A 70,026-nucleotide genomic window follows, 5' to 3' on the forward strand; every position below is an offset into this window, starting at 1 on the left:
TCCATCCATTAGGGAACAGGGCTCTTAAAGGAAAGGAAGTGGTCAGGGATGACTCCCTGGGTTTAGGCCTGGTGCTTCCTCTGAGATGGGGCATCCTGGAGGAGGTACAGTTTTGGGGGGAAAATGAGTAGTTCAATTTGGGACACAGTGAAGCAAAGAGGGCACAATGGGTGTGTCAGGAGACCTGGAGTAGGAAGAGAAGCATGGCCATGAGCTGCTGCTCAGTCTTCCAGGACGGCCCCAGTCCCAAATCCTTATATCCAGTCCCTTCTGACCCTGTATGTACTTTCAGCCACCACCCGCTGAGAGGCCATGGGGGCAATCCAGGCAGCTTCCACAAATGATGTGTCCTGGTGAGCACCCCTGTTCCAGCAGGGCAGGGCAGAAGAGAGCACCAGGCACTGGGTCTGGTACCTACCTCTTCCTTGTGATTCAGGGGCTGAAGAGCAGCAGTAACCACTGGGATGGAGCTGGAGAGGGTTCCAGGCTCAGAGCCCTGGGAAGCTGATCCCTCCACCCCCCAGAGGGTGTTTGAGAACAGGGCCATGATGGCCTCCCCAGGCGAGGACCAGGCAGGCAGAGACAGCTGCAGCCCAGCCAGGCGGCAACCAGCTGTTGCCTGGGAGACTGGCCAGGGTGGGGCGGGGCGGGCACAGCCCCCACAAGCCCCCAGCCTGAGCCGCAGAGCGTGGGAGCGGGCAGCAGCCTCGAAGCTGAGTTTCAGGCTTTCACGCTGTGTTAACGGTCAGCTTGGTTAATGCTGAGCAGATGGGGGAGGGGTGCTGCCAGCTCCCTTGGGGACAGTCCCAGGGTACGCACACACATACGCATATGCAGAGGGTACAGGAGTCCTGCCAAGTGGATGGTGCCGTGTGGACTCCTCTGCCCGTTAGCACTCGTTCACACTATCACATATACAAGATGGTGCTGGTAAGACAGACAGACTAAGACAGAGGTTCACACAGGCTCCTAGGTCCACCCTGACGCAGCTGGAGGTGGATGTAAACCCAGGGCCGGGCATGGAGCTCTCAGTCTGTGTCACCCAGGCAAAACTCCCAGCTCGGGGATCTCTCCACCCTGTTCCCCCTCCACCCGCTGCAGGGAAGTCACCAGGCAGGCACACAGTGGTTTATTGCAAAAAAAAAATAATTTATAAAAGGCCATTTGCTTCTGTGTTTTGGCAGGCTTCCAGCCTCTCAGCTAGCAAAGGGGCCAGTGCTCCTTCCGCCGAGATGCTGGGATAAGCAGCAGAGGGGAGGCAGGGGAGGTCTGGGGACATGGGGTTCAGAGGCCCAAGACCTTTCTTGGTGTAGGGAAGTGGGGAGATTTAGGACAGCCCTACAGCCAGGACCAACCAAAGCCCTGGAACAAGGACCGAGTGCCCAGGCCCAGGAGGCCAAGCAGAACCTTAACAAGCCATTAGAACACTGGGGCCATGACTCCAAGGCAAGGGCAAGGCCTTGAGACTGGGGTTGAACTCTGGCTTGAGACCCAGAGGCCAGAGCAGGAGTCTCAGCTGGGGACCCCAGGACCAAATACAGACCTCCCCAAAGCAGAACCAGAGATCTGGGACAGTACCTTTAGGTCAGGGCCTGGGGGTGCCAAGGTCAAGCACCACCAGCTTGCAGCTCAGCCAGGAGGCCCAAGGCTGACGGCCGGCCTGCCCATACAACTTTGTGCCACTCTCATGTCTGCACCCCAGGGAAGGAGAAGGGGCTGGGCCCCAGGGGCAGGGGGTCGTGGCTGAAGACAGAGTCGCTGGAGGAGCAGGTGCTGCTGGCGTCCCCGCCAGCAGGGGAGTAGGGTCCAAAGGTGAGGCGGAGGTCGAGGTACTATGGGGAACAGTGCTGGTCAGCCCTGGTGGTCAGGTGGGACAAGGCCCAGAGGGCAGTGGGCACAGGGGGGTCATGGGACAATAGGGGCACAGTACCTCCTCAGAGACGGCCAGCAGGACCTTGTCCAGTGCCTCCACCAGCTGCTTGAAAGTGGGCCTCTGAGAGGGTGCTGCGTGCCAGCACTCACGCATCAGCCCGTACCTGGGAGAGGTGTGGGGGAGGGTCAGAAGGAGCCTCAGGCCTGGGTGAGCGGGGACCTCATGGCCCTGGGTTGGGGGGGTGTGAGGAAGGGGTAGGGTTTGATGTGGGGTAAGTGAGGCCATTCAGTGGAAGGGTACCAGGCCAGGACCTCCCTGCTGGGCTGAGGAGGAGGTGGTGACAGTGTTAGTGCTAACCACTCTCTATGGCCAGGCCCTGAGGTCAAGGTCAGGGCAGAGGGTAAGGACTGGAAAGCGCGGGAGAGTGGGGTGAGGCCTCACAGCTCTGGGGGGCAGTGTGGGGGCCGGTCCATCCGATGCCCCTCTCGTAGCAGCGAGAACAGCTCCTCCACTGGGATGCCAGGGTACGGGGAGCCCCCGAGGGTAAAGATCTCCCACAGCAGGATCCCAAATGACCACCTGGAGGCAGAACCCAGGCTCAGCAGGGCACAGCTTCACTCCCTACCCCTGGGACTAGGATGGGGGAGCCCACAGCTATGATCCACCATGGGGGTCAGGATTAGGGTTTCTTTTAGAGTCTAGTCCCATTCAGGTCCCAGGGCTGTGCGACCCGGGGCAAGAGCTTTGCCCTTTCTGTGATCGCCTGCAGACACCCCGGGCCCCAGCTTCTAGGACCCACACGTCACTCTGGTGTGTGTAGACTCTGTCAAACAAGGCCTCAGGTGCCATCCACTTGACAGGCAGGCGGCCCTGGAGGGGAGAAGAGGGCACATTGCTGCTAAGTCCCACAGGTCCCGGTGCCCCGCCCCTACTGAGTTCTGCCCTGCCTCCCTTACGTTGCTAGTTTTCTTGTAGTAGTCAATGTGGTGGATGCCGCGGGCCAGCCCAAAGTCAGCGATCTTCATCACATTGTCCTCGGTCACCAGCACATTGCGGGCAGCCAGATCCCGGTGGATGCACTGGGGGCAGGGCAGGGGTCTTAGGTTTATGAGGACAGAGCAGGAAGCTGGGCACACAGGACCTCACAGTAACCCTCGGGGTAGGGATCATCCACCCATTTTACAGAAGAGGAAGTCAAGAGTCACAGAGAGGAAACCTAAGCCAACTAACTTCAGGGCCCACACCCTCTCTCCTGCACTGCCTCTTCCTACCTGTGTGGTAGGGAGTATGTGAGGAAGGAATGGGGATATGCAGTTTCAACTGTGTACAGAAGGACTGAGGGGTTACAGAAGGACTCAGGGACACAGGCTAATGAAAAAGGGGAGGGAGAAGTTGGGGCATCTAATGCAGGGCATGAAAGTGTGGGGATGGGGCAGTTGGAGTGGTCCAGAGTGCTGCCCGCTGCCTGTACCTTCCGCGATTCCAGGTACTGCATGCCCCGGGCCACCTGGTAGGCGCAGGAGACCAGGGCAGGGAAGGAGAGTGGCCCCTCGCTGCTCCGAGGCCCGTCAGGGGTGAGGTCAGGGCCTGGGGGGCGGCGGGCCCGCAGGAACTCCCGCAGGTTTCCCTTGGCGGCACACTCCACAATCACGTACAGGGGCCCTACAGAGGCGAGGGGGGACAGGGAAGCTACTGAGGCTGTGACTCTGCATCCCAACCGTCCCCGTCCCTAGCCCTGCCCCACCCCACCTTCCTGGGTGCAGACACCCAGCAGGTTGATAATGTTCTTGTGTCGGCCAATCAGCTTCATCACCTCCATCTCAGAGACCAGGTCTGCCAAATCCTTGTCGGAGGCATTGTCTGTAAGGATGACAGCCAGGGTGACTACGTAAGCGAGACTTTGGGTTGGGGACAGGACACGGAGCCCTGGACTCATGAGTCAGGAAGGTCTGGGCCTGAATTCCTGCTAGGCTGTGTGGCCTTGAAACAAGCTCTTAACCTCTCTGAACCTCAGGATTATCTTGTATGAAACGGGACAATGGATCGTGCCCTACTCCCATAGCAGTTGCAAGGATGCAACAAGATCAAGGATCTAAAAGTGGTAGGCCTGGGCTTCCCTGGTGGTGCAGTGGTTGGGAATCTGCCTGCCAATGCAGGGGACACAGGTTTGAGCTCTGGTCTGGGAAGATCCCACATGCCGCGAAGCAACTAAGCCCGTGAGCCACAACTACTGAGCCTGCGCGTCTGGAGCCTGTGCTCCGCAACGGGAGAGGCCGCGACAGTGAGAGGCCCGCGCACTGCGATGAACAGTGGCCCCCGCTTGCGGCAACTGGAGAGAGCCCTCGCACAGAAACGAAGACCCAACACAGCCAAAAAATTAATTAATTAATTAAAAAAAGAAAAAAGTGGTAGGCCTGCCAGTGAGTGGGACCAGGAAACAGGAGAGAGAGGGAAGAGCTCTGAACAGGAAGGAAGCTCTGTCTGGAGGGCTTGGTGTTACTCCCTGAATGGGGTGAGAACTCCTGGGGGCGGGAAGTGGGCTGGAGACCTGAGGTCTGTCTGACCAAGGCCTGGCGTCCATCTGGCCTGGGAATTCAGGGAGCTGCCAGTGGGGTGCAGACGGGGAGGCCAGGAAGACACTGCTCCAGCTTCTTTTGAGAAGGCTAAGGACCAGGGGCTGAGCCCCTGGGGCTGACCTGTGGCCCTGGGCCAATGACATACCCTCCCCACCAGACCTCACAATGCACATTTCTCAATCCCTGCCTCCCAGAAAGTGCCAGGTGGCCCCAGCTGTGCAGAGAGGAGGGGCCGGGGGAAGCAGAACAGCAGTTTGGGCTGCTCTTGAAGAGGGGGCTGGGGAACAGCAGCAAGAGGCCCCGATGGTGGGTCCCAGGTGTGCTCTGAGCCCCTTGGGGTTGCTGCCTGGGCTGTTCTCCGAGACAGTGGTGAACTCAGGGCGACAGGGCCCGGGGGAGGCTGAGGGTGCAATTTGCAGGGGAATCGCGGGGGAATGAGGTGGAGGCCTTCAAGGCTGACAAGGTTATTTGAGGCCAAGGCTGACACGGGGTATCAAACCCATCACCCTAAACCCTTGTAGTCATCATCATCCCAATGGTTAAGACTTTAGGCACCAGGCACTTCCCACAAACCTTGGGCTGGGAGGCAGGGACTATTATTTACTCCACGTGACACGTAAGGAAACCGAAGCTCAGAAATGACTTGCCAGGATCAGTAGCAGAGTTGGGCCCCAGGCCCTCGGGTGGGATTGCGTGGCCTCTCTTGGCCCTCAGTGCTCACCCGCTAGCACTGAGAGCCCCGTCTGTTACTCCCAAGGCCACTGGATCTCTCCTAGGCCGCCATACTCACCCTTAAGCATCTTGACGGCCACAGTGCTGGCTTGGTCAGGCCGGACGGGGTCCATACCAAAGGCCTCTGCACACACCACCTGCCCGAAGCAGCCCTCGCCCAGGGGCTTTCCCAGGACCAGCCTGGAGATGAGAGAGATGAGGCCTCAGCCCTCAGGGCATCATTCCTGCCCAGAGTCTGATCCCCACCCTCACTCAGCACCGCATACCTGTCCCGGGGGAACTCCCACAGTGGGTCGAGAGGTAGGTCTAGATTCACGAGGCCCGCAAGCAAGGGGGGGCCGCTGGAGGAGAGACGGACACCCTGCACCAGGGATGAGCTTGACTTGGCCGAGGAGCCTGACTCCAGGGAGAACTGCAAAGTGAGAGACTTGGTCTGTCGGCTGAAGCCAAGCTGAGGCAGGAAAGCAGGCCCAGAGCCTCATTACGGGGACACAGAGGTGGGGGACAGCATGGTTGGTACCTGTCGGGCCAGAGGGAAGCGGGACAATTTCTGCACAGTGGCAGGCTGCCGGGGGTGCCGGCCGAGGAGCACCTGCCTGCGATACAGCCCGGCCAGAAGCAGGAGCACCATCAAAGCCAGAGAGCCTGATGTGTACAGGATGATGTCCGTGTACCTGGCCTCAGGCGCTGTTGCCGACCACATGAGATCCTCCTCTGCCCACAGGGAGACATACAGACAGACAGAAACTGACCAGTCAGTGATCAGATGGCTGGCCCCATTCCCTCTAACTGAGGCCCTCATAGCTCCCAACATACATAGGGACACACACCGAGAAAACTGCATTTACACCCCGTCCCTCATACCAACACCCCAGAGAGTCACACGGACAGTCACATGTGGACACGCATAGAGGGACTGCTACAAGCAGAATCAAACACACAAATCCACACACCTCATCCCAAATCCAGACCCCACAGGCCAAGGAAGACTATCTACCCAACAGGTCACAGCCCACTGTGGAACCACAGCAGAATCCCGCAGCCTCTCCTGGCCCCCTCAGGAGCTCACCTGTCAGCACTGTGAGCCAGGCTGACTGGTAGGAAAGGCCGATGGAATTGCCCGCCAGGCAGGTGTACTCGCCTGCATCCTCAGCAGACACATTCCGAAGGTATAGGACCTCCACCTCTGAGCTATTGATGTCTGCTGTCTGGGGAAGGGGGACACATTCAGGGGTCACAGAAGGGCCTGGGGCCACACTGCGGCCAGGAAGGGAGCTGGGGACCACTCCCTACCACCCGTGGGAGAATGGTAGAGTCAGGTGCTGGCAGGGACTGGACCTTTAAGACTTGCACATAGGGGAAGCCATCGGCACCGAAGCTGCTGCCGTTGATGACAATGTGCTTCAGCCACTGGATGTGGGGCTGGGCGTCGCTGTACACCTTGCAGAGCAGCTCCACGTCGCTGCCCACTACAGCTGTGGTGTTGGCTGGGAGCCCCGCCTGCAGGATGGGCCGGTGCGGGGACCGCTCTGGGGCGGGGCCGGGCCGTCAGCCCTGACCAGGCACCCACAGAAGCACCCTGGTCACCTGCCTCCAGCCTCCCCCCACCAGCTCAAGGGAGGGACCTTCCTGATACTCAGCTCAGACCTTGTTCATCCCCTTCTTACACTGTTTAAACCTTCCATGGCTCCCCATTGCCTTTGGGGTCAAGGACAACTTCTCAGCCTAGCACTCAAAAACCCTCCAGGCCTGGCTCTCTGCTTAAATGCCACACTCTAGGCATACACGTCCCCACAAATGCATTGTGTTCTTTATGCCTAGGGCTTTTACTCAGCCTGTGCCCTCTGCCTGGATGTCTTTCCCATGTTTCTCCTCAGCCCAACCCTGCTCCTCCAAGCCCACATTATCCCCTGTGCTTCTCTTGGACCCACCTGGATAATTTGAGTAGCTTAAGTGAGTCATCTAAAAGTCCATCTTGCCTGCCAGACTGGGTCCCACCTGAGGGCAGGGTCAGGGCTCCCACCCTGACACCGCCTTGCCCGCCTGCCCGCCCGCCCGCTCACCCAGCACGTCCAGCAGATAGCTGTAGCGGATGCTGCCCAAAGAGTTCTCCACAAGGCAGGTGTATGTGCCACGGTCCGAGGGCACCACGCTTTCCATCACCAGGCTCCAGTGCTGGTGGCGCAGCTGGGAGCAGGAGAAGTGTCCATGAGGGGCCACCGAACCATGCCCATCCAGGGGACCAGAGCATGAGGAGGCTATATTCTGCCCGCGGGGGTCTTCTCAAGCTCTCTAGGCCCTGGGGAGGCCACGCCAAGGCTAGGGACCTTGGAACAAAGGAGAAGGCCCCAAGAAGTATCTGAGCCGTGAGTTCAAGTCCTTGAGTTTTAGCTCTACTTCTTCTGAGCTGTGCCACCTTGAACCAGTTTTTGCCCTCTCTGAGTCTCAGCTTCCTCTGAGACTACAGCCTGGAACTGACCCTGTAGGGTCTTATGAGAATGAGCTGCTAAAACATATTAATACCTGCTGGTCAGTGATCCTTCCCACTTTACACATGGAGTTGCTAAGGTCGGGAGGTTAAGTCACTTGCAAGAGAGTGGCAGAGTGGGAACTTGAACCAGAGCTGTCCAAGTCCACAGTCTAGTGCTCCTTCTGGGGCCCTGCAGCTGCCTTTCTCAGTAGAGAAAGAACTGTGGGTTTGACTTGAGGGGACCGGTGGAGGAACCCGGAGACTCACCCGAATGCCTCCAATGCGATGCTCCCCATAGAAGTCCTGTCCATCCTTGAGCCAGCGGATGGTGGGCATGGGGTTGCCTGCAGCTGGACAGCGGAACTTGATGGTGTTCCCTGCAGGCACTGCATGCAGTTTCTTCTCCATGCGCTGGGGGTGTGTCCAGTAGGGTGCTGGCGGGGAGGGGAAGGGAGAACTCAGTGCCCTCAGGAGGACCACCTGTTTACACACAGATCTCTTCTCAGTGACCAGCTGGAAGACAGGGGAATGAGTCCTTGAGGAGTCACACTGACCTTGCTGGGGGTAAACGTGCTCATTCGAGGGGCCTCTGTGGGTCTTGGGGTCCTCATCACCATTGCTGGAGGTCATGGAGTCTATGTCAGGGACAGAGGGAGGCATTTGAGGCCCAGGACAGAGTTTCTCTCCCCAGGGACCCCTTAGCCACTGCCAGACCCCCTTACCATCCACAACCAAGGTGACATTGTGCAAGACAAGCATGGAGCCTCGTGTCAGGCAGAGGTATCGGCCAGCGTCTTCGGGTAGGAAGCTGGCGATCTCCAAGCGGCCTCTCCAGCCTCGTACCCGGCCAGCAGGTGCCAGGCGACTGCCCTCCTTGTACCAGTGGCCACTGCGCTCAGCCCACCCACAGCATAACCGCACAGGCTGCCCAAGCGCCACAGTCAGCTCCTGCTCTTGCTGCTCTGGGCTGGGGGCCAGGCAGGGCTCTGTGGGCCGAGGGCAGAGGTCAGTGAGCTGAGTCAGCCCCCTGCATACAGAGAACTTGCTGCACACTCATGGCAGGAGCAACCCCTCGACACATGCTGGACACCGTTGCTCTTCCACATACACACAACCACATGCACAACCACAGACGGTATGTGCAGGGCAAATGCCATGCCTCTGGTGCATATCACACACATGGTGCATGGCACACATGCTGGACAGGACATGCCACTGTCCCAAGAGACACATACACACACAAGGCACATGCTACAGGTGCCACATATAGGGCACACGCCTACACCTCTGGGGCACATCACACTCACAGTGCATACACCACACATGCTGGCTGGGCCTCCCAAGCCACACACCCAGTGCACAGAACACACACACACACACACACACACACACACACACACAGCCAAGGGGCTCACCACCAGCTCTGCGGCCCACCTCAGGGCCCTGCACCCTGCAAGTCCAGTCTCTCTTGTGGACACAGAGATAGGTGGATGCTTGCTGGGAGCCAGACACTGAGTCTCAGTGGTTGGTCCTGCCCTGCTGCCACCTCCTCAGAGCCTGGGCCAGGATCCTCTCCAGCCTTGCTCAGCCAGCAGCCCCCTCCTGATGCCCACTCTTCCCACCCCTGCCACCCTCTCCCATGTTAGAGGCCATACCCAGCTCCGCTTCCTCAGAGGCCTCAAGGGACAAAGCTGGAGCCCCAGGTGCCCCCAGCAGGACCCCCAACAGGGCCAACAGCAGCCACATCTCCTTCCTGCTGCTCGCAGGGACCCAGGCTGGGCCTCCCACTGACTGCCTTCCTGAAACAGAAAGGGCGAAGAACTCCTGCTAGACGTGCACCTTTGTTGGCGCTACGCCGCTATCTTGCAGATGAGGAAACTGAGACAAGAAATGCCAACTTGTTCAAGCCCCTGCTAGGCAGCGTCAGGGCAGAGACTAGAACCAGCTCTGCTGTTGTCAGAGCCCAAGGCCTCCCCACGGTAGGCTGTGTGGTGCGGAGCCGGGGCTGGGCTTCCTGCTCTCCTTGGGTCCTGCTGAGACCCCGGCACAAGTTCACAAAAAGGGCAGGCTTGGGATTCTTTCCTTGGAAGGAAGCAGAGAATGGAGACACGTATTCTGCTCTCTCTCAGCACACATAATTTATTTTTTGCTGAATAAATGAATTTATTACTGAAAAAAAATCTGAATTATAATACAAGGCCAAACTTCAGCATCTGGATGTTATCTGATCTGACCCCCACTCCTTACAGCATTGCTGACATTTCCATGACCAGCTTTGGATACCTGCAGTGGCAGGGTGCTCACTACTAACAAGGCAGTACATTCTACGGCAAGCAAAAGCTCTTCCTCATTCTGAACCAGAATTGCATTCTGGGGTTACCTCTGTTTTTTTGTGTCCCCACAGCTCCGTCAGAGGCACACAAGCTCTTGTAAAGAATGTAGACTCCAGTGTCTGACAGAGTCAACTTCAAATCCTGACTCTTACCAACTTGCAAGTCCCTGTCCTTCTCTGGGCTGCTGTCCTCACAGGACTGCTTTGAGGAGAAAAGAGAATGTATGTAGGGCTGGGCACACAGAATGTTGGAATGTTTTCTTCCCCTTCCCCGTCCCCATGACTGTCACCCTTGTTCAGCTCTCGGCCAGTCACCTTCGCTGCGGGTGCTGTTCCTGTCAGGTGTGATGTACACTCCCACCCCATCTAGTTACCCTCCTCCAAATGCCACCAACGACGTCTCTATCCTCTGAAAGGAACACTCAAAACTGAGCCTCAGCTGGCAGGGGAAGAGGGTGACTAGTGTAGTCCCAGGGGCTTACTGGCTGTCACCTGGGGCAGGGTAACAGTCAGGTGGCACTGGTGTCTCTGGATCCACCTTGCCCGGGAATTCCACTGCACACTCTCTCCTCAGCCACTGCCCCCCTGTCCAGCTCTGGTTCTGAGGCAGGGGACACTTAGCCTGTCCTGGCCAAAGCCATTATCTCCCTCTTTGAACTGCTTCTTCCCTGGGTTGCCCCTACAGCTGGAGCACAACCTGTCCAATCTCCCTCTAGTCCATCTCACCTTCCCTGCCTGAACCCAGAGCACGCTATGGTCATCTCTAGCTTGGGCCTTTGCAAACGTCTCCCTGGGTTCTCCAGCAGTGTTTTAAAAGTTACAAGTCTGCCATGTTCCGCCCCCCACCCCCCAACACCCACCAGCTTACAAGCCCTTAATGGCTGCCTGTGTGCAGCAGGATCCAGTCCACACTGTTTATCCAGCATCCAAGGCCTCCCTCCCTGCCTTTGTCAATCTCATTGGCTGCACAGTCAGCTTCTTCAGCACTGGGAAGCCACTGGCTTTCCAAACCGGGCATGTCTTCTCTCTTGCCCATACCTCTCTGCCCCCACTTCTCCAGCTGGTTCAGATGCCACTGTCTCTGTGCCCACCCCCGGTTTCCATTGCCCCGTCTCTGTGAAATCCCCTCACTCCGCTCTGCTCTGCAGGGAGGGCAGTTCTCTGGGTTGGGAGTGGAGTGAGAGGCCCAGGGATTTTATTCCCACCCCCAGGCTACCCTGACCTCAGAACCTTAGTCGGGTCACCTGCCCGCAGCTGACCGACTGACTGCCCTGCACGTGGGGTCGAAGGGCCTGACTCTGGCATCAAGTAGTCCTGCGTTCTCCAGCCTCTCGCACTCAAGCGCTTGGGGAGCCTGGGCAAATGGCTGCACCTCTCGGAGTCTCAACTTGCTCATTTCTATTCGGGGCGCGCACACGGTCCAGCAGCAGAGGGACCAGCGCGCTCTTCCTCCTCCAGCCCTACCCGGCCACCTTGAGGGGAAGTGCCTGTCAGCGGGTCCTGAAGGGAGCTGCAGGGACAGCTGGCCCGCCCCCGCCCCGGTGGGCAATGAGTAACCAGCTCCGCGGCCAGGGTGCTCTTTGGACGGAGCGGGACAAAAGGCCCTTGTGTGCGCTTTGGGTTACTGATTTACCGTCCCCTTCACCCCCTCGCCGAGCGGACGCCCAGGTTCCCAGTGCTGGGAGGGGTCAGCTCCCGGAGCCCCGCCGCCGCTCGCCCCCTGGCGGCTGAGAGCGCGGCCTGGGCCTGCACAGGGTCCCGGCTCACCTCGAACCTCTAGATGGCCCCGCTCCCGGCACAAGGTTCCGACTCACCTGGGTCCTCCGTGGCCCCGGTCCCAGCTCCCGCCAGCCCCTACCCCCGCGCCCAGGGAGACCGAAGACTCCGCTCTGGAGCTGCTCAGCCCCCGGCCAGAGAGCCAGGAATGCACCCGCGACAGCGGCGTGGCCGCGGGCGGCCCAACGCCCCGCCCACCTCGGGTTTCACCTACTTCGGGCCCCGCCCCTCCTGGACCAGCTCTATCCTGACAGCTGCTTGGCCTGCAAAGGCCCAGCGCCCCGCCCATCTCTGGTCCCGCCTGGCCTAGATCATCTCCTGACAGCGGGTGGCACAGCGTCTCGCTCACCTGGAGGCCACTCCTCAAACCCAAATGCGCCGAGCACCCTAGGAGGCCAGCCCAATCCCGGCTGGCACACCCCTTCAGACTCCGCCTCTTTTGCCCCACCCAGGCCTGGCTTCCAAGTTTTAGTCCATCGCTCCATCCCCTGCTTTTCACCTCCCAGGGAACAAGACCCAGCAGTCCAGAGCTGCCACCTCCGCAGACCTTGGCTTAACCTGGCTCCTCTGTCTTCTGCGCAATGGTCATAAGACCACCCCCTCTGCCCCCACCCCCATCCGTTCTCCTCACAACCTTCAGAGTGATATTTAAAATACAAATCTGGCTGTACTGACCACAACCATCTCTTTAAAACTTCCCAATAGTTTCCTATAGAGATTCTTAGCATGACCTGGTCACGCCCACGCCTCCAGATGAAGCCTTCATTCACTTCTTCCTTGCTCCCACCCTACCTCTGGGCCTTGCACATGTGGTTCCGCTTCCTGGGATGAGCTTTCCGCTCTAGGTCTGGATAGTTCCACCTCATTCTTAGGTCTCAGCTCATGTCCCCAGAGAAGCCCTCTTAACTTGCCAGTTCCTCTTCCACGTCTTCTCTCCTGTGAGCATGGGGATAGAAGCAGAGAGTGAAGTGATTCAGATCACTAATTGCAGGACTCAAATCTCAGCACCATCACACGTGGCCTTGTCAAGTTACTCCATGCCCGTGTCTTCGTTTTCTCATCAGTAAAACAGGTATAATGATAGTATCATCCTCAAGAAGTGGTTGCAAAAAGTAGACATGTTCCCCTCACACACTGTTGGTGAGAATGTAAATTGGTGCAGCCACTGTGGAAAACAGTATGGAGATTTCTCAAAAAACTAAAAATAGAACTACCATATGACCCAGCAATTCTACTCCTGGGTGTATATGGAAAAAAATGAAAATACTAATTTGAAAAGGTACATGCACCCCAATGTTCATAGCAGCATTATTTACAATTGCCAAGATATGGAAGCAACCTAAAGCATCGTCCATCAGCAGATGAATGGATAAAAAAGATGTGGCATATATATATATATATATATATATATATATTCGATTGTATAGCAACTATACCTCAATAAAAAGAAAAAATAAAGTAGACATGTTCTTATGTGTAAGCCTTTAGAACACTACCTGACATATAGCACTTGCTTTGTAATGTTAGCTGTGATTATTTAGGACTTGTTAATTCCTCATCACATGTTCCAAAATTGTAACTAAACAGTTAATTCTGTAAATAGAAGGCAGGAACTGCTTGCAGGCCATACCATTATATCTCAAGTGCCTGGTACACAATAGGTGCACCCGGAATAGCTCTACCGCGCTCCTCTAGGCTCAGGTCTGTCTCACCTGCACCCACATCTCTGCTGAGCATGTCCTAGGTTAGCCGACCCTTGACCTCTACCCAACCCTCACATTAAGTCCAAGCCCCGTGCTCCTCTGAAGGCTTCTGGAGGAGAAAGGAAACCCTTCATTCAACTGGGGTCTCTTGCACGCCTCCTGGTCAGTGCTCTGGCTGGTGGAGACACTGCCCTAGGGGAAGCAGCTTCCTTTTCCTTTGTTATGCGGAGAAGTCTAGCCCTCTCTGCCCTTACTCCCAATAAGATAGAGGCTTTTCCTTTGCATAACTAAAAGGCCCATTAAAGTTATATTTTTCCTTTTCCTTCTCAAACAAAATAATGGTCTCCTCCCAAAGATAAATCAGAAAATAGTTGGTTATCTTTTTAGTTTTTATTTTATTTATTTATTTAATTTTTTTTTTGCGGTACGCGGGCCTCTCACTGTTGTGGCCTCTCCCGTTGCAGAGCACAGGCTCCGGACGCGCAGGCTCAGAGGCTATGGCTCACGGGCCCAGCCGCTCCGCGGCATGTGGGATCTTCCCGGACTAGGGCATGAACCAGTGTCCCCTGCATCGGTAGGCGGACTCTCAACCACTGTGCCACCAGGGAAGCCCTATTTTTTATTTTATTTTATTTATTTTTACTTTATATTGGAACATAGTTGATTAACAAAGTTGTGTTAGTTTCAAGTGTACAGCAAAGTGACTCAGTTATACATATACATGTATTGATTCTTTTTCAAATTTTTTTCCCATTTAGATTATTACAGAATACTGAGCAGAGTTCCAAGAAAATAGTTTGCTATCATTTAAAAACTGTCCTGATTCCCCTCCTTCCTTACTGGAGCACCCTGGAAAGATGAGGCTCCTGGCACTGGGGATGCCCAGCAAGTGGGAGCCTCCTGCCCAGAGAGGGCCTCACCAGACCTCCCAGACTCCTGGAGAGACTCAGCTCCCCACCGCTGGTCCTCTGCTGGCTCCTCAGTGAATGTGGTTATTGGCGGGGTGGGGTGAGCTGCCACATAGCTTTCATTCAGCTTCCAGGCACTTCCCAGGTTTACCTGAGCCAAAAGTAAAATAAGGCTTCCATAGTCCAAGTTGTGCAATCTCTGTCCCCTGAGATGCCCAAGTCCTTTAGACTGACAATCCTGCCCCTACCCCCCGCATCTGCACACATTTGTCCAGCCCCCCTCCCAAACACACAACCTCTCACTCTGACCCTCTGCAGAGTTTGACCGTCTCTCACAAGGTCATTCATTCATTCATTCACTCATTTACCAAACGTTTATTGAAGGTTCATTATACGGCATACACTGTTCTAAGTCTCCGGGATAAAGGGGCTGACATTGTAATGGGGAAAGATAGATAAGTAAACAGAGAACAGAAGGAGACATGCGGAGGGGGTCTGGGAGAAACATCCAAACCTGTCTTGCTTTCATGGTCTCACTCTCTTGCAAACAATCTATCACCAGTTACATTTGCAATCTCTCTCAAAGACTTTCAAACACACACACACACACACACACACACACACCACACTCCTAACAGAGGCCCAGCAGCCTGCCATCCTGTGATCCTGTCTTTAACTGTCTCTGCCTCAGTTTCTTTATCCAGAAAATTGGGCTCACCCCTACTTCCTCTTTTTTTAAATTAATTAATTTATTTTTGGCTGTGTTGGGTCTTTGTTGCTGTGCACGGGCTTTCTCTAGTTGTGACAAGTGGGGGCTACTCTTTGTTGCAGTGTGCGGGCTTCTCATTGTGGTGGCTTCACTTCTTGTGGAGCATGGGCTCTAGGTGCACAGGCTTCAGTAGTTGTGCCTTGTGGGCTCTAGAGCGCAGGCTCAATAGTTGTGGCACACGGGCTTACTTGCTCTGCAGCATGTGGGATCTTCCCGGACCAAGGCTCGAACCGTGTCCCCTGCATTGGCAGGAGGATTCTTAACCACTGCGCCACTAGGGAAGTCCCCCTACTTCTTTTTCCTCAGGGGTTTTGGAGGAAATGAATGAATTAAGAGAATGGGTTTCACCAGAACAGGAAGTAAGGAAGAAGTCCTCACCTTGGCTGAGTTCCCACTGTATGCCAGGAAACAGGCTAGGCTAGGTGTTATCCATTCATTGTATCTTTGATCCTTCCCTCAAGCCAAATGGGAGTAGGAATCCTTAGCTCCCTTTTGCTGGTGAGAAAACAGAAGCTCAGGCAGATGGAATGACTTGCCCTAAGTCACATAGCAAGTGAACAATGGAAGTGAGACTTGAATCCTACTCTTTTGGGAACAAAAAGGGGAGGGAGAGCTCAGGGTGACTCTCTGCAGAGCTGGGCTGGTTGGTGCTAACACATCAGCCCACTTTCTGTCCCCATCCTTAACTGTGGCCCAGAAAGGTGGAGATTCACCTGAAGGTGAGTGTGTTTGTGGGTGATAGGTCTGGGTGTTGCTCCCTCTGCCCATTTGGCCAAGTATTGATGGGGCACTTATGAAGTACCAGGCACAAGGCAGGGGTTGGCAGGCTCTGGAATCCTGGATTGCAAGGCTGGGCCAGGAGGGACTCCTGAGGCCAGGCCCCACCCCCCACCTGCCTAGGAGCAGAGTCGTGGGGAGGGGGTAGACACTGCCTGGTGCCGACCTTGTTGTTCTTGGATGGCAGCCGGGCCCAGTGAACACTGGGGCTCTTGTGCAGAAGGGCTGCCCTGAGCCCCTGACCAGGCCCCACTCCAGCACAGGCCTGGCCCCAGCCTCTGACCCAGTCCTGCGCTTTCTGCTTCTTTCCTTCATTTCTTTCTTTTAAAACAAATTTTATTTTGAGGACGTTTTAAAATACAGAAAAAGCACACAGGGTAATAGCATACAGTTGCTACTCAGAATTGACAATTATTATTACTTTGCCATTTTTTCCAACCCTTTTCTCTTCTGGTTTCTCCCACAGGCTCTGGGGAGGTCTGGCGTGGCTTGCAAAATGGAGGTGACGCTGAGAGAAACTGAGTGGTGAACGGCTGGGTGTTAGAGCCAGACAGATGAGGGTTTGAATGCTGAAACCTTTGTGACCTTGGATAAGTCACTTAACATTAAGCCTCAGTTTCATTTTCCATAAAATGGGAGTAACAGCTCTTCTGTGAGGACTCAGTGTGATAAGGATGTGTCTAAACTGTCATGCACACAGCCCGTATTCAGGAAAGAGTAGCCGATACTAATACTAGCAGCTATGGGCCTAGATAGGACCCGCTCCAAGGTATGGGAAATACACTCCTGTGACCAAAAGGGAGGGACTGTGAAGGTGACCTCTCCTCCAGCCCTCATATCTCCTCATTCCCCACCCAGTGGGAGAATCTACATCCAATTTCTACTCTGGAGACAGCAAAGCCAGGAATTGCAGGCTGCCCAGGCCCTTGGTGGTGGAAGCAGGGAGCCTGCCCTTGATGTTGGCAGTCTGGGAGTGCTCTCAGGAAGGCCCCCTTGGACCAAGTGCGATGGAGGGGAATGGGCTACGAGGGATCTGAGGCTCTCTCTGGGCTAGTCCTGCTACTTCCCCGAATCTCAGCAGCACCCCTGGTCCCTCATTCCTGGTCTCAGATACTGTGAGCCTGTGTCCTGGCTTATTAGGACATGGAGTGTCTGGGAGTTTTCATGGTTTGCCAGACTCAGGTCTTTATAGACTTGGGTGTACACCCTCTAGGTCTTGGAATGAACATTTGTTTGGAGAAAAGAGGAGGCCAGGATAGCTGGAAAGTGGCAGAGTCTGGGCAGGAAGGGTTAGAGGGTTGGTGGTCTGAAGGGAATTAGGAAACAAGTCCCAGAGGGACCCTCACTCTTTCCTACCTTGCCTGATTACCACCTAGACCATGTAGGATTTTGTTTCGACACAAATAATAGAAAACCTAAATGACAAGGGCTTAAACAAAATGAGGGTTTATTCATCCCCCACTTAGCCCCAAGTCTGGAGGTGGGTGAAGGTGGTTCTGAAGTCATTAGGATTTTGGTCTCTTCAATTCTCTAGACTTTTCCCTCATGGTTGCAAAATGGTACCTTCAACTCCTTCCATCACATTTGTATTCAGGCAGGAGGAAGGAAGAAGACCCAAAGAGTTGAATCTGCACCAAGAAACTTCCGATGTTATCTCTTTGACCAGACAGTGACACATGGCCATGGCTAGCTGCAAAGGAGGCTGGGAAGTACATACATTCATTCTGGTGGACACATTGTTTCCCCTAACAAAACCTGGGTCTATTTTATTTTTTTAATATTTTTTTAAAATTTTATTTTATTTAGTTTTTGCTGCATTGGGATCTTCATTGCCCCCACGCTGGCGAGTGGGGGCTACTCTTTGTTGCGGTATGCGGACTTCTCATTGTGGTGGCTTCTCTTGTTGCGGAGCACAGGCTCTAGGTGCACCGGCTTCAGTCGTTGTGGCACGTGGGCTCAGTAGTTGTGGCGCATGGGCTTAGTTACTTCGTGGCATGTGCGATCTTCCCGGACCAGGGCTCGAACCTGTGTCCCCTGCATTGGCAGGCGATTCTTAACCACTGCACACCAGTGAAGCCCCCAAAACCTGGGTCTATTAAAAAGGAGTGCTTGAGCATTGGGCAAGCACATAATAGCCTCTGTATCACCAATTTCCTCATCAGCCCCACAATGACTTATTTAAAACACAGACCTAACCAAGTCACTCCTCAGCTTCAACTACTCTCTCCCCAACACCCACTGGCATCCCCAGCTCCTCAGCCTGGCACTCAGGACCCTTCAAAACTGGTGTCTACTGCTCTCTCCTGTCCCATCTCCCCTCTCTGTTTTCCAGCTGCACTGAGCTCCAGGCAAGCCCTCTTGAACAGGTCCGATTTTTCACACCTTGGTGCCTTTGCACTTGCTGTTCTTGTTGCTGGGATTGTCCTTCCTGAGTCCTTCTTGTCCCTCCTTCCCTCCCTCCAGCTATCCCACCAGATGCCTGCCATTCAGCTTTCTGAACTCCTCTCAAGCATTCCTTCTTCTCTGAGACATTTCCTGACCATGCTGATCTGGACATTTAAACCCTTTTCTTCTCTTTGGAAACAGCCTCTTAATTTTCTTCGGGGTCCTGGCCCTCTCTTACTCTGAATTCATGAGATGTTTGGGTAGAGCCAACACTTCTTGCTGGCTCCTGTGATGGGCATGTGCCCCTGGACCTGGACAATGAGAATATTCCATCCCAGCCTATTGTGACTGGGTTGGGGTGAGCATGCATGCGACTCAAACAGGGCCAGTAAGAGCCAATCTGGGCCTTTTATTGGAAGTAATGGGAAACTAACACTCTCAGAGGTTACTGAAGTATGGATATGGAAGCCTAGAGCTGTTTGAGTAAGCCTGGCTGTGAGTGAAGCCAACAGAGGAAACAAGAGGGCCAAAAGATGAAGTATGCCTGGATCCAGCCATGCCTGAAGCCATTACCTCTTTGAGCATTTCATTTATGTGAGCCAAATACTTTTTTCTTAAGTTAATTTGACTTTTAAAAAAATTTTATTTACTTTTATTTATTTATTTTTGGCTGCGTTGGGTCTTCGTTACTGTACACAGGCTTTCTCTAGTTGTGGCGAGCAGGGGCCACTCCTTGTTGTGGTGCATGTGGTTCTCATTGTGGTGGCTTCTCTTGTTGCAGAGCATGGGCTCTAGGCATGTGGGCTTCAGTAGTTGAGGCACGTGGACTCAGTAGTTGGGGCGCATGGGCTTTGTTGCTCCGCCGCATGCAGGAGCTTCCCGGACCAGGGATCAAACACGTGTCCCCTGCACTGGCAGGTGATTCTTAACCACTGCGCCACCAGTCCCTAATTTGTCCCTAATTTGACTTCTTTTTCCTCAAAACTCTTTATAAATAAGAGGTTCCTAATAAATATCCTCCTCAGTAGAAATTTCTTCTCTCCCTTTTGTGTCTCCACCATCCTCTGTTGGCTCTTAGGCCATACTACTCATCTGTTTACATGTCAGCAAATTCATGTCACTGCTCCAATTTGTTTAAAACCTTTCAATGGTTTCCCATTACTTTTAGAATGAAGACCTGTATTAATTATCTGTGACTGCATAACAAATTAACCCCAAACTTAATGGCTTAAAATAACAAACATTTGGCTGACTGTTGGCAGGAGCCCTTCACTTCTCTCCATGTGAGCCTTTCCACAGGGCTGCTTGAGTGTCCTCAGGACATGTCAGCTGTTTTTCTTCAGAGCTGATGATCCAAGAAAGACTGACTGATGTCTTTTATGATTTACTCTCAGAGTCATACTCCGTCATTCCTACGTTATTCTAATTGTCAGAAGTTAGTCACTAATTATAGCCCACTTGGGGTGGGGGAGAGGAAATTGAACTTGACTTCCTGAAGAGAGGACTATTTTAAAAAAAGCATGGACATATTTTAGAACCACCATAAGATCAGATCTTACTCTGGTGTTTGTCATCTGAACCCTTTTCTAAGGTTTGGGCAATACCCCCATTTTCTGTGGCAGAGTTCACCTCTTAGAACAGGAGCAGAAATTGCTAGCTATTCCCCCAGTTTCTCTTCCAGCTAAGGCCCACGTTCTGCCAATTTGCGCCATCCGCTCCAGAGAGCCAGTGATACCCACAAGTGGGGCTTGGGAGCCCCAGGAGGAATGTTCTCTGGTGGGGGCTGTGGTGACAAGACTGAGCTCCTGGGCACAGGGCAGTGAAATCTTGTCCCATGTCTGAGCTAGCTGGACTAGGGACACAGGCAGCAGTGTCCAGTGCTTAGTACTGGTGGGGACAACGTTGTCCTCTCTGTACCTGTTCTGTGATGTGATACGGGCAGGATGCTGTTTATATAGCCCGAGCCCAGTTCTTTAGTGCTCTTGGTTGTTCCTTGAACTTAAACTAGCTAGAGTTTATTTTTGCTGCTTTCTGCTGAAAATCTGGATACATCCTCAGGGACGTGGCTCCTGCTAGTCTCTCCCCTCACCTGGTGACACACTCTCCCTCCTTCAAGGTGACAAGCGTCTTCTTGCCTCAGTGCCTTGGCCCATGCTGTTCCCTCTGCCTGGAACATCATGTACCCCTCCCCGGCACCTCTCCCCTGTCACCCACAGCCTAATTCCTATTCAAACCTTCCAGTCTCAGCGTGAATGTCACTTCCTCAGGGAGATCTCCCTTGCCCCACCCCCAGTCCAGGCTCAGTCCCCCTATTATATGCTCTGGCTGTATGGGCATTTTCCTTCCCAGCATTTTACCACAATTGTAATGAGTCACTTGTACCCATTAGGTCCTCTAGGACAGGGATTGTGTCTCATTCCAGGATCCTGGCCTATAGCAGGCACTGAGGAAAAATAAATTCCCTTTCCCATACGCTCCAGAGACCTCTCTCCTACCCTAACAGCCCTCTGCCAGGAACTGCTCAGCTCCTATCCAACTTCCTGGCCCTCAGGTGCAAGTTACAGATATCCCAACTCTAATGGGCTTAAGCAAAATAGTGAATTGATTGGCTTTTGCATTTTAAAGTCCAGGGGTGGACAGTCTTCAGGAACAGCTAGATCATGACTCATTCTCTCTTCTCTTTTCTTCCTGAGGGCTCCTTTCTCCAGCAGATGCTCCCCAAGAGGTGACAAAGAAGGTTACCAACAGCTCTGGGCTCAAGACCCTCCTATTTGGCAACTCTTTCCCAAAGCTTCTAGCAGAAGCCAGGAGGGTAGAGGTCATCCCCACCCAGACCACAGGAGCTGAGGGTGAGGCTCCTCCAGGAAAATCCTATTATAGGAAGACAGATAAATAGATAGAGGAGGGCAAAACAAGGTATGGATACTTGGTGATTCTGTGATCCTTTCCATCCCAAAACTTAGTGATTTAAAACATTATTATTCCTCATGAGTCTGTGGATTAGCTGGACTCAGCCTGGCAGTTCTGCTGGTACCTCCTGAGATCGCCTATGCTGGTGACTCCACTTAGACTGGACAGTCTAAGATGGTCTCCTTCATATATGTGGAACAGACTGCTGGCTTCTCTCTCCACGTGGTCTCTCACTTCCATGCAGTCTAGCCCAGAATTCTTTGCACGGTGGCAGGAGTGGAAGCTGCAAGGCCGAAGTCCTAGCCTTGAAAGTTGCACAATGTCACATTACTGCATTCTCTGAGCAAAGCAAGTCTCGAGGCCAGCTTAGATTCAAGGGGTTGGGAAATGGACTCCCCTGTTGATGCCTAGAGTGACAAAGTCACATTGCAAAAGGGCACAGACCCAGGGAGGCAAAGAATCATGAGAGACCATTATGGAAACAATCTACTATACCCCGTAACTTCTGTGTCCTTTCACTTTCTTCCCACCCAGCAGCCTGGTTCCTTTGACCCTGATAATCACTAGAGACTCAGCTCCTTCAAGAAGTCTTTGTGTAGGGACTTGCCTGGTGTCCAGTAGCTAAGTCTCTGTGCTCCCAGTGCAGGGGGCCCAGGTTCGATCCCTGGTCAGGGAACTGGATACCACATGCCACAAGCAAGACCCAGCACAGCCAAAAAATATATATATATATATTTGTGGAAAATTCCAGCAATGGTCCACACCAACCCATATCCACTTTTATTCACTTATCCATTAATTTACTCAATCACCAAGCAGTTATTAAGATAATCACAGTCCTATGCTGAGCACCAGGGACCCAGGGTAATGCATAAGACCCAGTTCCTGACCTCAGAGGGTTTCTGGTTTAAAAGAGGAGACAGGGAATTAAACAGATCATAACACAGAATATTAAAAGTAATGCTAGAGGGGGCACAGGGCATCTGGGAGCACAGAAGGGCAGCCAACTCAGCCTTGGGGTGAGTTGAAAAAGCTTCTCAGGATGAGTAGAAATCTCTAGGTTGATAAGGGGAGCTGGAGCGTGTATTAGGCAGAACTCTTGGTTGTAATGATAGAAAGTCAATTTAAACTGACTGACCCATAACTAAAAAGTCCCAAGAGTATTAGCTTCAGGCATGGTTGGATCCAGGTGCTCATTAAAAATCAGTCTCTTCTCATCTCTCAGCTCTGTTTTCCTCTGTGCTGACTTAATTATCAGGCAGACTATCCTTATGTGTTGGCAAAGATGGCTACTAACAGCTCCAGACTTATGATTCTGATTGCCCAGGTCTGGGCCACAGGTTCATCCCTGCAAACAGGGAGTAGTTTTAGTCTCTCAGAACCACAGGGTCTAAGAATGGAGCAGAGATATTACTCAAGTGAAAAGAGTAAAAGAAATGCTGATAAACTGGCTAGACATCAGGTGTACTCCCGGGCAGGTGACTAAATTACAGTCCTCAGAGGTATCTTCCAGAGGGACACCTGGTAAGTTATGCTAAGACTTGGGAGCATGGGGGGTCATTATCTCGCCATGCCATGTCTTAGTTGTGTAAGCTTTGCAAGACTTTGCCTCTGAGTTTCTCCTGTTAAATTGAACCTTTCCAAGTAGTCTTGAGAGCTAAATGAAATATCAAATACAGGGGCTCAGGAAAAGTCATCCTATGCTCTTTGGCATTAATTCAAACAGCAGGTCCTGGGGCTTCCCTGATGGTGCAGTGGTTAAGAATGCGCCTGCCAATGCAGGGGACACAGGTTTGAGCCCTAGCACGGGAAGATCCCACATGCCGTGGAGCAACTAAGCCCGTGTGCCACAACTACTGAGCCTAAGCTCTAGAGCCCGCAAGCCACAACTACTAAGCCCACGTGCCACAACTACTGAAGCCTGCATGCCTAGAGCCCGTGCACCACAACAAAAGAAGCCACGACGGTGAGAAGCCCACGCACCACAACGAAGAGTAGCCCCCGCTCTCTGCAACTAGAGAAAGCCCGCGCGCAGCAACAAAGACTCAATGCAGCCAAAATAAAACAAACAAACAAACCGTAGGGTCCTGAGGCTGGTTTACTTTGTCCCACCAAAAAAAGGAGCTTTCTCCACCTAGTGGCTGGTGGGGTCATTGCACTATAGAGTTGACCCATTTACAGAACCATAAGGTTTCTTCAGGGTTTTGAAGCTCCTGGATGGACGAAGCGGCATTAATGGAGGACAACGAGACTGGGAGTGCCAGAGCAGGGCCGTGTCTGCCCTCTCTGTAATATGGGCTTGGCACAGGGCAGAGTAGGTGAGGTTGTTAGGTGGACAGATGGTGAGAGGGAGAAATTTTTTTCCTATTCTTTTGACACTATTGACTGCCCATCAGAAGGCCTGGTTAGGGGTTGGAGCAGCTCATTTGACAGGGGCTGCTATGAGGGAAGGTCTTTCTTCTTTACCATCTCTGGGAAGAACCCCTGCCCATCACCACCTCTTTAGGACTTTGGCTGAGAACTGTGATTTCTTCCAATTTTTAGTTCACAAGAAAATACCTAGGCCTCAGGTCACATGAAGCTGGTGACAGGGCTCAGACCAATGCCCAGGGATCCAGAATCCCAGACCAGTGTCCTCCATGACATTCCTCCTGGCAGCTATATGGGTACATACACATTGAGGGGCAGTTGCTTGCCAACACTTGCTGTGCATCCAGCTCTGAGCTAAGAGCTTTACTTGCACGATTCCATTTCATCTTCTCCTCAGGTGTCATTGGCTGCAGCACCTGGGGTGCCTGAGATAAGTTGAAGTTCCGTATCAGTGGAAGATGACTTCTTGCTGGAGCCCAGGGAAGAACTGCCTTTGGTCAACATGTTGCCTTTTTTCCTCCCTCAATCAGACTGAATTAGGTTCTGGCATTTCATAAATCACTGAGTCTTAATACAGGGGGCTGAGCCAGATGACATCTGCCTATAGACTTACCTTCCCAGGCCAATGACAGAAACAGTAGTCATCATTTACATAGCATCTCTCATGTGTCACTGTAATTGTTTCATATGTACCTATTCTTTTAATTCTCTCAGTAACCCTATAAGGTAGGTAAGTACTAATGTTTTACCCTGAGGCACAGATCAACTAACGAAGATCACACAGCCCAGCAGTGGCAGAGCTGGGGTCTGAACCTTGGCTGCCCCATTCCAGAGCCTGAGTTCTTTGCCACTGCACTGGGCTGCCTCTCCAGGGCTGATGCCTTTCCCTCTGTGAGAACTCCCTTGGACACAGAACCATGGGCAGGAGCTTCCTCTGATGTTTACCTTCTGGATTGTGTATTGTGGGTCTTGGGCCACACTGGAGAACATTCCAGCCTACAGAAATTCAAACCTGATCTCAGCGATGCTCAGAGTAAGAGGAGCCCTGATATGAAGACAAGACCCTTGGATTCAAATTCCTGGGTGCCACCAGAATGGTCAAAATTAGAAAGATCAACAATACCGAGAGCTGACAAGGATGTGGAGCACAAACTCTCCTACATTGCAGGTGGAAATGTAAGTTGGTAGAACCACTTCGGAAAAGTATTCAGCATTATCTACTTCAGCTAAACACATACCTACCCTATGATGCAGCAATTTGCACATGCACACCAAATGACGCATACAAAATTTTTTACTTTATTTATAATAGTTCAAAACTAGAAACAACCTAATTGTCCATTAACAGTAGAGTGGATAAATTGTGGTATATTCATATAATGGCACACTATACAGCATGAAAGAAATGAACTTTTTAATTTCTTTTTTTTGGCTGCGCTGGGTCTTCATTGCTGCGCGTGGGCTTTCTCTAGTTGCGGCGAGCGGGGGCTACTCTTCATTGTGCTGTGCGGGCTTCTCATTGTGGTGGCTTCTCTTGTTGCGGAGCACGGGCTCTAGGCACGTGGGCTTCCGTAGTTGTGGCATGTGGCTCAGTAGCTGTGGCTCACGGGCTCTAGAGCGCAGGCTCAGTAGTTGGGGCACACGGCCTTAGTTGCTCCACGGCATGTGGGATCTTCCCAGACCAGGGATCAAACCCGTGTCCCTTCATTGGCAGACAGATTCTTAACCACTGTGCCACCAGGGAAGTCCCTGAAATGAACTTTAAAAAAAAAAACGAACTTCTGATACACACAACATGGATGAATCTCACAGACATAATATTGAGCAAAAGTGGATGTATGTATGAGTCCCTTTTTATAAAATTCAAGAGCAAGCAAAACTAATCTATGGTGATAGAGGTCAAGACAGTGTTTATTTCTGTGGGATACTGACTAGGAAGGGAAACAAGGCAACCTTTTGTGGAACTGACAATGTTTTATATCTTGATCTGGAGGGCGACTGCCCAGGTGTATACACTATACTCATCAAACTGTACTCGAAAAATTGCCTCACATTACTGAATGTATGCTGTATCTCAAAAAATTAAAGAAATGGTCAAGATAATCACTGAGTACGGCAGACAACAGTTATTTTTTCCCACCCACACCCACTCTTCTCCCCTAGTACAGAAGGAGCTCCACACTTTCTTCTTTTAGGGATGCACATCTCTCCCTCTTTCAGTCAATGTGTTTTAGGTGGAGGATACTCCTTCCCAGGCCCCAAATCAGAGCACCATTTCCCCTAGCTGCAGCGATTGGTTTAGGGATGGGAACAGATCCAAACCAGCTAATGAGTCAATTCCAGAATTTTTTGTTGGAACCAAGAGAAAGATGTTCTTTCCACTGCGGTTACCAATCTATCAGGATATAAACCGGAAGCTGCCAGTGGCCATCTCCACCTTCTGGAGAAAGTCTGCCCAGGAAAGAGGCCACACAGGAAAGCAGAGTGAGATTAAATTCCTCCTGATGATGGTGTCAGAACCTGAATCTAAGCCGTCCCTGTACAAGGATTTTTCATTAGGTGAATCAGTAAATTTCCTTTTTTAGGTAACTGCTTTAAGTTTTTTTTTTTAATTAAAAAATTGTTTTGGCTGCGTTGGGTCTTCATTGCTATGCGCGGGCTTTCTCTAGTTGCGGCGAGTGGGGGCTACTTGGTGTGGGACATTCTAATTCTGAAGATGATTTTGTCTGTGCTTTAAATTTTTCATCTCTTTTTCTTATTTTTCATGCAGTCTCTTAAGCCTTCCCTTTCTCTGTTCTGTGTACTCACAGACTTGCAGCAGCAGTGGGAGCTCTGTTAGAATTTGTTGTTTATTTCTCTGCTCACTGGTCATTTGAAGTTTGTGGTGTTTTGTCTCCTAATAATGCTGAAGACATTGGTCATAGATGGTGTTATTTCTGGTCCTTGTTGGTCTTGTGGTTTTTTCTGGGATGATATGCGGAGAGATTCAGATTTAGGTGATTACCATTATCTTCTAGACCATTCATTTTCAGCCATTCTGGATCACTTTATTATAACACAGTCTCTTATATATAGCTTTGAGTTGAATTTTATTAGATTCTGTTATATTCACTATATTTCTTCTTCTATATTCTTTGAGTTTTGGTGCTCTGCTTTTGGCCTATTTTTTGGTATATGTTTTTTGTTTTAGAGTTTATCTTTTTTTTCTTTTATTTATTTTTGGCTGTGTTGGGTCTTTGTTGCTGCACGTGGGCTTTCTCTAGTTGCAGCGAGTGGGGGCTACTCTTCGTTGCGGTGCACGGGCTTCTCATTGCAGTGGCTTCTCTTGTTGTGGAGCAAGGGTTCTAGGCATGTGGGCTTCAGTAGTTGTGGTGCGCGGGCTCAGTAGTTGTGGCTCCTGGGCTCTAGAGCGCAGGCTCAGTAGTTGCGGTGCACGGGCTTAGCTGCTCTGCAGCATGTGGGATGTTCCTGGACCAGGGCTCGAACCAGTGTCCCTTGCATTGACAGGCAGATTCTTAACCACTGCGCCACCAGGATAGTCCTAAGTTTCTTACAGTTATAACTAGAGTCTAATATACCAGGAATCTTGGGTAAAATAATGAGAGGTGTGTGTGGGGCTTGGAATATAGAATAACCATTGAGCCCTGTCCAATCTGTTTTGTGGGTTCTGCTGCTGCCCCTGCCGAGTGGCTACTTGCTCTGTGAGACCATGGCCATGCCAGATGAGTGAGGCAGGCCCAGGGGTCATGTGGGAAGTACTCTGTCCTTGTCTGTAAAGGGCTCTTGACTAGGAATCTAGAGAACCAGATTCCACTATGCTGTTGCTTCTTAGCAGCAAGACCTTGGGCAAATCAGTATACCTCTTTGAGCTTTGTTCCTTTCCTATAAAATGGAATGTCATCACCTAGCTCAAAATGCTGTTATACAGATCAAATGCTAGTTTCCCAACTTCTTCAGTTTTTTCATACCCTTGGCTAAGTTAGTGCCTGCATCTTATGCATTCCCACAGCACCCTGTATAACCCTCTAATTATTGCCATAATCATCTTTAACAGTGTATCAGCTCCCCAAGGGCAAGAGAGTGTTCATTCCTGCATCCCCAGGCCAACAGGGCTGGGCACACAGCTGGCAGAGACTCCTGAATCCAGACTAAGAGGTCCTGGGACTTCCCTGGCTGTCCAGTGGTTACGACTACGCCCTTCCAGTGCGGGGGGTGCAGGTTCGATCCCTGTCGGGGAACTAAGATCCCACATGCCATGGGAAGCATGGCCAAAAAAAAAAAAAGAAAAAAAAATTTAGACTAAGAGGTCCTGCAGGTCAAGGGCTCATAGTATGGCGGTTCACTCACCTCTCTGTCCTTCACTTCCTTGCCTGGTAGACGGGGCTGATTGTGACATCTTGGGTGGGGTAGAAGGACTCTGGGGAAATTGCTAAGGCAGTCTAGGCTTTAGAAGCTGGGAGCTGTGTAGGGTCTTTCCCAGCTGGCGAAGAGCAGGTGCCCAAGAACGGCTTGCTGAGTGAAGGATGGGAGCTGAGGCTGCCTGGGCACCTTCCTCAAATTTGGCTGTCTGGAACAAACGTTGTACAAAGGGCTTCTGATTCCATCACATGCACTCCTTTCCCAGCTCATTTCTGGGTCATGGAAAAGGTTCTTCCAAGAATCACCAGGGCTATGATAAGTCCCATGGAACAAACCTACTGTTATGTATTAGCTGAGCGGGAAAAGGTCATCTCTTCTTATGCATCCTCATTCATTCTTTCATTCAACAAACTGTGTGACACACCACTCTGTACATTAGAGGAATGGAGATGAATGAGGCTAGGTCTCTGCCCTGAAGGAGTTAGCCTGGAGAGAGCCATCCTGGATACAGCTGCCATTCTGGCCTCCCTGTATGTCTGTCTCCTTTCCTGCTCCCCTGCATTCCTTCTCCACACAGCAGCCACATGAGCATCTCGAACAAAGTAGACTCCCAGCTTAAACCTTCTAAAGACCTCTATGAGGCCCTCCAGGACAGGGGGGAGGTGGATGAGCAGGTGAGCTTGTATTGAATTTAGGGCATCTGCAAGTTTTCTACAGAGCTGCCAAGCAACTGGATGCCTGTCTCTGTCCCAAGTCTTCAAATCAGTATTTAAGGTGCTGGGAAGTCTGAACAGGGTGAGGGTAAAGGTAAAGACACACATACTAGATGCAAATCCCAGGTCTGTTAAGTTGCAGTCTGGCTCATTGGAGAAATTGTTTATTTAGATGCTTCAGTGACCAAGAGATAGAGCATAAGCACCCCCCACCACACACACACGATACATAAAGGCATTTACAGGCGCAGGGACAGGAAGTGTGGGGAGGAGATCACGAGAGCAGCTGCAGGCTTCTTTGACCCAGTGAAGAGGGACCTCAGATGGTAACTCTCCCTGGAATTCCTGTTTGAAAGCTACAAGGTAAAGTCCACTCCCAGTGAAGTCCCAGGCCATAAAACACAGCAGTGTTAGAGAAATCTAGGTGTGGGGTCAGGGAAAAGTCTGTTTCCTCACTGCAGAAACTTACACTAGCTCTTTTCTTCCCTTAGGGGCCCATCCTGCTCCTCGGTCCCCAGAATCTCCTGGGGGATGATGGGGGAGGACTAGCACCACAGCAACCTGGGCACATGGTCTGCTGCACAAGGGGAAGGAGAGGGCTAGCAGGGCTGAAGGGCAGCAATTAACCTCTGAGCTGGCTGGCACAAGGCAGTTTCCTTTTAAGGGTACAAAACCATCAAGGAAATTTGCATGTGGGGACCTTCCCACATGACCCTGTGTCAGAGCACCTCTGATGGAGGAGGGGAAAGGCCTCTATTGAAGGTTTCCAGTACCCATCCCACTGGGTACTGAGGCCTCTTTCGGCTCTAGCTTGTCCTCACTTGCTGCAGATTCTTAGCACCATTCAGGAACTGTGGAGAATGGGGGGTAAGAGGAATAGCAATGCTCTGCCAGGACTGTGTCATTGCTCTAGGAGGAGACTTCACAGTCGGCAGAAATCTGTACAACTGGCCAGCATCTGATCCCAGGCTCAGGAAAGCTTGCACTCTTTTGGGGGAGAGGGAGTGTCATATTAACTCCAAGTTTCCATGCGGCAGCCACTTCCATCTGCCCTTTCCTGCCTAGGCCAAGGTCTGGCGTGAAAGCTCCAGGTTTCACTGGAGATACCTAGAGCCCAGGGAGAGCTCAGTTCTTCAGCTGCAGGGACTGGTCCAAAACTGACCTGCAAAGGAAAGACAGGCATGGGGCCTCAGGACATATAGCCCAGAGGAGCTGGGGAAGGGGAAAGGCCATCCTCCAAACTACCATTCTGGGAGACCCCAAGTCCTGTCAAGATCTCTGCTTCCCTCATCCTGACCTACAGGGCCCATTCCAAAAAGGGGAGGAGCAGGGGTGGATTTGCCTGGACCAATCAGACGCTCTCTGTGGTCTACTCCTGCCTCAGGCCTGTGTATTCTCCAGGTGTAAGAAAGGAGGAAGAAGGAGCCAAGGGCTGACCATAGTCCCAGAAAGTTGGCTCATGGCTGGTTCAACCTGGAGTGCCGGACAGAAACACCTCTAGTTTTCCAAGGTGGCTGAGTCTTTATGAATGGGTTGCCTTTGCATGGGAATCTGGCCCAGAGGTGATGCCATTGTTTTTGGTGACCTGTAATTTGAGAAGGAACAAAGGCACAGGGTTAGTTTGTAGTGGTTGTGATGGTATTCCAGGTAGCTTATTCCAACGGTAGTACAGCTCTTCCAGGGCATGGAGTAATAAGCAAGGCAGCTCTCCTTTACTGAGGGCCACTGCATGATAGGCACAAGGCCGGGTGTCTTGCTTCCAGTATCCTATTTCATTCTCATGCTAATTCTGCAAGGGGGGGACCAGCACCCCCATTTTACATATGAGGAAACTAAAGTTCAGAAAGTATAAGTGACCTGCTCACAGTAAGCTTTTTTTAAGTGTGGTAGATTCAGGACTGCAGCCTATGTGTTTCCTCTATACCAAATCATTTATTCTGCCTACAGGGCCCTACGTGACCTGGACGGTACAGAATGACCGTTCTCCCCAACACATGGAATGAAATGTAAAGTGGCTCTTCTATCACTATCCCACTAGCACCACCTGATAGTGTCTTATGTGTTTATGGATTTGTTTAGGATCTGCTTCTACCACCAGAGGGGGATCCAAAGGATCAGGGAACAGCATTGGTCTTGGTTCCTACTGTAGCCCCAGTGCTCAAAACAGGGCTTGGCACATAATAGATACACAGGGTTAGTTTGTAGTGGTTGTGATGGTATTCTTTGTTAAATCTTTGTTGAATGAGTGAAAGCTTATCTCTAACAGCTCCCCTTATCAGGACTAGAACTTCACATATATTATCTCTAACCCTTATGTCATCCCATAAGGTGAGGATAATGAGCTCCATTCGGAAACAGCAGAGCAAAATGAATAGGCTTTGAAGTCAGAGGTTTGAATCCTGGGTCTGACTCCAAGTAACTATGAGACTTTGGGCAAAGTTACTTAATCTACCTGACATTCGGTTTCCTTGGGTTGTAAAGTGTGTGTGTGGGGTCCTAATTTGGAGCTGCTGGTGCAAATTAATGAGCTTGAATTAGGTGTCCAACAAATTGTACTATAATCTTACAGAAAAGGAATTGGAGACTCAAAGAGGTTTACTGACTCACCTAAGGTCACACAGCTGGGAAGTGTAGGAAGAAAACAGTAAACAACACTAGCATTTTCAAGTCTGGGTAGTCCCAGGGTAGGGCTCTGACTGGTTCCACGTTATCTGACAAAATTGCCACCAGCCAAGCTGCAAGGGAGGTATGCTGAAACAGGAGTGAGATGCAGGCCAGGTTTCTAGGGCTTGTCTTAAGTCCATATCTCAGAGGAACCTCGAGTCCTCCCAGTTAAAGACATATCTATCAATAAAGCTGCAGTGTGGGAGAGGAGACTTCAGGCAGAGCAGAGAGGACCAGGGATATTTTGACCCCAACACTCTGTACATCTACCACTTTTATTCATTCGGCTCTGTAAGCAATGCAGAACCAATCGCCAAAGTCAAAGCAATCATTTTAGCAGACTTGCCTGACTGAAACTGTTTCCTCATCTGTAAAACGGGGATAATTCCTATCTCAGAAGGTTATGTTGTGGCACACTGCCCACACTGCACAGTTCCCTTCTGAGAGGCAGGGACAGAACCATGTGGGCCCTCCCCGGCAGGACCTCACCTGTTTATATCATCTGGCGCCACAACCCCCTTGTCAGCATGACGCCCTGGAGCAGCATGCTGTGAGCCAGACAAGCCTCACTGTGAACTATGGCTCTGCCTCATAATACCACTCTGAACGGTGGTTGCCATATCTGTAAAATCAGAGTAATAACCCCTTCTTCCCAGGATTGTTGTGAGGATTACCTGAGAGAATTTGCTTGGCATGTGGCCTGCAACAGACCAGGAGCTCAAACAAAGAACGTTAGTCATTTTCAAGATTATCATGAACAGATGACTCTGCTAATCTCGTCCCTTCAAAGAACTTATCACAATTTGTAATTATTGGTTGTTTATATGCTTACTGTTTGTCTCCTCCCATCAGAATGTTAGGTTACAAGAGTAGGGACTGGGTCTGTCTTGGCTACCGCTCAGAGGGTGTTCAATATTTGATGAAAGAACCTGGTCATATTTGGTAATAACCAGTAGAGGGAGCTCTTGCCAAATAATTGATGGCAGTGAAGACTAAGGTCTTCAGGCCAGTGGTGAGTGGGGGTAGGGGAGCTTCCCTAGTCAGACTGCTGACAGCCAAAAAATCTAGGAGACCACCAAGGGAATTGTTTATGTTTCTCTACTAAAACCTTCAGCCCAACAGGTCTAAAGGCTGGGGAGAAGCTGATGGGAGAAGAACTTTCTGTTAACGTATTGAGCTTCTGTTGACTGGCAGAAAAGACTGCCAGGATTCCCTTTTAGCCAAGGAGTACCAAAGCCCTGAGCTCCTGCTGCAGGCTCTTGAATTTCAAAGTATGATTACTCACTGGTTCTTGTGTTTGAAGCCGCTGACATGAGCTTGGTACTGTTCTATGGAGTTCAGCACTATCTTACATGTCTTGCAGGCGTAGCCCTTCCCGGCTGAAACACACATAAAAGTCAAGATGCTTAGTTATCCAATAAGAAGGGACCTGGGGACTGCTGCTTTCGACAGTATGTGCAAATGCCCTTCTGAGGATGGATGGGTGGGGTGAGGTTAGGTGATTGGCCCTGATAAGAATCCCAGTGGCCCCAATGCTCAGGGGGCACATGTATGCCTGGGGCTGGGAACCTTCTCGTTCCCCTCTGTGCCCTCAGTCCCAGCAGAGCCTGGTCCAGAGTAGCTGTCTGTTGAGTAAATAAAAGATTGCTAGAACAAAGAGGTGACATTTGGTGTAACTGTCTTTTCCACCTTGACTGTGCTAAGTAGCCTCATTAAGGATGCCTTTAGCTAAGAGATCTCTGGGAAGGTGCCACTCTCTTTGGGCTTGCAGTAACAGTAATTTATGAGGCCTGTTAGCAAAATCAATCTCTCTCTCTCTCTACCGTGGGGCTCACAGACACCCTGTCTCACTACGAGGGCTGCTCCAGTGACAAAGTGGCCTTTCTTCACATGGTCTAGCAGAGACAGCATGGGCCAGGAACCAAGATATGGGGCTGGACTCCTGGCTCTGCATTCACGTGATCTTGGCAAAATCCCTTCCCTTTCTGATCCTCAGCTTTACTCAACAATAAACCAACTATACCACAACCATCATACTTACAATAAAAAGCAGCCATTGTTTACCAAGTGCCTGATATAGGCCATGCACTTCATATAATTTTCATTGGCGCTCATAATGATTCTGTGAAAATGATTATCATTATTCTCTTATAGATGAGGAAAATAAGGCATGGTTACATGTCCAAGAACACAGAGTTAGTAAATGGCAAGCAGGCTTGGCTGACTGCCAAGGCTGTACTTATTCAGCATGCCAGGTGCTAGCTGCATGAGACAGGCAACTGTACACATGACTTCAAGAGTCCTCTGACACCTTTTTTTTTGTAAAAAAAATGTATTTCTTTTTGGCTGCATTGGGTGTTTGTTGCTGCACGTGGGCTTTCTCTAGTTGCGGCGAGCAGGGTCTACTCTTTGTTGCTCTTGTTGCGGAGCGTGGGCTCTAGGCGCGCAGGCTTCCGTAGTTGTGGCTCACGGGCTCTAGAGCGCAGGCTCAGTAGTTGTGGCGCATGGGTTTAGTTGCTCTGCGGCATGTAGGATCCTCCCCGGCCAGGGCTTGAACCCATGTCCCCTGCATTAGCAGGCAGATTCCTAACCACTGCGCCACGAGGGAAGCCCCCCCTCTGACACCTTTTGAATCATCTGCCATCCTAAAGTCTCACAGCTCTGGAGTGAGATCATCTAGGTTCAAATCCCAGCTCTATCATTTCTTACTTGTAGGACCACAGGCCAGTTACTTAATCTCTCTGGGATTTGGTTTCCTCATTTGTAAAAGTGGGGCTTCTCTGAGACTTAGGTTCCTTACCTATAAAATGAGGTTAATACTAGTATCAGCCTCATAAGGTTATTGTAATGATTCAAATAAAAGCAACTGGGACCTAGTAAGTATCCAATAAATGTGAACTTTTGGCTTATCATCACTCTTACGAGTTCCATGAGTGATGCTGGCAAAGAAGTGGAGAGTATCTTTCAACCAGCCTTCCATGGCAGCTGCAGCTACTGAGAACACTAACGATCTCCTCTAATCCAATAAACTAGCAGACATTCCCAGCTACATCTGTTTCTCTTGTATCTTCAGGTATTTCCTGGAAGACACATCCCTTTAAAGCATTTAAGGGGAAAATTACTGCAATCAGAATTCAGGTCTTTTTTTAGACACTGAAGGCCAGAATTAATGGTTCAATACTAACAGGGAAAAGATGCATAATGGACTAGCAGGATCACCCTCCCCACAAAGTCCAGAGTTGAACCTGAAGCTGGTGTGGGGTCACTGATGCCCAGATTACAACAGCCCACTCTTACCATCTATTAAGCAACCAAGCACCATGCCAAAATTCTGGATACTTATGCCCTTGGATTTTTACAATAGTGCTGCAAGATAGGTGATTAGCTCCATTTTTCAGAGCAGGAAACAGGCTCAGGGAGGTTAAGTGGTTGACCTGGGGTCAGAGCTGGGATCTGCCCTCTGGTCTGTGAAGCTCCCATTTTTCCCTCTGCACCACAGGTCTCCGGACTCTCCTATGCGAGGTACATCTCAGCACACAGTTTACTGATCCGTAAGCTAGATTCAAATCATCATTTGGGGCAAGTGAATAATTCATTGGTGCTTCTAAAAAACCAGCTTTGTCCAGTACCCACACTAATCCATTTTCATTTTACATGTTTGATACTCTGGTTTACCCCTGTGATTTTATGAAGTATAAGTCACTAGAGTTGATTTTTAAACATCTGGTTTATTTGGAAAAGCACCTGTATCTCCTCCCCTTTACTGCCAAGACTTTTGAAAGCCCTGTCTACAACTACTTCTCCATTTCCTTGTCTCTCAATTACTTTGCAACCTATCCCCCTACACACACACACACACACACACACACGCACACACACGCACACACACGCAGTCTTTCTGAGGCCAATGGAGGCTTCCCTGTATCTGAATTTAATGGACAAAATGAATGCTTATGTGGCCTCTTCATATTTGACCTCTCAACAGCACCTGACAGAATTGGTGACTCCTTCCTTCTTCAAAGTCTCCCCGTCCTTGGCTTTCAGCATGCCACACTCTTGATTTTTCTTCTCTGGTGGCTCCTTCTCAGTTTCTTTTGCTGTCTCATGTTTGACCTCCACCATTTAATACTGGCAGTTCCAGAGGGCTCAATCTTGGTTTTCTTTCTTTCTCTCTTTAAATTTCTTTTTATTATTTTAAATTGTGGTAGAATACAAATAACAGAAAATTTACCATCTAATCCATTTTAAGTGTACAATTCAGTAATTGTAAAGGACAGTTCTGGGTTAGAGAAATTTGTGTTTTCATCATGTTAAGTATCTTCACATTGTCGTGTAACCAATCTCCAGAGCTCTGTCATTTTGTAAAACTAAAAACCTACACCCATTAGACTCCCCATTTCTCCCTCCCCCTAATCCCTGGCAAACCACATTCTTTCTGTTTCTATGAGTGTGATTACTCTTGATATCTCATACAAATGAAATCATAGAGGATTTGTCTTTTTGTGACTGGCTTATTTCACTGTGCAGAATGTCCTCAAGATTCATCCAGGTTTGTAGCATGTGCCAGAATTTTCAGGGGGCTCAATCTTAGATCCTTTGCTCCTTTCTCTCTAAACTCTAAGGGATCTCTTTCATTTCTCTGACTTCAATGACCACTTATTAGTTTAAAACATATGAAACTACCAATATTTAACAGTTTCTGACCTACCAAAATGGCAATATCTCTAACCCAGACCTCTCTTTTAGGCCTAGACCTATATATCCAATTGACTCTTGAACATCTCTACTTTGATATCTCGTGGGCATCTTAAACTCAAGCTGCCAAAACCTGGTTATTCACCTAATGGCTTCAGACTAAACCTGGGCACCATCCTTGCCTGTTCCCTTTCCTTCATCTCCCACACTGGATGGCCAATTCTACTTCCTACATACCTCTTGAATCTATCTATTCCTGTCTACCTCTACCACTGCTATCTTAGTCCAGCCTCCCATATTCTCCAGTATGAATTATTGCAATAGTCTCACTGCTGGTCTCTCTCCACTACCCTTCCTCCCTAATTGCAAGCCATTCTCCACTTTGTAGCTAGAATGATCTAATAATGCTGAAGCTGTGAGTAGCTTCCCAATGCTCTTAGGATAAAGGTCCAAATCTCTAACATGACCCACAATGCCATGACTAGATACTTGCTCATCTCCCCAGCAGCATGTTGCCCCACACTATCTCTCTTGCCCCTGGTCCCCCATCTTAAGTTATCTTCATAGCATCCTGTCTGTTTCCTTTTCTAAAGCTTGCCACACTTGTAGTTCATTGCTCAATGCCTGTTTTTTCTGCTAGACTCTAAGCTCCACAAGAATATGGACAATACCTGTCTTGTTTATGTAACCCAGAGGGGATGCTGAGAGCTCTGGCGGCTGGAAGGATTTGGCTACCTGAATGATACGCAGGTTTTAGTTTTGACATTCTTGAGAGAATGAGAGGAATGTGAGCTTGGAGTATAAAGCAAACTCCAAGTCTTGTTTAATCTGCTTGGTAGATGCTGCAGCCACCCCTGGTGGGAGACATCTGGACACTCTGGATCAGATACATCTCACATTTGACCCATACTTGTCATGAGACACTTGCCAGGAGCCCCATGGAAACTATTCTCTGTACCTAACACAGAACCCTGACTTGGGTTTCAATGCTGGCTGCCACAGCCTAGTGTGGGACCCAGAACAAATCATTTCATCTTTCTGATCCTAATGTCCTCATTTGTGAAATGGTGATAATCAAATGTGCACAACAGAGTTGTTGTGTGGATTAAGTCAGGTAATTAAGTGTGAGAGCATCTAGCCTAAGGCCTGGACTACAGCAGCCATTGGTAAGTGCAGGATGACTGACTGTCTGAAAGAACAAATGAACAAGGGTCGACTGAAGCCAGCAGGGAAAAGCCAAGCTGCTAACAACCTAAATCCTTTGCTAGGGCAGAACCCCTGTCAGCAGAAGTCACTGCTTGCATACCCTAGGTCAACATCCCACCTCTGTAAGAACGGGGTCAGAGAGAGCTCAGTGTCTCTGCTGACATCCAGGACTCAGAGAGCCTACAGCAAAGTACACTCAGAACTGAAGGCAGGGAGAAGGAGTGTACGTTTTGGAACCAGACAGAGCTACAGACCCCTACTGATGCTGTCACTTATTAACATCAGGTCATATCAGCTGTATGACCTGAGCAAGTCACTCTGAGTCTCATCGTCTTTATTTGTAAAGTGGGAAAATCACAACTATTTTATAGGAATGCTGTGGGGATCAAATTATAATGTATATATTAATATCAAAGTAGGATGTGATACCCTTTCCCCCCACCTAGATTTTCATGAAAGAATTTAGTTGATCTGTAATGAAGTCAAATGATTTAAGCCAGAAAAAAGGATCCAGGATACAGTTCTAGGATTAAATATGGTAATTTAGCTTAGACAAATGGAGGAGGGTAAATACAAGAAGGAGGCTTTGGCTCGAGATAAAAGAAAAGAATGGATACAAGTTAAGATAAGCAGCCTGAAACACTGCGGTGCCTCAGTCCTGCCAGTGGAAAAGAGATAATGAGGGAACGACCAGGGCAGGACCAAGTAAAGCTGGGGCAGGAACTGGAGCAAAAGAGGGTTAGCTGCAAAAGAACACTGGTTTGTGCTAGCTGGATGCTATGTCGTGAAGCAGGGCTCTGAGGAGCTTGGTTCTGAAGTTTCCAGATGCCTCAGTATATGGAATTGATCCTGTTAAAGGGAAAGGCACTACCTATATGTAGGACCAGTAAATAAATATTAGTCATTCTTTTCTGATTTTGAAGAGGTTTCTAAAAGAGGGTCTTTCAAAGGCTTTGGAAAGGCGATCCTTGGCACCCTTCTAAAGGAATCTCCCCCTTGCTGCATAGCCACTACTTTGCACCTTCTCATCAGTCAGTATTGCCCAAGGACGGCCTGTGTTGTATGGTGCTTTGGGGTTTGGGGGGTTGTTAGAGAGGCATGATTGTTCCCCTTGCCCATATGTGGTCTGGAACATCTATGGCATCTGGGTGTTCACCTCTCCAGGATTGTGGGAAGAGCACAGATGGCTCTGAGCAAGAGCTTCCTTGCACCTGGATGCCATGGTGCTCTCTGTCTGGTGCTGCATCTCCATGGCCTGGGGAAGAAGCCCTGGGGACTCACACCAATGCTTAAGTGGGCTCCACAAGACAGAGACTGTATCAGATTTGGTCACTACTATACCCCAATGAGGGAATGCAGCAGGTTTTCAATAAATATTTGCTGACTGAAAGAGAAAATAATAACCTCCCCCTCCCCACCCTTACTATAAGCTGTGAGTAGTTACTGTGATGGGAAGGGCTCCTAACTTTTTATGAATGCTCACTCCTGTGATGCTGACTGGTATCTGGAGGTCAGGGCAATAGCTAATGTTCTGAGTCAGAGTGGTCTCCTTCACCACTCTATCCCAGGGACACAGGTGGGCCTTAGCTGCTGGGAGACGAGGGATTCTGAGGACATTATAAAATCTGGCAGAGGCTGCTGAGGCCCTCACACAAGAAATGTGGATGACAGGGAGTTTAAATCAGAGGTTGCAGATTGGTGGCCCTTGCCCCAAATCTGGCTTGCAGGCAGGTTTGACTCACATACGGTTTAAACTTTTAAAAATTTAGTTGCACATTTAAAAATCAGGAGAATTCTTATTCAAATCTGGCTTCTAGATTCTTTTGAAAAACTGGAAGATATAGTAACAACTGGCTGGAGCTGTCTAGGAGAGGCACATACCCTCAGCTGATCATATCCCCTACTGGCTCTTTCACATATTGAAATTTCCTGTCCAGCCTCTGCAGGCATTTGAGTTTGCAATGCCTGCTTCAGAAGACCTAAGGAGGAAAAGCATAGCCTTGGTGGTCCAGGGAACCCCAGCAGTCAAGCCCCGATCTAGCTCTGGGTGTGAGCTGAGCCCCTTACCTGATGAGTCAGTGACAGCAGGGTCGGCCAGCCGCCCGTAGTGTGCCATAAGTTTGAGCTTGGTCTCCTGTTTCCTGTGTTTCTTGCCCATATAATGTTGCTGAGCCATGACAGGGTCATTGAAAGTCGCGTGGCAGAGGCTGCAGAACTTGTCTGGGTCTATCATCTCTCTATTCTGGTGCAAGGCTAAGGTGGAGGCCACAAGGAAAGGGTTTGTAAGGCGTTTCGACAGAGCTGCGGTGAGAGAGTTCAAACAGAAACAATGAAAAAACCCAGAAGGTGCCAGGTTTTCGCGTATGCTGAATGCAAAGAAAGGCTGGGTCACTAGTTAATCACACCTGCAGGCGTGGCACTGCCTGTGTGAATCACACAGTGAAAATCTTCTCTAATTGAGAAGATATGGGGAGCCCAAAGACCACCTACTTTGTTCGGCAGCTTTAACTACTTCAGGCACATGAATCCTGCTTTTCTTATATTCAGAGAGGGATCTGCACTTCTACTATCAAGTTGCCAAATTACAACAGATTAGATACGTACATGCTTGCAATCTTCTCATCCCTCAGAATTCCCCAGAACTTCACAGCAAATGGGACAAGAAGTTTGGGTGTTTAACTCCCATCCTCAAAGTATCCCAGTTATAGATTTGGAAGTCAATGCACAGATGTAGAAACTGAGGGCCTGAGGGCCTGGAGGGTCATTTAGAAAAGGCACTATACTAGGGGGGCCTTTTAGGCTACACTGCCTTCTAGGCTGAGTGGGGGAGCGGAGGATGACATTGACATTTAGTTATGAGATTTGTATATATATTTTCTCTTTTGGTCCTCAGAACTATGCCATGAGGTAGGTGTCATTTTGCCACAATACAGAGAAAAACCGAGGCTCAGATGGGTGAAATGACTTACCCAAGATCACCCAGCTAATGAGTGAATACAGGCCTGTGTGACCCTAAAGACCATGCCCTCTCCTCTATGCCAGGCTGCCAGAGCGTGGCAGGGAGATCTGAAGGCTACAGTCCATGTGTTCACCTTCAGAAAACATCCCTGGCTGTGGTCCATGAATTCAGTTAATCAGAGCCTGGTATGGGCATGTATGTAAGCCTCCCGTGGGCCAACAAATGTCCTGATGCTGACTGCAGGCTGCACTGCTGCTTTATAAAGTGGATGTCATGACTCACTAATGAGTCCACGTGGCTGGAATGGTGTCAATCTAGTAACCACTGCTTTAAAAATGTGGTCTAGAACCCCCACCAATGGTGGAGGAGAGGTGGGGCTCAGCAGCACTCACTGACAGATGTTCTTTCATCTCTGTACTACTTCAATGCGGGAAGTTTTGAGGATTTTCAAAAAGCCAGAAGTAACTTGCTGGCTTTTCCCACAATGGTTTTCCAGTATAGGAAATCTCAATTTCCCTGGCTATTTGATTTTCCTTAGCCATTGTTTCAGCAAGTCACTGGAAAAGTAAGGTACATGTTGTAGAATATTCAATAATATTAGAAAATATTCAGTATGTGGTGTTGAGTTAAAAAAAAAAAAAAGCAGGTTATACAGCAAACTGGTTCTTATGTCCTCGGTTCTGTAAAACAACAAAAACCATACCGGTGATGTGTGGAAAAAAGACCAAAAGCATTGAGTAAAAGTGTGCTTTTCAGTCTTTTCCAACTTTTCTACAATGAATGTAGATTCTTGATATCAGAAAAGAAATAATCATGACCACTGAAACATAAGGGTCTTTCTTTAAAAGATAATGAAGAGAAGCATCAAAGGTGAATGGTTAAGTAAAGTTGGAGGAACCACTTAATAGACATCCAGTAAAAATGAGAGCTACAGGAGTCTTCTCTCAGGAAACAACTTGAAATATGGAAAGAGAATTCTACAGGAATGTTTGCTGTAGTGTTATTTACAAACATTAATAAAGGAGAGGGGGAAAACGTAAATGTTCACCATTAGAGGACTGGTTAAATAAATGTGCTGTGATGGGATATTGTCATTAAAAATGTTTATGAAAAAGTTTTTAATAACATGGGGAAATACAAATGTTATATTAAGTGAAAAGAGCATAAAAGAAAATTATACACATGATACGATCATGTCATTATTAAAAGACATAACGTGCAATCTATATGTGTATACTGGTATTTTGAAATGTTACCAACATATTAACAGTGTTTCTCTCTTGGTGGCAGGATTTGGGTGGTATTTTACTTTCCTCTTTGTACCTTTTGCATTGTTTGAACTAGAAATAACAATAATGAGTATGCGTTGTTTTTATAAAAACAATAAGGTTAAAGTATTTTACGTTTATATACATAATCTAGACATACATAAAACACATATACGCACAGATATACACACATACACATAACAAAAGATTATAGGAGAAACAGTACTCCAAAATGTTAACAGTGGTTATCTTTGAATGGTAAAATTATGAGTATTTTTCTTTCCATTTATCTATATTTTCCATATTTTCTACAACATGCTTGTATTACTTTTACATTAGAAAAATGTTTAATTTCAGAAATATAGTTATAAACTCATGTAATAACATGGAAATGTGCTTAAACTACAAAATTAAAAGTTAAAGCAGGATACAAATGGTACATGCACTATGATTATAACTATATAAAAACATACCTGTTATGTGGCAAGGGCCAAAAGTAAATACAAAACATAAACCCTTGAATATGGAATCTTTGGACCGGGCATATTCCAGGGAATTTTCCCATTTATAGAAAGTTAAGCTCATATAAACCTAAAGATAAGTGACCATATAAAGTTCTGTTCTTAAGCTAATTTCCCTTGGTCTAATGTTTAATCTTTTTGGTACCATAAATGGTACCAACACTGACTTTAAACAAAAGCAATTAGTACTAGTATAACTTAATGATGAACAAACCATAAGCAAAGCCAGTGACATGCTCCAGGTGGTGGATGCCTGATCAACTACTGCATTTTATGTGGGGATTCCATTCACTGGCTATCTTGATGATGGTGATAATACTAACAATAGGAACTGTCGGGAATTCCCTGGCAGTCCAGTGATTAGGACTTGGCACTTTCACTACCAGGGCCAGGGTTCAATCCCTGGTCGGGGAACTAAGATCCTGCAGGCCACTTGGCCAAAAAAAAAGAGAATTGTCCTTTACTGAGCATTTATTACATCCTAGGTTCCTTGTATACCTTATTTCATCCTCAAAACCTATGAAGTAGTATTATCAATATTTTATAGGTGAGAAAACTCAGGCACAAAGAAGTTCATTCATACAGATGGTAAATAGCAGTGGCAGGATTTAAACTTGGGCATCCATGACTTTATCTCGTTTCATAGCAGGAATACTAGATTGGGGTGTAATAAGAGAGTATAATTATGAGTGATTTTTTTACCCTCTCTTCAAAGTCTTCCAAAACATCACTGTCTTGTTTTTATAATACAGCAATTCAAAAAAGGACAAGTATTATAGATAGTATAGTCTACTTCTTGGTCCAAAATAAAGACAGAAGCAAAAATTACCAAGAAAAAAATAAAATAAAGATCAAAGAACTTTCAGTTTTGACTAACTGCAGTTAGCAGAGGTTTAAAATCCCAGAAAGTCATTAGTTAATGAGATGAAAGTGAAGGCTGAGCCCCAGTGGCGACAAGATAAAGGGGGCTATTTTAGAAGTCACTGCACTGGGAATGAATTCATGGCAGTTGCAAATACAGTTTGCTGGGCAGTAGTGGCAGCACTGAAGTATTCAGCTTCGAAAGGCAAGTCCCTGTCTTGAGGAGAACAGGCAGCTTTGAGGATTAAAGTGAGCAGGGCATAGCTTTTTAACTTGGAATGCATGGCAACAGGGCAGGTGAATGCTAGGAGGGAAAAATCTAAGTGAGAGAGGCAGGAGATAGAATGCTCTCCTGGTGTGCATAACCTGGAGGACTTTGGCACTCCTGACTTATAATTATTTTTAAGGACAAAAGCTCAGGGCTAAGAAGCTTCTATAGAGAAAAACTGATGTAACCAAAGAAAGGGAGGTTAGGTGAGTACAACTCCGAGGATGCATTTCACTGAAGCTGGGTCTACTTTGATATTTTTAAGGGCTCTCAAAAGCAGTTCAACCTCTTCAAGTCTGTGGCCCCAGTGAGCATTTCTGGGAGCACCTGGCATTGGTGCCTTGAGGACGGGAGGGGTCCCGATACATAGCACCACTCAGGAAAACCAGTACCTTCCACCTTAGTGGATTGCTGCTTCAGCTTTAAGTTCTTTGCGTGGGTCTTCCCCAGGTAGTGCGACTGGGCCACGACAGGGGAGGAAAAGGTCATGTTACAGATGGGGCAGCACTGGTTCTTGTCTTTGCTTCTGCTGCTCTTCTGGTTAGGAGAAAGAACACAGGTCTGATCACGCCACTGCCCGGCCAGAAAATCTTCACTGGTTCCCCACTGCCCATAGGAGAATGAGCATTCAAGGCCCCCTTCACACACTAACCCCAACCTACCTTTCTGGATTCTTTTCCAGCTACTTCATCCCATGCTCTACTCACCATTCCCCGTTTTGTTCTCTGCTACTTCCTTGTTTTACTTGGGCCATTCCTGCTGCCTAGAATGATCTTCCTTTCTTTACTGCCTGGCATATGTCTGCTTAGCCTTCAAGGCCCAGATTAAATATTACCTCTTCTGAGAGACTTTTACTCAAGAAAATTACTCAGTAAACAATTATCAAGCCACTTAGTGTGATTATTCCAGGAAGGAAGAACTAATCTTGTTCTTCTTCTGTACTCCTGGAGTGCATTAAATAGACCTCTATCATACCACTCGCTTGTCACTCTAAACTGACAGTGTCACAGCTTAGGAGACTTTTCTGTGAACTAAAGTGCAACATTTGGGCAAAGACTGTTGGATTCATCTTTGTTTCCTATCCTTAGCACTCTGCTGGAGTCTGGCACACAGCAGATGTTCAGGGTTCGATGAACAAGCAGATCATTGGGTTTTATTTCATGATTATGATTAGGCTAGAAAACAATGTACTTCAAGTCTATATTAAGAGTTCCCAGCCTCTCTCTTATGTCTGATTTCTGAATACAGTATTCATTCTAATATAGCATTTTTCAACCTTGGTACTATTGTCATTTTGGGCTGGATAACTCTTTGTTGGACGGGGAGGGGCCCATGATCTCATTAGAACTACTGGGCCACTCCGAGAGTAGAAGGATCAGATATATAAAGAGGTGAAGTGACTTGCCCAGGGTCACAGAGTTGATCTTGTCTTTCTGGATTCTAAATCACAAGAAGGGCAACCAGGGGATGAGCCAGTGAATTTGGAGAAGGGATAAGCAAGGCCCTTCCAAACCTGTGGTCCCTATGACAGGGAGGCACAGTTTGTAGTGTAAGCTCTTACTCACTGAGCATCCACTAGGAATTGGAATTTTACCTCACAATACCCTTAAGAGGTAGGAACTATTATCTCCATTTTATGGGTGAAGTACAGAGAGGTTAAGTGACCTGTCCAAAGTCACCCAACCAGTTAAGTTGTAGAGCTAGTATTGGGCCCCAGTCTGCTGACTTTTCATTCCATGACATTTGCACAGCCTGCTATGGAACAAAAATAATGGTACACCTGAGGGACGGGGGTTGTTTCAGCATAATTCTCACAGTATTTCTAAGGCAAAAAGCAAACATGCTGGAAAAGTGTTTATTCCACTTGTTTATTCCAAATATTCAAGTATTGAACTCAGCTCTTTCCCCCAGATCTCAAGAAAGCAAGCAACCTGGCTTTCTTCCACTTTCTCTTCTTGAGTAGGGAATGGACAGCTGTCCTACTCTAACAAACCACTGACAATGGCTCCATTTACTGAGCCCCTACTATGTGCCAGGCTCTGTGTTGGGTGCTTTAATAAACCTTCTTTCATTTTAGTTTGGAAAAATCCTGAAAGGTAGTTGACATTAGCATCCTCATTATTATAGAAGAAGAAATCAAGGCTCAGAGAAGTAATAAGACTTGCCCAAATCACAGGACAGGGCCAGGATTTGAAGCCAAGTCAGTCTGACTCAAAGCCCATGTTCTTTCCACCACACCAACCTGCCTGCTGGCTTCATCAGGAAGTGAGCAGTCTCAACATGGCAGCTGTATTACCTGATCTGAGTCTAGCTTCTTCGTATCCCCCTTTAATGTCTCCATTCCATGGATTGCTAGGTATCTCTTCACTTTGTTGGCATGTTTTTTGCTCTGCAAGAACCCAGGAAAAAGATCAAAGATAGCTAAATGCCATTTCATATCTAAGGCACTCAAAAACACTAGATTTTCATCTGATTCATCCTCACAGACACTTTTGAGGAGGAGAGGGTGGGGGAAGAAACCTAGTTTATTGAGTTCCTACTCTGTATAAAGTACTTAAATGCTGTCAAATCTAATCTTCACAATAATTTATGAGAAAATTATCATCATCTCAATCTTACAGATGAGGAAACTGAGGCTGAAGATAGTGAGGTTTCTTGCCCAAGATGAGTAGCAGAGATGTGATTCAAACACAGGTCTATTTAAAGCCAAAGCATGTACTTTCTACTGTACCAAGCTGCATGGGAACATGTAAGTATAATGATCCTGATTTGGATGGAAGAAATGAGACTCAGAAAAATTAAGTCAATCTTCAAGTCACAGCCAACATGCATGGAGGCAACACCTGGGTGGCTAAAAAGGAATTCACTGCACAAGCCAGGGAGAAGTGGGGGTTTGACACTGGGTCTGGAAAAATAAAGCAGTACTAAAGGTACAAGGGCATACCTGGTAGTGTGCCAGCTTCTGGGACTCAGAAATTAGCAAGGCGCAGCAAACCTTACACTGGGTGCTGGTAAAGAGACACTGGTTCTTCTGGATCATGTGTTCCACTACAGAGAGGAAAATAAAAAATCTTTGAGTTAAAAAACTGCCTCAACAGCACTGTCTTTGAACCCTGCCTCAAACGCATGAACTGAGTAATGGAATGCCATACTATTAAATCGGCAAACCTCAGCCACCCCTCCCCTACTGCTTTCATGACTCACGCTATATTCTCGTGCCACCTCACCTGTAACTTACTTTATACTTTTATGTACGCCAACTTTCTTTCTAAATGATGATTATTATTTATTTAGTTATTCTTGGCTGTGCCACATGGCATGTGGGATCTTAGTTCCCCGACCAGGGATGGAACCCAAGCCCCCTGCAGTGGAAGTGTGGAGTCTTGGCTACTGGACCACCAGGGAAGTCCCTATGCCAACTTTCTTTACTAAGTAAATTCTTTTAAAAAGGAATCTTTAAATTATAAACTTAAGTAAATACCAATAAAAATAAATACAATAAAAATGAAACAATTCTAGCCAGATACTGGTGTGAGAGGCTTGCAGTTCTCTCTAAAAAGAACATTAAGAGAGTGGCAAACGCAGTCTCTGCTGCTGTCACTGCCCCAGTCTCTTCCCCCGGCCTCTTGTTGCCACTGAATTGCCAAGATGTCACTTTCTAACAAGCTGACTCTGGACAAGCTGGACGTGAAGGGGTAGCGGGTCATCATGAGAGTGGACTTCAATGTTCCTAGGAAGAACAACAAGATAACAAACAACCAGAGGGTCAAGGCTGCCGTTCCAAGCATCAAATTCTGCTTGGACACTGGAGCCAAGTCAGTTTTTCTTATGAGCCATCTGGGCTGGACTGATGGTGTCCCCATGCCTGACAAGTACTCCCTGCAGCCAGTTGCTGTAGAACTCAAATCTCTGCTGGGCAAGGATGTTTTGTTCTTGAAGGACTAGAAAGCTTGTGCTGACCTAGCTGCTGGGTCTGTCATCCTGCTGGAGAACCTTCGCTTTCATGTGGAGGAAGACGGGAAGGGAAAAGATGCTTCTGGGAACAAGGTTAAAGCTGAGCCAGCCAAAATGGAATTCCGTTAGGCAATTTTAGATATTTCAAAATCAGATCAAGAACAGTGAGAAGGGACTTCCCTGGTGGCGCAGTGGTTAAGAATCCACCTGCCAGTGCACGGGACACAGGTTTGAGCCCTGGTCCGGGAAGATCCCACATGCCACGGAGCAACTAAGCCCGTGCACCCCAACTACTGAGCCCACGAGCCACAACTACTGAAGCCTGCATGCTTAGAGCCTGTGTTGCGCAACAAGAGAAGTTACCGCAATGAGAAGCCCGTGCACTGCAACGAAGAGTAGCCACCACTCGCTGCAACCAGAGAAAGCCTGCTCATAGCAACAAAGACCCAATGCAGCCAAAAAAAAAATTACCTAATGTGTCACACAAGTTCCACACCATAGGAATCTATAGTATTAACCTGTGCTTAATTGTTGGGCCTGGAAAACAAAGCTTTACTTTTTGAGGAGGGAGTAAAATCTCACACAAGGCATGAGTTCTATCATGACATCGACAATCTGAGGCAGGGGTAGAATCTAGAAAATGTGAGGGGACGGCAAATTCATGTGTTTTATCTTCTACTCTGGACCAAAAAGTGGGCAAGATTCTCTGGAGGGAGGTTCTTGGGGGGGAACTTTTAAGGTGCCTCTCCCTACTCCACAAGATATAAAGCTTATTTATTTATGCCAGCCTTTTTGGGAAGAAGGGCTGTTGTCTGGCTATATTTCTGACCCTGAGGGTCTTTTGTTTATTTCCCTATTTTTCTCCTACAGTGTTTGGTAATTTTTGTGAAAGACTGTGGCTGCCTCAGCCATGCTCAGAGAAATCAACAGAAGTGGGTCTGTGAACACATCTGGGCCAGAGCTTTAAAAGGGAGGGTGAGAGGCTCCTCAGAATGCAAAGCCCATAAAGGGAAAATGCTACCCAGGAGTCAGGATCCAGCCATTCTCTCCTCGCATGGAGATGATGGATTTTGTTTTATTAAAGGAAACGGGGTTTCCTTTCAAGGATATTCAGAATCTGACTCCCAAAGACTAAACAGGGCAAGGACCATGTCACTTATGACTTTGTATACCCAGTATCTAATAAAATGCCTGACCCAGAATGGCCATCATTAAAAAGTCTACAAATAACAAATGCTGGAGACAGTATGGAGAAAAGGGAACCCTCCTATGCTGTTGGTGGGAATGTAAATTGGTGCAGCCACTGTGGAAAACAGTATGGAGGTTCCTCAAAAAACTAAAAATAGAGTTGCCATATGATCCAGCAATCCCACTCCTGGGCATATATCCAGCCAAAACTATAATTCAAAAAGATACATGCACCCCTATGTTCATAGCAGCACTATTCACAATAGCCATGACATGGAAACAACCTAAATGTTCATTGATAGATGAATGGATAAAGAAGATGTGGTACATATATACAATGGAATACTACTCAGCCATAAAAAAGAATGAAATAATGTAATTTGCAGCAACACAGATGGACCTAGAGATTATCATACTAAGTGAAGTCAGAAAGAGAAAGACAAACACCATATATCACTTATATGTGGAATCTAACATATGACACAAATGAACTTATCTACAAAACAGAAACAGACCCACAGACATAGAGAACAGACTCATCATTGCCAAGGGGGAGGTGGGAGAGGGATGGATTGGGAGAAGAATATGAAAAAGAATATACATGTATATGTATGAATATATATGAAACTGAATCACTTTGCTATACAGCAGAAATTAACACATTGTAAATCAACTATACTTCAATAAAATAAATTAAAAATAAAATCCCTAACCCACAGGAGGGGCTTGGTGAATACCTGCTGAATAAATGAAACACACCTCTTTGGCCTCAGAGAATACATTCACACAGTTCACAATTATGTATTCAGAATGCCTTCTACGTGCCAGAAATGGGTTTAGTGCTGGGGCCATGTCAACAAATAAGAGAGAGTACAAAGTAAATAAATAAGCAAGATAGTGACAGAGAGTGAGAAATATTATGAAAACAAGCAAGCAAAGTAAGTGGTAGAGAATGTTGGGGCAGTATAGTCAGTGAAGACCATGCTAGGGAGGTGTTAGCCACAAGAGGTCTGGGGGAAACTGTTCCAGCCTGAGACACTGTCAAGTCTCTGAGGCAGGGGTGAGTTTGGCATATGCAAGGAATGAAGAGAAGGACAGTGTGGATAGAGTATGGTGAATGAGAGAATAGTGGTAGGAAATAAAGTTGGAGAGAGTTTGAGGCCTACCAGATCATGTGGAATGAGTATAAGGCCTCATAAACCATGGTATGAACTACAGATTTTATTCTTAGTGTAATGAGAGGTGACAAGATATGGCTTATGTTTTGAAAAGATTAGTCTATTCGTTGTGTCAGCAGATTGTATGGGAATAGGAATGGAAACAGGAAGAACAGGGAAGAGGCTGTTGCAGTCTTCTAGGCAATAGATGATAGAAATGTGGACTAGGCAGGTTGTCAATGGAGATGAGAAAAGTGGATGGATTTGGAATTATGTTCTAGAAGTAGATCTGACATCCAATTTCTTCGATTGGATGTAGGGGGTGAAGTAGGAGAGCATTCAAGGATAACTCCTAGGTTTTGAATTTGAGAAACTAACAGATGAGAACTGGAGGAAGACAGCCTTGGAGGAGAAATTAAAGATGTTTCCTTTGGATATATTAAACATGAGTGGTCTATCACATACATGGGTAGAGATATCAAGTAGTCAGCTAGAGATTCAGGCCTAGAGCTTGAGGGAAAGGTCAGAGCTGGGGATACAAATTGAGACTCCTGGGACTGAGTCTTGGACCCTCCAAATTTAGAAGTCAGGCAGAGGAAGTGTAGTTGAATATAAAATGAGTATGAGGTGGGACTTTGGCTATAGCAGAGTGAGGAGATCCTCTTCACCCAAGGCAACTAAAACATTGAACAAAACTGACAAAAACAATCCCTTCAGTACCCTGGAAATTGACCAAAGGCACTTAACAATCTGGGAAGCACTTATGCTTGTACATCTGCTGAACTTCGGGTGAGAAGAGCGGGAATGTGGGACTGCTCTCATCCCCTCCCACACTCAGTCAGTGCAGAGGTTCTACCAGGAAGAGGTAGGATGTGAGAACCAATAGCTTCCCTGTGGAAGAGGAAATCACTTGATTTGGAGTGGTGGGCAACGCCCCTATCTAGTGATAATATTGGTGGAAGTGATGGTCTCAGAGGTAGGTGAGGAGGAAAGGCCAAAGGCTCTACTATAGCCTTTGCTGTGTCATGTTTGTGGCTGAGACTGTGTGGCAGTGGGGACCTAAGAGGGCCCAAGTTAGCCACATACTCCTGGCCAACTCTGAGGTTGTACACATGCACAGAAGAGATGCAAAAGGCCCTGACAGAAAGTAAAAGCCAGGGCTGACTTTAAAATGGCCTGAACTTTGAATGTAATTTCCTACCTACCTACAGATCCAACCGAGGCCTTTACTGGCTCCAGGTGTTCACTGAATCACTGGTTGACTACTAAGCAACATATAGACACATGGAAGACAGAAATTATAAAAATGAACCAAATTGGGAATATTTGCTCTTAAAGTCTTCAGTTACCATGTAAGTGATTTTCTTCCAAGCTGTGAGGAAGCCTTAACTATTCCATGCATGAAATCACATGGAGAGACCCTGAGACTATGTGAAAAAAGAGATGCCCGGCCAGCCTCCAGGAGTTCCATCCCACTGCTGTTTCAACTCTAGCCACTACCTGACTGCAACTGCATAAGAGACCTTGAGTCAGAACTGTCCAGCCAAACCTTTCTTGAATTCCTGACTCACAAAATCTGTGAGAGATTCATGAGGTTGGAGGAAGCTAAGGTCCACAGAGGGAAAAAGAACTTATATGAATTATCAGAATTCTGAGAAGGTGGCCTGAATGTGAATCCCTGTTTCCCAGATATCCACATACAACTCTAATCCAATTACCAATTACCAGAGGGGACAGGTTTGATACAGGAAATTAGGTGCTTAGAAAATCATTGGAAAGGCTGAAGGTACTAGGTTGAGCCTTCCAGAAATGTCTCTAGGAACAATATATAACTGTTTCAACAGGTGAGCTATAATCTCTGAGGCCTCCACTGCAGCCGTGCTGGAAGTAAGAAGCTTCCATTGTCATTGAACATGCCTCTTAACATATGAAGCTGGAGAATGGATGCTGGAACACTTATGTAAGAAGATCTTATAGTTCCACAACCTTTCTTGACAGTAACAATAGCTGTAGAAATATGATCTTCACTGCATTTCTGCCTTCCAAATCTTACGAGAAGGCATCTGATTGGCAGGATTTATTTTGTATCCATATTGTAGACAGACAATCAGAAGGGGTATGGGGCAGAGGCTGAGAGATCTAGAATGTGACATAGAGGGCTGATTTTCATAGGGTCATGAAGTAGGGACAGTAAGTCTAGCCATATCAACAACTAAATTAAATGTCAATAGTTTAAACAGCCCACTCAAAAGGCAGAGATTGGGCTTCCCTGGTGGCGCAGTGGTTGAGAGTCCGCCTGCCGATGCAGGGTTCGTGCCCCAGTCTGGGAAGATGCCACATGCCGCGGAGCGGCTAGGCCTGTGAGCCACGGCTGCTGAGCCTGCGCGTCTGGAGCCTGTGCTCCGCAACGGGAGAGGCCACAACAGTGAGAGGCCCACATACCGCAAAAAAAAAAAAAAAAAAAGGCAGAGATTATTAGAGAATAAAGCAAGATTTATACAATGGATTTCTATTTAGCAATAAAAAGGAATGACGTATTAATACACACTACAATTTGGCTGAACCTCAAAAACATGCTGAGTGAGAGAAGCCAAATGAAAAAGACTATATATTATAGGATTCCATTTACTGAAAGGTCCAGAAAAGGCAAATTTATAGAGACAGAAAACAGATTTGTGGTTGCCGAGGGCAGGAGGTAAGAGTGGGGATTTAATGTAAAGGAGCACAAATTGGAGTGATGGAAATATTCTAAACTGGACTAGGGCTATACAACTCTATACTTTTACTACAATTAATTGAATTTTACAGTTACAATGGGTGAATTTTATGGCATGTAAATTACAACTCAATGAGAAAACAAAAATTATAACTAAGAGATAATAAAAAACCAAGGTGAGTAGGACTTGGTGTTATAGGTATCTACCTAGACCTCAAATAAATTATTGGACAAAGTGAGGAGAGCAGGGAAGTGAACTGGGTTCTAAATGACTGTGGGCATTCATACACACATAAACAGTTCACTTTCCAGAGCACAGCTGCTGTGTTCTCTGCTTCAATGTCCAAGGCATGCCTTCTGTATCCCCTGAGGACAAAGGCCGCTTCCTCTTTGTGTACCCTCAACTCTTAGACTTCCCACTTCACTGCACCCACTACATTATACTGCAACTGTCTTGGTGTCTGCTTCCTGGATTAGACTACAAGCCCCTCCAGGGCAAGGCCAGTATTATTCTCAACTCTGTAGCTCTGATGCCCAGCCAATCCTGGGAACAGAGCAGGCGTCAGTGAATGTTGGTCAAATTAATGAAAGGAAAATTGCAGGCGGTGGAGGGTGGAGGAGAGGCAACTTTGTGCCAAACAAGTTTGAAAGTATGAGGGTGAGGGGGATAGGAGCCTCTTACTAATTTAGGAGTCAGACTAGACTAGTTTTTAAATTGGAGAAGTATACATCGGGGTATAGGTATGTATACCACCCCAAATTTAAACATATCTTCCTTGGATGTGGTAAAAAATTCCATTTTATCCCAGGACAATCAGTTCACAAGCAACATATTAACTTTCCAAGATTAGTCTGCTCAGCAAGCAAACAAACCTTTAGAGAAATCTGATTTCCCTGCAGATTACCTGACAGGATTAGCACAAAAGTCCAGTTTGTGTACTTCTGGGTTAGAGTTAAGCAGCTAGCTCTGCTAAGGACTGTGAAGGGGGTCACAAAACGGGGTCAGAGCAGCTCTTTCCATCCTCCTCTTTCTATCTCCATCTTACCCAGGGCTAGGTCAAGTGCAGAACAAGCTGGGAAGCTTCAGCCCAGAAGTGCCCCGCTAGACAGACTTGTATATCCTGTTCTCCACAACCTTGGGTCAAGCGTGGGATACAAGCTGGAGCCATAGTATACCCGGCCAGGCTCTCGGGCTTCTGGTTCCCACATTAGAAAAGGGATTCAAGTGGTGGAAACAGGTGACACCAAGAAACAGGGGTAAGCCAGGGCTCAGTCTCCAAGTTCAGGAGGAACACTGAGGTATGGAGAAGGCCTTCTAGAGCCCTCGGAAGTGTGGGGCATGAGAGAAGGGAGGCAAGAGACACTAGGGGTGGGGGAACCTGGAGACTGGGATGGTGAAGGGGTTACGAGCTTGGCGGGGAGGGTTCTGAGGGTCTCCGAAACGGCGTGGACGGCACGCCCGGAGGATTCCAGTCCTCAAGTTTAGGAAGAAGTAAGCTCTCGCGGGTGAGGAAAGCGGGGTAAAGAACCACGCGGCCACAGCGTGAGAAGGCCCTTGACCATTTGCGCGCGCTTCTTGTGGCGTACAGCCAGGATTTTTAGGGGAGCTGGCACAACGCGCCCAGCTCTTGGTGAGGTGCACAAGTCAGGGAGTACCGGGTCGCATCACGCCAGGGGGCGGGCCGGGCGCCAGAGGGTGTGACCGTAGAACCGGGGGTTGGTCCGCGTCCCCGCCCCGCGCTTCCGCCACTCTCCGCGAAAGGAGCAGGCGGGCAAGTGTCTTCCTGCCTCTGAAGTCCCCGGACTCACCTTCCTCCCTCCCCACTGGTTGGGCCCCGGACACTGCTTCCCAGAGGCGGCGCGCCCTCTCGCGGTCGAAGCGCAGCCCGTCGGGTTCCCGGCCCTCCCGCTCCTCCGAGTTGTTGTACGCCCGGGCCGCGCCGCTGTCCGCGGCGTCCGCGGTGCCCAACGCGGAATACTCCATCTTCTCCACAAACCCTAACCGGCTATAGCCGCTCATGAACCTTGGTCTCGCGAGATGTGGGTGGGAGGATAGCTTTGCCCGGCCAACAAATCTCGCGAGGTTTGAGTACTGCAGGCTGCGTTGCTGTTCTGACCCTTGCCGTTCTTTCTCGTCGACGCTGCTGGGACTTCGGAGCTTGTGCAGTGGATTCGGAAGTCGGTCGCCGGTTCCACCGCATACCCCTCCCTCCGGGACAGGCTCGTGCAGGCCTTGGCTCAGGGTTTTCACCTTGCTCCGGTCAGCATTTGACACCTCATTTCTTTCGCATGAAGGCTCTGTTATGTGGGAATATCTTCTTCATTTCACTAGCAGGGCAACATTTGTTGCCTTTTGAATTCCAGCTGCTGACCCCCAGCCTAGACTTCCCCCTAAACTTCACTCCAAAGTAACTGTCAAAAGCCAAAATTTAATCTTCCAACCCCGCACCTGCTCCTTCCCCAGTCTTCTGGAGCCACTATGTCTTGGCGTGGTTATTGTAGCATCCTTACTGGTCTCTTCGCTTACCCTTAAGGTATTCCCAAAACAGCGGCTCCAGCGATCCTCTTATAACAGGCCATATCATGACACCCCGGTGCTCAGATTCTCCAAAACTTTACCATCTTACTCTTTTTTTAAAAATTTATTTATTGTTGGCTGCGTTGGGTCTTTGTTGCTGCACGTGGGCTTTCTCTAGTTGTGGCGAGCGGGGGGCTACTCTTCGTTGCGGTGTGTGGGCTTCTCATTGAGGTGGTCTCTCGTTGCGGAGCACGGGCTCTAGGCACATGGGCTTCAGTAGTTGTGGCTCGTGGGCTGTAGAGTGCAGGCTCAGTAGTTGTGGCGCACAGGCTTAGTTGCTCCGCGGCATGTGGGATCTTCCAGGACCAGGGCGTGGACCCGTGTCCCCTGCATTGGCAGGTGGATTCTTAACCACTGCGCCACCAGGGAAGCCCTCGGTGGCTTCTCTTGTTGTGGAGAATGGGCTCTAGGCGTGTGGGCTTCAGTAGTTGTGGCATGTGGGCTCAGTAGTTGTGCCTCGCCAGCTCTAGAGCGCCGGCTCAGTAGTTGTGGCACAAGGGCTTAGTTGCTTTGTGGCATGTGGGATCTCCCTGGACCAGGGATCGAACCCATGTACCCTGCATTAGCAGGTGGATTCTTAACCACTGCGCCACCAGGGAGGTCCCCTATCTTACTCTTTGTAAAAGAGAAAGTCCTTGGGTTAGCCAACAGGGCCCTATACAATCTGACTTCTCTTAACCTCCCTGACGTCATCCTCTATTTTGTTAGCCTCCAATCCCTTCATTCCTGTCCCAGTTACCCTGGCCTTCTGGAATGTATTTCTCCCATATAGCCTCATGGCTCAGTCTCGCATTTCTGTATGCCCCTCCAAACACACTTCATATCCTCCTTTACTGCTTTATTTATTTTTTTCTCCTTAACACTTATTATCAGATATAGTATGTACTTCGCTTTTTATCTTGTTTATTGTTTGTTTCCCCACTGGAAGGCAAGCTCCAAGAAAACAGGAATTTTTGTCTGTTTTGTTCTCAGCTGAATCCCCAGCACATTGAAATAGAGCCTGAATCCTCATAGGTACATACAAAACATTTGTTGAGTGAATGAAACTTTTGATATTAAGTTATTCCAACCTCATTTATTCAAACACTTGTTGAGAGTTTTCTATGAGCTAGATGTTGTCTTAGGCATTGGAATACAGTGGTAAACAAGACAGACAGAGAATCTCTAGTAGAGTATTTTTTATTTTAGTGAAGGAGAGTGTAATAAACAAGTCAACAGGAGGAGAAAATAAAACAGGAATATATATTGGGTGAATGATAGGGGAGGAACATTAGTCAGGGTGGTAAGAGAAAGCCTCTGAAGAAATGACATTTGACCTAAGACCTGACTGATGAGAAGGGGATGGCCATGCAAAGAGCTGGGGAAGAGTGTTCCAGGCAGAGGAAATAGCAGAGGCTCTGAGGCAGGACTGAGCTTGCTGTATAGGAGGAACAGGAAAAAGGACAGTATGGCTGTAGTCCAGTGAACAAGGGGGACAGTGGTATCAGAGGAGGAGGAGAGAGATTTTTCTTGCCTGAGATCACACAGCTCATCAGTGGTATTTACTCATTTAGACTACAAATACTGAGCACCAGCTCTGTGTCAGGCCTCATGCCAGGCTCTGGAGCTTCCAATGCAATAGATGACTGATGTTTGTGAGTGCTTTATAGTTTATGAAGCACCTTTAACATACATTATAACGTTTAATCCTCAGGGTGGTTCTCTTATGATAGATTCTTATTTGACGATAAAGACAGAGAGGTGAAGGTTTTTATCAGGGTCACACAGCTAGTTAGTGACAGAGCCCAGTCACTGGTGTGCTTGAACACACCAGTCTTCAGACTGCAAATCCATGTCTTTTTGCCAATACCAGATGACCAGCCTAAAAACCGATGACTATATGTTACTTCTTTATCTTAAAGGAGATTTCTAGTTACTCATATTTGCATAGCATGAATTGTTCAGGTAGAAATACCAAGGGATAGAGGGCGTTTTTGTCAAAGTCCCAGAACTCAAGCATATGTATTTTTTAAGCACTCAAGCATATGTATTTTTTAAGCACAGTGGAGCAAATCTTGAGAATGGGATACTTAAGATGCTATACATTATTGGAAATAATAATAAATAATCCCCATTTCCCCACTCCCAATCCAATTAGATGCTCAAAATAACTTCCATTTATTCTCCAATGAATGCTGTCACGATTTGTCCCCTGTGTCACTGAGGCAGAGTCCTGAGCTACAGCACTGAGTGTCTGAACAGCCCGTGTCACCATTTTTCTGCTTTGAGTAAATGCTTCTAATATTGATCCAGGCCTGGACTCCTTATTGGGATCCAGCAGTGCAGGTGATGCCTTGTATTTGTGGGGCTTTTGTATTTCTTCCCTGTGGAAAATGAGAACCACTTCTCAACATGTTCTACTGTGTATTGTTGCTATGGGAGAAGAACAATCCCAGGGAAATGGCTTTGTGAAGGGACAGAAATTGGCCACAGTTCAGCAAACATTTCAGTTGAATAAACAGTGATTGTGTGTGTGTTCTTGGGCATGCAAACCCACACTACAGAGCTTTTTATTTGTTATTTATTTTTAAAATTTTATTTATTTTTTTATATTCCTTTTTTTTTTTTTTTTGGCTGTGTTGGGTCTTCTTTGCTGTGCGCAGGCTTTTCTCTAGTTGCGATGAGCTGGGGCTGCTCTTCGTAGCGGTGCGCGGGCTTCTCGTTGTGGTGGCTTCTCTTGTTCTAGGCGCAGGTTCAGTAGTTGCAGTACGTGGGCTCAGTAGTTGCAGCACGTGGGCTCAGTAGTTGTGGCATGTGGGCTCAGTAGTTGTGGCTTGTGGGCTCTAGAGCACAGGCTCAGTAGTTGTGGCACACGGGTGTGGTTGCTCCTTGGCATGTGGGATCTTCGCAGACCAGGGCTCGAACCCGTGTCCCCTGCATTGGCAGGCGGATTCTTGACCATTGCGCCACCAGGCAAGTCCTACAGAGCTTTTTAGTAAAATATGGTTCCTACTCTCAGGGAGATTAAATTCTGGAGATGAAAGTATCTACTTATACATGATATCAGAGAGTATATGTTAACTGCTGTAATGGAAGTGACAAGTGTTTTGATTGTGCCCAGGACTTAATTTATAGAGGTGACTGAGTGATGACACAGGAGTTCAATGCCATTGAAAGTTTTATTATGTGCAGTTCCCAAGAGGCCCATGCAGGGCCATATGGGGAAGCACCAAGGTTGGTCAGGAGGCAGAAGGTGTGAGGGGAGAGCATTGCCCAGAGCCTTTATTGTGGTTTCCCCAGGAAGGAATGGGTGAGGCAAGGTAAGAGGTTGGGTTGACTAGTTTGAATAATTTCAACAGTGCTCTGGGCCATAGGAGTGGTCCCTGGTTTTCTGGTACCTGGCCCTAGGGTGATTTAGGGTAGTGAGAATATTGGTTTGGTGTATGAGAGTCCATAAAGGAGGTGGTTAGGGATACTGGTTTGGATTGGTTGGTTTGCATATGAAAGGTGTGCTTGAAGGCAGGTGGTTTTCTATCTCTAGGAATTAGCAAACCCTGAGAGGGGCAGTTCCATCCTGGTCTGCAAGGTCCCAAGATGTCAAAGCATCATAAAATAAAACAGAAAATTAAAACAAAACAAAACAAAACATGAGTAATACAACAACCAAGGCTAGTGTGCATAGGGTGGGACAAAGAAGCCACAGTTGTGGGGATCATGATGGTTTCTGGGTTACCCCATATGATGCTTTCTACTTCTCATCTCTGCAAACACATCTCCAGCTGTTACAAGTGGCCATAGATTAGGTTTTACTAACAGGATATGAACAAGTGTTATTCGATTCGAACCTGAGATTAATCCAAAATAGCATGGGTGCTCCTCAGGGAAATTGTGGAAAACAGTTGCCTGTAGAAAACGACTTGCCTTCACTCTGCGGGGGTACATCTTTGCTACAATTCTAGTCTATTTCTCAGGCTAGGTCATTTTTATTACAGTGTCTTCAGGGCTGCATACAGGGAAGCAGTGTCTTCAGGGGATGCCAAGTTTTAATAAAGTGACTTTCCAAGGACAGATTGAGGGTATAGTGGAGTTTGCTGATCATAGATTGGGATTTCCAGAGGATTTTGAGAGGAGGAGGATTAGACTGGATTCAAGTAGAGCTTCCTAACTTTTTCTATGTAATAGCCCACTTAAAAAATGAGCATATCTGTATGGCAATTTAGGGTAAACAGATAAGACTGCTTCTTCTCATCACTCTAGTGGCAGTCTAGGGATTTCAACCATTTTAGGCCCTGCCAAGTTGCCTTGGGGAAGGAGGGGTGGATATTCAGAGCCATATGAGGTGCAACGGATGGCTATGATGTTCTGGACCCGGATGATGTCTGAGGCAAGCAGGATGGGGATTAACCCCAATAATCTCTGAGAAAAAAAACAGGCAGTCAGTTAAAGCTGTGAGGTACTCAGCTTGACATCAACTGCTCCATTCTGCACCCATGACCTCTGTGACCGTAGGTAAATTATTTTACATTTGTGACTCTGTTTCTTCATCTGTAAATGAGAAAATGATACCCATCTTAAATGGTGGTTGTGAAGATTAACGAAAACAATCTCTATAAACTACTTATCACCTTGCCTGGCACATAATAAATGGTAGTTGTTACCAGTTTATTCTGAAAGCTACATTTTCCTGGTAATTTAACAAATTGATACTACGTTTTAGTCTCCATCTTGGTGAAGACCCTATCACCTAAATCCTGCTTTTTAAAAAAAAATTTATAAATAAAATATTTATTTATTTTTGTCTGTGTTGGGTCTTCGTTGCTGCATGCGGGCTTTCTCTAATTGTGGTGAGTGGGGGCTACTCTTTGTTGCAATGTGCGAGCTTCTCATTGCGGTGGCCTTTCTTTGTCACGGAGCACAAGCTTGTGGCTCGCAGGCTCTAGAGTGCAGTCTCAGTAGTTTTGGTGCATGGGCTTAGTTGCTCTGCGGCATGTGGGATCTTCTCAGACCAGGGCTGGAACCCGTGTCCCCTGCATTGGCAGGCGGATTCTTAACCACACTGCACCACCAGGGAAGCCCCCTAAATCCTGCTTTTTTAGAACCAGTTTTAGATCCCACAATTCCTAGAACCAGTTTCAGTTAATAGTCTGTGCATTTGATTATGGATCAGAGTGATGTAGTCTAGTTTAATGTATCTAAGGAAATCTAGAGTGGCCTAAAATGATCGATGAAGTTCCACCATCTCTGCTGAAGAATTGCCAAGAAATCTGTATAGATATTGAACTGGCATAGTAGTTTAAGTCACATGAAATCAACAGGATTTACTTAGGACCTACTACATTTTGTGCCAGTGTCTTAATCCATTTAGGCTGCTATAACAAAATACCATAGATTGAGTAGATTAAATAACAAACATTTATTTCTCATAGTTCTGGAGGCTGGAATGTCCAAGATTGAAGTGCTGGCAGCTCTGGTATCTGGTGGGGACCTTTTTCCTGGTTCATAGATAGCCATCTCCCTCCATCCTCACACGTTAGAGAGGGTGAGGGAGCTCTCTTAGGGTCTCTTTTATAAGGGCACTAATCCCATGAATGAGGGTATCACCCTCATCACCTATTCACCTCCCAAAGGGCCCACCTCTTTTTTTTTTTTTTTTGCGGTACACGGGCCTCTCACTGTTGTGGCCTCTCCTGTTGCGGAGCACAGGCTCGGGACGCACAGGCTCAGCAGCCATGGCTCATGGGCCCAGCAGCTCTGTGGCATGTGGGATCCTCCCGGACCGGGGCACGAACCCGTGTCCCCTGCATCGGCAGGCAGACTCAACAACTGCACCACCAGGGAAGCCCAGGCCCACCTCTTAATACCATCACAGTGGGGTTTAGGATTTCAGCATCTTAATTTTGGGAGGACACAAGCAGTCTGTTTCAGCCAGGCGTTGTACTATACTCCCTCACCTACAGTACTTTAATGACTCCCCATCGCTTGCAGGACAAAGTTAAAATGTCCCACTGTGGTGTAAGAGGCCCATTATAGTCTGACTCTTTCCCTCTCCACTTCCTTCTTCTGATATTTTCCCAAGTGCCTTGTGCTCCACCCATATTGAAAGGACCTCAGCGCTGTGGTTTGTTCCCCGACTGGGGCATCTTTTCATACCTCTTTACCTTTACCTTTTTTTTTTTTTTTTTTTTTTTCATGCTTACAGGCAAATGTATTCAGTTCCTTTCCAGGCAGGACATAGTAAGGTATCTTATATGCTTGCTATTTCTTTTCCTAATCAAGTTTGGGACAACCTCTGAGGGTCCACTCACGCTCCACGGTGAGCCATCTTGTACCACGTTCTGGTAAGTATCTTCCATAGGGGACAAAGGAATATTCTTGCTGACCTAGAGATTAGTCAAGGGGGGAGTGTGGTGGGAGAAGAGTTAATGTCTACTGTCTCTTCCGTTGCCGCTTTGCCATCAAGGTCATGGTGGGGCCATTATCCACTTGTACCAACAGATGCCTACAGAAGCCATTCAGATACGCCACGGCAGGGAGGAAGGCGAGGGAGAGGAGGACGAAGAGGAGAGGCTTTGCTATCCTATGACGGAGTGAAGAGGCCGCTGGCTGGAAAAACCAGGAATAAGGAAGTGAAGTCATCCTCTTTAGGATGCCATACCAAGCAGAAAGCCTCCGAAAAATCCACCAGTCACTAGAACATTCTTCTTCACAAACGACACCACCTCGTCTGCTTTGCTTTTGACCTCCGCAGGTGTCTGGCTGCCCTTGCGGACCTTCAGCTGCTCCTTGGCTTTCTTCATGTCCCGCTCTACCCGCTTCCAGTCCACTTTGATGTAGCCAGTATGGTTTGCAAGCTGAAGCAGGAAAAATCCACCTCCCAGAGCTGTGGCAGCCAACCTTCCAACCTTCTGGAATATGAAACCAGTGCACCATCCAGTGACACCTCCAATTAACAGCTGGGTTGCCACGCTATACTTTTCAGCGGAAGGCCCAGATTCCTGCCCAAACAGCTTGCGCCACCATGGCTGCTTTTTAGCAAGTTCTGCAAGATCCAGTGACTCAAATTTTCCCTCAAAGTTTCCTTGACTGGCTGCGGCCATTTCGCGAGCTCGTCTCCTACCTTTACCTTTAATGCCCTTCCACCATATTACCTTGTCCATTTGACATACTTCTTGAAGTTTCACCTCAAATATCAGCAACAGTATTACTTACTATGCAGAAAAAAGTTGATAAAGCAGGACTGAGAGTGCTATCCTTTGAAAGTCCTGCTTTCAAGGTTGGGCTTTGGCTAGCATCTGGGAATTTGGATTTCAGGAGGGTTCCTAGCTACCCTAACATATAGGAGTGGATCACTGAGCCTAAACTGTGCTAGCAATATGGTTTATGCTAAACACCTTCTTTCCTTATGGGAGCCTGAAATTTTGGTACATGGTAGGCAGAGAGTGCCTACACGACTAACCCCTGATAAAAACCCTGGATTTCTAGGCTCTGGCAAGTTTCCTTGGTAGACAACACTTCACAAGTGGTATTATAGTCATGCTGGAGGAATTAATTATATCCTGTGTGACTCCACTGGGAAGGGACTCTTGGATGCTTGTGCCTGGTTTCCTTTGGACTTTGCCCCATGCCCCCTTTCCCTTCGCTGATTTTTATTTGTATCTTTTGGCTATAATATATCATAGCTGTGAGTGCAGTTATACTCTGAGTTCTGTGAGACCTTCTAGTGAATCACTGAACCTGGGGACCCCTGACACACCTACTAGATGAAATTCTCCTTAACTTCTCCTCTCTTCTAGGAAGAAGTAAACAGCTCATTTCTCCATGCTTCTATCACCCTTTCTACTGCTTTTTCCTTATTTAAAAAATATTTTAAGTTCATATTTAATACATATAAAACACTACATATAAATTATAAAGAATGAAAATATAATGAACACTCATGAAGTCATCATCCAATCTGAGTTAGAACATTATCTATTACCCCATCTCTTCCTAACCATTATTTTGAATTTTGTATTTATAATTTCCTTGCTTTAAAAAAATTATAGGGACTTCCCTGGTGGTCCAGTGGGTAAGACTCCGTGCTCCCAATACAGGGGCCCGGATTTGATCCCTGGTCGGGGAACTAGATCCCGCCTGCATGCCGCAATGAAGATCCCACCTGCTGCAACTAAGACCCGGCGCAGCCAAAAATAAATAAATAAATAATCTAAAAAATTACGTATATGCCTAAACAACATATTGTTTAATTTTGTTTGTGTTTTTTTTTTTTTTCGGTACACGGTCCTCTCACTGTTGTGGCCTCTCCCGTTGCGGTGCACAGGCTCTGGACACGCAGGCTCAGTGGCCATGGCTCACGGGTCCAGCTGCTCCACGGCTTGTGGGATCTTCCCGGACCGGGGCACGAACCCGTGTCCCCTGCATCGGCAGGCGGACTCTCAACCACTGCACCACCAGGGAAGCCCCCTGATTTTGTTTGTGTTTGAGCTTCATAAGCATGGTATCATACTACTGTTTGTATTTTTTTCTGTGATTTTCCTTTTTCATTCAACACTAAGTTTCTAAGATCTATGTTGTTGCAAGCAACTATGGTTCATTCATTTTCACTGTGGGTTAATATTTTACTGTGTGGATATACCATAATTGCCTTATCATTTCTACTATTGATGGACATTTGAGATGTTTCCAGTTTTTGCTATAGTGAGCAGAGCTACTATTAACATTCTTATAATTATCTCCTGGGGCACTTGGGCAGGAGCTTCTTAGTGTTCACACCTAGGAGTTGAATTGTCAGGTGGTAGGGTATGTGAATGTTATACTTTATAAGCTAATGCCAAATTGTTTTCTAAAGTGGTTGTATCAATTTATATTCTCATCAGCAAACTGTAAGAGTTTCCATTGATTTTCATTCTCTCCAGCACTTGGTACTGTCCGACTTCTTTAGCTTTTGCCAACCTAGTTGGTGTAAATGGTATTAGAAGTATGTTACACCTTCTCATTCTATCCTTCATTTTGCCCTACTTTTAAAATTCATTAAACATTTATTAAGCATCCTCCATGAAGTAGATATTTTTTAGGTACTAGGGAATTTAATGTCTTTTTTTCTTTATATGCTTTTTATTCTTTGTCCACATCACGTGGCTTGTGGGACCTTAGTTCTCTGACCAGGGATCGAACCCAGGCCCCCTTCATTGGGAGCTTGGAGTGTTACCCACTGGACCACCAGGGAAGTCTCGTCTCTTGCTTTTTTCTTGGATTTTTAAAATCCTGACAATCTTTGTTTTTTATTTAGTGTTTTAGTTCATTTCGATTTAATTACTGATACAGTGTTTATTTCTACCATTTTGCTATTTATTTTGTTTGTTCTTTCTGTTCTTTGTTCCTTCATTCCATTTTTTTACCTTCTTTTGTATTGAACAATGATTTTTTATCATTCTACTTTTTATTTTTATTTAACTATTTAGATATTTGATTATTATTTGATAACTCTTTTAGTGGTTACTCTAGGGATTATACTATGCATTCTTAACTCATTACAATCTATCCTAAATTAGTATTTTTCACACTTCCTGAACAATGCTAGAAACTTAAAATAGTTTAACTCTAACACTTTGTGCTTTCTGTGCTATTGTTGCTATATGTTTTATTTCAGTGTATATTTTAAATTCCTCAAGACATTATTTTCTTTGTTGTTTTAAACTGTCAATATTCATTTCCAATATTCATTTGTATTTACCTATGTAGTCACCCTTACAGGTGTTCTTCATTCTATTTTGCAGTTCCATGTCTCCATCTGGCTTATTTTCCTTCAGACTAAAGAATTTCATTTAGTATTTCTTACAGTGCAGGTCTGCTCATGATGAATTCTTTCAGTTTTTTAACATTTTAAAAAAATTTAACTTGAAGTATAGGTGATTTACAATATTAGTTTTAGGTGAACAGCATGGTGATTCAGTATTTTTATAGATTATACTCCACTTAAAGTTATTACAACATAATGGCTATAATTCCCTGTGCTGTACAATATATCCTTCTTGCTTATCTATTTCATACATAATAGTTTGTATTTCTTAATCCCATATCCCTACCTTGCCCCGCCTCACTTCCCTCTGTCCAGTGGTATCCACTAATTTGTTTTCTATATCTGTGAGTCTGTTTCTGTTTTGCTATATACATTTATTTGTTTTATTTTTTAGATTCCACATATAAGTGATGACATACAGTATTTGTCTTTCTCTTTCTGACTTATTTCCCTAAACATAATACTCTCTGGGTGTATCCATGTTGTTGCAAAGGGAAATTCACTCAACTTTTATTGTCAGAAAATGTCCTCTTTTGCCTTTATTAATTATTTTTCATTCTGGTAAAGTATACAGACCATAAAGTTTACTATTTTAATCATTTTTAAGTGTACGGCTCAGTGGCATTAAGCACATTCATGTTGTGTACAACCATCACCACTATCCATCTCCAGGACTTTTTCGTTATCCCAAACTGAAACTCTGTACCCATTTACCTCTCCATTATCCCCTACTCTCAACCCTTGGTAATCACTATTCTACTTTCTGTCTTTATGAATTTGAGTATTCTAGGTATTTCATATAGGTAGAATCATACAATATCTGTTCTTCTGTGTTTGGCTTATTGCACTTAGCATAATTTTGTTTCGTTTTGTTTTTTTATTTTGGCTTCATCAGGTCCTAGTTGCAGCATGCGGGATCTTCGTTGCAGTATGAGGGTTCTTTCCTTGCTGCGCGTGGGCTTCTCTCTTGTTGTGGCACGAGGGCTTCAGAGCACGTGGGCTCAACAGTTGTGGTGCATCCCACAGCATGTGAGATCTTAGTTCCTGCCAGGGATCGAACCCATGTCCCCTGCATTTGAAGGCAGATTCTTATTTTATTCTATTTTTTATAATTGCTTTACAATGGTTTGTTAGTTTCTGCTTTACAACAAAATGAATCAGTATATATATACATATGTTCCCATATCTCTTCCCTCTTGCGTCTCCCTCCCTCCCACCCTCCCTATCCCACCCCTCCAGGCGGTCACAAAGCACCGAGCTGATCTCCCTGTACTATGCGGCTGCTTCCCACTAGCTATCTACCTTACGTTTGGTAGTGTATATATGTCCATGCCTCTCTCTCGCTTTGTCACAGCTTACCCTTCCCCCTCCCCATATCCTCAAGTCCATTCTCTAGTAGGTCTGTGTCTTTATTTCTGTCTTACCCCTAGGTTCTTCATGACATTTTGTTTCTGAAATTCCATATATATGTGTTAGCATACGGTATTTGTCTCTCTCTTTCTGACTTACTTATTCTGTATGACAGACTCTAGGTCTCTCCACCTCATTACAAATAGCTCAATTTCGTTTCTTTTTATTGCTGAGTAATATTCCATTGTATATATGTGCCACATCTTCTTTATCCATTCATCCGATGATGGTTGTTTCCATCTCTGGGCTATTGTAAATAGAGCTGCAATGAACATTTTGGTACATGACTCTTTTTGAATTATGGTTTTCTCAGGGTATATGCCCACTAGTGGGATTGCTGGGTCATATGGTAGTTCTATTAGTAGTTTTTTGGAACATCCATACTGTTCTCCACAGTGGCTGTATCAATTTACATTCCCACCAACAGTGCAAGAGGGTTCCTTTTTCTCCACACCTTCTCCAGCATTTATTGTTTCTAGATTTTTTTTTTTTTTTTTAAACATCTTTATTGGGGTATAATTGCTTTACAATGGTGTGTTAGTTTCTGCTTTACAACAAAGTGAATCAGCTATACATATACATATGTTCCCATATGTCTTCCCTCTTGCGTCTCCCTCCCTCCCACTCTCCCCATCCCACCCTTCCAGGCTGTCACAAAGCACCGAGCTAATATCCCTGTGCCTTGCGGCTGCTTCCCCCCAGCTATCTACCTTACTACGTTTGTTAGTGTGTATATGTCCATGACTCTCTCTCGCCCTGTCAAAACTCACCCTTCCCCCTCCCCATATCCTTAAGTCCGTTCTCCAGTAGGTCTGCGTCTTTATTCCTATCTTACCCCTAGGTTCTTCATGGCATTTTTTTCCCTTAAATTCCATATATATGTGTTAGCATACGGTATTTGTCTTTTTCTTTCTGACTTACTTCACTCTGTATGACAGACTCTAGGTCTATCCATCTCATTACAAATAGCTCAATTTCATTTCTTTTTAAGGCTGAGTAATATTCCATTGTGTATATGTGCCACATCTTCTTTATCCATTCATCCGATGATGGGCGCTTAGGTTGTTTCCATGTCCTGGCTATTGTAAATAGAGCTGCAATGAACATTTTGGTACATGACTCTCTTTGAATTTTGGTTTTCTCAGGGTATATGCCAAGTAGTGGGATTGCTGGGTCATATGGTAATTCTATTTGTAGTTTTTTAAGGAACCTCCATACTGTTCTCCACAGTGGCTGAACCAATTCACATTCCCACCAGCAGTGCAAGAGTGTCCCCTTTTCTCCACACCCTCTCCAGCATTTATTGTTTCTTGATTTTTTGATGATGGCCATTCTGACTGGTGTGAGATGATATCTCATTGTAGTTTTGATTTGCATTTCTCTAATGATTAATGATGTTGAGCATTCTTTCATGTGTTTGTTGGCATTCTGTATATCTTCTTTGGAGAAATGTCTATTTAGGTCTTCTGCCCATTTTTGGATGGGGTTGTTTGTTTTTTTGTTATTGAGCTGCATGAGCTGCTTGTAAATTTTGGAGATTAATCCTTTGTCAGTTGCTTCATTTGCAAATGTTTTCTCCCATTCTGAGGGTTGTCTTTTGGTCTTGTTTATGGTTTCCTTTGCTGTGCAAAAGCTTTGAAGTTTCATTAGGTCTCATTTGTTTATTTTTGTTTTTATTTCCATTTCTCTAGGAGGTGGGTCAAAAAGGATCTTGCTGTGATTTATGTCATAGAGTGACCTGCCGATGTTGTCCTCTAAGAGTTTGATAGTTTCTGGCCTTACATTTAGGTCTTTAATCCATTTTGAGCTTATTTTTATGTATGGTTTAGGGAGTGATCTAATCTCATACTTTTACATGTACCTGTCCAGTTTTCCCAGCACCACTTATTGAAGAGGCTGTCCTTTCTCCACTGTACATTCCTGCCTCCTTTATTGAAGATAAGGTGACCATATGTGCGTGGGTTTATCTCTGGGCTTTCTATCCTGTTCCATTGATCTATCTTTCTGTTTCTGTGCCAGTACCATACTGTCTTGATTACTGTAGCTTTGTAGTATAGTCTGAAGTCAGGGAGCCTAATTCCTCCAGCTCCATTTTTCGTTCTCATGATTGCTTTGGCTATTCGGGGTCTTTTGTGTTTCCATACAAATTGTGAAATTTTTTGTTCTAGTTCTGTGAAAAGTGCCAGTGGTCGTTTGATAGGGATTGCATTGAATCTGTAGATTGCTTTGGGTAGTAGAGTCATTTTCACAATGTTGATTCTTCCAATCTGAGAACATGGTATATCTCTCCATCTATTTGTATCATCTTTAATTTCTTTCATCTGTGTCTTATAATTTTCTGCATACAGGTCTTTTGTCTCCTTAGGTAGGTTTATTCCTAGATATTTTATTCTTTTTGATGCAATGGTAAACGGGAGTGTTTTCTTGATTTCACTTTCAGATTTTTCATCATTAGTGTATAGGAATGCCACAGATTTCTGTGCATTAATTTTGTATCTCGCTACTTTACCAAATTCATTGATTAGCTCTAGTAGTTTTCTGGTAGCATCTTTAGGATTCTCTTTGTATAGTATCATGTCATCTGCAAACAGGGACAGCTTTACTTTTTCTTTTCCGATTTGGATTCCTTTTATTTCCTTTTTTTCTCTTATTGCTGTGGCTAAAACTTCCAAAACTATGTTGAATAAGAGTGGTGAGAGTAGGCAACCTTGTCTTGTTCCTGATCTTAGTGGAAATGCTTTCAGTTTTTCACCATTGAGGACGATGTTGGCTGTGGGTTTGTCATATATGGCCTTTATTATGTTGAGGAAAGTCCCCTCTATGCCTACTTTCTGCAGGGTTTTTTTTATCATAAATGGGTGTTGAATTTTGTCAGAAGCTTTCTCTGCATCAATTGAGATGATCATATGGTTTTTCTCCTTCTATTTGTTAATATGGTGTATCATGTTGATTGATTTGTGTATATTGGAGAATCCTTGCATTCCTGGAATAAACCTCACTTGATCATGGTGTATGATCTTTTAATGTGCTGTTGGATTGTTTGCTAGTATTTTGTGGAGGAGTTTTGCATCTATGTTCATCAGTGATATTGGCCTATAGTTTTCTTTCTTTGCGACATCCTTGTCTGCTTTTGGTATCAGGGTGATGGTGGCCTCGTAGAATGAGTTTGGGAGTGTTCCTCCCTCTGCTATATTTTGGAAGAGTTTGAGAAGGTTAGGTGTTAGCTCTTCTCTAAATCTTTGATAGAATTCGCCTATGAAGCCATCTGGTCCTGGGCTTTTGTTTGTTAGAAGATTTTTAATCACAGTTTCAATTTCAGTGCTTGTGATTGGTCTGTTCATATTTTCTATTTCTTCCTGATTCAGTCTTGGCAGGTTGTGCATTTCTAAGAATTTGTCCATTTCTTCCAGGTTGTCCATTTTATTGGCATAAAGTTGCTTGTAGTAATCTCTCATGATCTTTTGTATTTCTGCAGTGTCAGTTGTTACTTCTCCTTTTTCATTTCTAATTCTATTGATTTGAGTCTTCTCCCTTTTTTTCTTGATGAGTCTGGCTAGTGGTTTTATCAATTTTGTTGATCTTCTCAAAGAACCAGCTTTTAGTTTTATTGATCTTTGCTATCATTTCCTTCATTTCTTTTTCATTTATTTCTGATCTGATTTTTATGATTTCTTTCCTCTGCTAACTTTGGGGTTTTTTTGTTCTTCTTTCTCTAATTGCTTTAGGTGCAAGGTTAGGTTGTTTATTCGAGGTGTTTCCTGTTTCTTAAGGTAGGATTGTATTGCTATAAGCTTCCCTCTTAGAACTGCTTTTACTGCATCCCATAGATTTTGGGTCGTCGTGTCTCCATTGTCATTTATTTCCAGGTATTTTTTTATTTCCTCTTTGATTTCTTCAGTGATCACTTCGTTATTAAGTAGTGTATTGTCTAACCTTCATGTGTTTGTATTTTTTACAGATCTTTTCCTGTAATTGATATCTAGTCTCATAGCGTTGTGTTTGGAAAAGATACTTGATACGATTTCAATTTTCTTAAATTTACCAAGGCTTGATTTGTGACCCAAGATATCATGTATCCTGGAGAATGTTCCATGAGCACTAGAGAAAAATGTGTATTCTGTTGTTTTTGGATGGGATGTCCTATAAATAT

The 70,026-nt window shown here is 46.9% G+C and overlaps 3 protein-coding genes and 1 long non-coding RNA gene across 10 annotated transcripts; 1 reads left to right on the forward strand and 3 right to left on the reverse strand.

Moving 5' to 3' along the window:
- Positions 1-1,128: 1,128 nt before the first annotated feature.
- Positions 1,129-11,919, reverse strand: FGFR4 (fibroblast growth factor receptor 4). Of its 5 annotated transcripts, none has more exons than XM_032628484.1 (19): positions 11,798-11,919; positions 10,137-10,182; positions 9,307-9,450; positions 8,374-8,637; positions 8,206-8,286; positions 7,919-8,085; positions 7,245-7,368; positions 6,520-6,710; positions 6,251-6,389; positions 5,702-5,895; positions 5,448-5,593; positions 5,240-5,361; positions 3,623-3,733; positions 3,345-3,562; positions 2,830-2,952; positions 2,673-2,743; positions 2,315-2,452; positions 1,931-2,036; positions 1,135-1,832 (listed from the first exon to the last, which is right to left on the reverse strand). In XM_032628484.1, the coding sequence occupies exons 3-19, from the start codon at positions 9,395-9,397 to the stop codon at positions 1,686-1,688; spliced, it is 2,433 nt and encodes an 810-aa protein (XP_032484375.1). In that variant the 5' UTR covers positions 9,398-9,450; positions 10,137-10,182; positions 11,798-11,919; the 3' UTR covers positions 1,135-1,685. The 5 variants fall into 5 exon arrangements, with proteins under 5 accessions (XP_032484372.1, XP_032484375.1, XP_032484374.1 ...); XM_032628483.1 differs by having other exon boundaries at positions 10,032-10,182; XM_032628482.1 differs by having other exon boundaries at positions 10,032-10,185.
- A 16,867-nt stretch (positions 11,920-28,786) lies between these two features.
- ZNF346 (zinc finger protein 346) lies at positions 28,787-54,139 on the reverse strand. 3 transcript variants are annotated; one of them, XM_032628315.1, is made up of 7 exons: positions 53,920-54,129; positions 46,040-46,143; positions 45,392-45,484; positions 43,488-43,632; positions 39,286-39,519; positions 32,603-32,696; positions 28,787-30,238 (listed from the first exon to the last, which is right to left on the reverse strand). In XM_032628315.1, the coding sequence occupies exons 1-7, from the start codon at positions 54,092-54,094 to the stop codon at positions 30,151-30,153; spliced, it is 933 nt and encodes a 310-aa protein (XP_032484206.1). In that variant the 5' UTR covers positions 54,095-54,129; the 3' UTR covers positions 28,787-30,150. The 3 variants fall into 3 exon arrangements, with proteins under 3 accessions (XP_032484206.1, XP_032484208.1, XP_032484207.1); XM_032628317.1 differs by lacking the exon at positions 53,920-54,129 and adding an exon at positions 50,600-50,674; XM_032628316.1 differs by having other exon boundaries at positions 28,796-30,238; positions 39,286-39,471; positions 53,920-54,139.
- Positions 31,703-47,169, forward strand: LOC116751879. The gene is made up of 3 exons (XR_004349362.1): positions 31,703-31,717; positions 32,335-32,339; positions 47,041-47,169. It is a non-coding gene; the product is annotated as an uncharacterized LOC116751879 (long non-coding RNA).
- Positions 54,140-60,853: 6,714 nt separating the features above from the next.
- Positions 60,854-61,951, reverse strand: LOC116750964 (FUN14 domain-containing protein 2). The gene has a single exon (XM_032626463.1). The coding sequence runs from the start codon at positions 61,822-61,824 to the stop codon at positions 61,309-61,311; it is 516 nt and encodes a 171-aa protein (XP_032482354.1). The 5' UTR covers positions 61,825-61,951; the 3' UTR covers positions 60,854-61,308.
- Between the last annotated feature and the right edge of the window lie 8,075 nt (positions 61,952-70,026).

This window comes from Phocoena sinus, chromosome 3 (assembly GCF_008692025.1).
Source record: "Phocoena sinus isolate mPhoSin1 chromosome 3, mPhoSin1.pri, whole genome shotgun sequence".
NCBI lineage: Eukaryota > Metazoa > Chordata > Mammalia > Artiodactyla > Phocoenidae > Phocoena > Phocoena sinus.

What these genes read in the sequence shown, in the direction of transcription:
- FGFR4 (XM_032628480.1), bottom strand. Translation starts at nt 9,397, where the DNA reads ATGTGGCTGCTGTTGGCCCTGTTGGGGGTCCTGCTGGGGGCACCTGGG. An exon ending in CTGGCTCACAGTGCTGACAG is followed by an intron (nt 5,896 to 6,250) that starts GTGAGCTCCTGA and finishes CCCTGTGGGCAG; the next exon opens with AGGAGGATCTCATGTGGTCG. An exon ending in GCTTCCCTCTGGCCCGACAG is followed by an intron (nt 5,594 to 5,701) that starts GTACCAACCATG and finishes CTCACTTTGCAG; the next exon opens with TTCTCCCTGGAGTCAGGCTC.
- ZNF346 (XM_032628315.1), bottom strand. Translation starts at nt 54,094, where the DNA reads ATGGAGTATTCCGCGTTGGGCACCGCGGACGCCGCGGACAGCGGCGCG. An exon ending in ACCAGTGGGGAGGGAGGAAG is followed by an intron (nt 46,144 to 53,919) that starts GTGAGTCCGGGG and finishes TCCTCTCTGTAG; the next exon opens with TGGAACACATGATCCAGAAG. An exon ending in TGCTGTCACTGACTCATCAG is followed by an intron (nt 32,697 to 39,285) that starts GTAAGGGGCTCA and finishes TGTGTGTTTCAG; the next exon opens with CCGGGAAGGGCTACGCCTGC.
- LOC116750964 (XM_032626463.1), bottom strand. Translation starts at nt 61,824, where the DNA reads ATGGACAAGGTAATATGGTGGAAGGGCATTAAAGGTAAAGGTAGGAGA.